Source organism: Benincasa hispida, chromosome 3 (assembly GCF_009727055.1).
Source record: "Benincasa hispida cultivar B227 chromosome 3, ASM972705v1, whole genome shotgun sequence".
NCBI classification, from domain to species: Eukaryota; Viridiplantae; Streptophyta; class Magnoliopsida; order Cucurbitales; family Cucurbitaceae; genus Benincasa; species Benincasa hispida.
In genome coordinates, this window is record NC_052351.1 from 31249826 (window position 1) to 31321914 (window position 72089).

Genomic DNA, 72089 nt, shown 5'->3' on the forward strand with positions numbered 1-72089 from the left:
AACAACTAAAAATAGACTTGCAGTTTGAGTTAACTAACATACATCTCCTTACTCAAATGCTGCAAACACCTAGCTTGCTCCTTTGAAAATGACTAACACTAAAAGAATATCTGCTATTTTCTCTTCTGAGCGGCATTGAACCAACTCCTCTTCTCCTTCCTTTTACATCTCTCTCAAAACATAATCTTTTTTAATCTTAAAATGCTTGGTCCTTCCATGAAAACCTGAATTCAGTGAAATAGCTAAAGTAGCTTGATTATCCACAAACACCTTCACATTCTTTTCTTGCTTTAGATGTAAGTCATGCATCAACTTCTTCAACCAAACACCTTGGTTTACTGCTATGATGAACTCACCTTCTACAGTTGATTGAGCCATTATATCTTTTTTTTAACACCATGAGAAACACCCAGAGATAAAAGTGAAAAAAATAACCAGAAATGCTCTTCATATCATCCAATGACCCAACCCAATCACTATCCGAGTAACCCTACAACTCAAAACTTTGTTAAATTTAATCCCAAATGACAATGTGGCTTTCAGATATCTTAGAACCCTCTTTGCAGCAACCATGTGGTTCTTACTTGGGCAGTGAAGACTTCTAGACAAGACATAAGTGTCCATGATGTCAGGCTTAGTGGATGTGAGATACTTGAGGCATCCAACTAGACTTCTGTATCATCTGCAGGTTCTTCTCCATCAACCTTTTACAACTTCTCCTACTGAATCATTGGAGTGTTCACACTCTTACATTCCTCCATATTGAACCTCTTCAATATCTTCACGTAGAGAGTGGATCCACTCAAACTCTTTATGAAACCCAAGTTCAACGAGTGTTCATCCATCTTGCTATACCACCCCAGGACCTTACTTCAACCCATAGAGAGCATTCTTCAATAAATAAACATTTTGCTCTTGCCTTTGTGTGATAAACTTATCTGGTTACTCAACATAGATCTCTTCTTCTAACACTCCAATGAGGAATGTTAACTTCATCCAGTTAATACACCTTTCACCCATACTGAGCTAACACGGCCAGTAGTAATCTGATTGTGTCCATCCTTACAACAGTTGCAAAAGTCCCCAGAATTGTGCCCTTTCTTTGTTCACCTGGAGGGGATCAATATGCCCTTTCTTTGTTCACCTGCAGGGATCAATATGTGATTGTTCCCCAGACCCCAGTGTAGTCGAGCTTAACTAACTCTACTGAGTAGCCATTCTTGCTTCATGTTTTTTCGAGTCATACAATCTGATTAACTCAAATTATGGTTAAGTGGCAAAGTTGAGCGGCTTGAAAATATCTGTGATCCATCACAGTGAGCTCCAATGCAGTGAAATGGAGAAGGCTTTGTCTATGGATGATTTGGCGAGTCTAACTCGGGAGCCTCCAGAAGTTGGATCAACTTCAATTGAAGAGGTTTTCCTTTCAATGGTTAACATTCTACTTGGTGGTTTAGTCATGGCGGAAGGTGGGGGATTAGACAGTGGCTTGTTTCGTTGGCCACATGAAACTGTGAAGTTAAAAGTGCATATGATTCTATGGGATGTACTTTTTAAACAAAAGAACCAATTTTATAAGTTATCGATTAAGAATCAAATTGATATTTTGTTGCCTTTTAACACGTCAATGAGTTGTAAAACACAGATGTCTTAATCATGTTTTCATCAAACTTTTGGGTTGTCTTAGAGGAAGACCTAGAGACAATCAAGAAATTACTTTTTTAAAAAAAAAATTAAAGCAATAAAACCAAAACTCCAACATAGTTTAGGAACGATGTTATATTTTAGAAGCTATTGCAGATAGAGATGTGTAAGTTGCCAAATTAATCAACTAGTCTATTAGCTTATATGATGCATTTGAAAATTTTAGCTTCATTTCACTTTGTAGTAACTAAATTTGATGAATTTGATTAAGTATCCTCTTAATTAGCAAAAGAAGTTCCAAAAGACTCTTCAATAGACTTAGATGTTGTTACCTTTCCAGAAGCAACCTTGAATCTCTTCTGTCGATAAACCTAGTACATGAAAAATGCATTCCTTAGGGACACTGACACTTAAAGAGAGACAATAAAAGAAACCATAACCTTTTACAATATATACCCTTGAATATTGTTGGTATGGATGTACCAAAGTACACTGTGCGCCTTGAGAGTTTCCATAACCAACTCCTAGGAACATTAATTGGGTTAAGGCTAGAATCATGATCAGCAAATACCTGCATAAGGATGATTCCACTGTTAGTTTGGCTTCAAGTATCTACACAATCAATATTCACGCAGGTTGCAATAATTAAAAGTTAAAGCTTGGTGTGAAATAATAAAGCCATGTTAGAATTCCTTATTACCTCATTAACTTGGAAGTAAGTTCCATTAAGCGGAAAGCTTCCTCTCATTGCTGTTCGACATGGGATCTATCATTGCAATTTGTTAGTTATTAGCTTCGTAAGATTTTGTATGGGGATAATTATGTATATTAGCTGCCCTCACCAGAAGTGTTCCTCTAACCACTTCGGAATCAGCTTCTCTAACACTATTGCATGAGAAACATTCTTTTTCTCCACAGAATCCGCCACTTTCTCGAGAACTACAATGTGTATGTGGTTGTTCGACAGAATTTGCTGTTTCTCCTGATGAAATAACAACTATTTTATTTTGTTTTGTTTTATTGTATTGGGATAAGAAATGTATAAGTGAATATATCCACACCAGCTAATCCGAGCCTGGATTGGTGGATAAGGCACCAATTACCATCTCAAAGATCAATGGTTTGATCTCCACCTAACTGAACTTTTTTTTAATAATAATAAATATATATTCAATACCACAAAAAACTCACAACCTAAGGTCAGGGATTGAGATGAACTATCACACACAAAAAAACTTTTTGATTTCTAATTATCATGAAAAGACGGTAATAACAAAAGATTTTTTTTTTTTAAATCTTTGAACTCCACCTAGAGGTCAAATGATGTATACCATTCACAAGATAAACCTTTTTGTTTCACTTGTCCTTGAAAAGTCTAATGAAATGACACAGATTTATTGCATGTTTGGTTAAAAGTAGAGAACATTTATGAATAAGTTCAATATTCTTTTAATATTTTCTGACAGAGTCTGGATAGCATGTTAGTCCATTTTCATTGTTACCTGGTGTCCATATGGAAAGAAGGTAGAAGCATGGATCATCAGGTTCACGCCTCTCCAACTGTAACTGTAATTACAGAGGAATTAAAACAATTAGACAATTTTAAGCAGAGCATGAATAAACACTTCAGGTTCAAGATGTAGGAGTAACTAACCTTTTCTAGAAGAGGATGGGAGTCTGGAAGTTCGTAACTGCATGATGGTAAAATACAATCACAGCCTGATTCTGAAATTGATAGTAATTCTAGTAAATCTAACAATTTGTTCTCCAGATTAACAAGATATTTCAACACCATTTCGTTTCTCCTGTTATTCCTTTATCTGAGAAGATTTCTCCTGGTTAACGATTTTATCTTTTAGAGCTGGGAACTGTGAACTTACACTTGATGTTCTGTTCTCAGTCGACTGATATTTTTAAGCTTGGGCATGGGAATCGATGCTGCTTCTGGACTTAAGAGGACAAGGGCCTTTGACATGCTACCTTCCTGAAGTTCCATGTTTTCTTGCATGTAATTCTGTACGTTCTTAGTGAATGCTTCAATATTAAGCTTTATTGTAGGAATCTCATCAGGGTCTTCGTATAATGTATCCTCAATATCATTTTCATAAACCTGTGGGCATTCTGGCTCTGGTGTCGCGGGTTCCTCAATAATGGGATCCTCGTTACTTCCTCCAGATTTCACGCTGATTAACTGCTGATTACTTTCAATTGGCTCTGATTCCTGAGTGAGAGCCAACCGTCGTTGATGAACAACTACAGCCTGGTTTATGCCAGCTTTTCCTTCAGTCGCATTAATCAAACTCTTTTCTTCTGGCGCTGGAAGTGCAAGCCTCGCACTGCATTAATGTCAGTCAGTTACTTGATTTGTCAATAATTATATTTTAGATATTGAGCAAGGATTTTCTCTACTATTTTTTCCTCCCAATCGTACTCGAATGGTTGTAAGGAGGAATTGAGCCAACAAGCTATAATATATGTTGACAAATTGTTCGACTCAAGCTTTATCTCCATTTATATTTATAAGTTTGTTGGGTTGGGTTTTATTTATTAAAGTTACATTATGTTTGTGGGCTTTTATTTATTAAGCCCAAATTTTAAATAAATGTATTTTAAGTTTCTAATCCAGCAGCTTAAAAACGTGGGTAGCGCAACTCAGTTTTTTTAAGAAGTTATGCTCAGTGAGGAAGCAGTTTCGCAAGGTTAAAGCAGTGGGTTTTTTCTAACCGATGGAAGTGGCGTTCTGCAATCTGTTTAAGGGGGTTCTTTAGCCTCTGTTTTTGGAAGATAGTGTAAATATTTGTGTTCTTCTCTCTACTCTCTACTCTCTTCTATTTTTTATTTAGTTTATGGAATGGTTTAGATATGTGTAGAAACTGATTTTGGTTTACCGTTAAACTCTGGGTATAAACTCTCATGGTTTTGCTTTTAGAACCATCCAAAAAGCCTTATACATAATTGTTTTTGCTTATATATCCATGATCCTTCCCTTCTCTAACCAACGTGGGATTTTGTTTCCATTCCTAACAATATAAACCTAAAATGAAAACGATGGTAAAACAATTGAAGAATAAGAAAATGAGAGGACCCAAGCTTGTAAACAACAGGCTGGTAATAGCGCCTGTGCTGTGATTTCTTTGAAAATTAATAGAAAACCTTAAGATTATTTTATTTTGAATTACCTGAAAAGATTATTTTATACCCATAAACTCTGGGGATGTGAATTACAAGAGTATTTGAACCCCAACTTCAAGGAAAAAAAGTGCAAACCAATTATCACTAACCTATGCTCATGTGGGTCTAAATTTTTAGACCCCCTTTAGTAACCATTTGGTTTTTGGTTCCTATTTTTTAAAGTTAAACCTATTTCATCCACATTTCTTATCATTTACATTTTTCTTAATACAATGGTTGAATTCTCACACAAATTAAAAAAAAAAAAACTTTTTGAAAGCTACTTTTTTCGGTTATTTGACTTAGTTTTTGAGGTGAAAGTAGTGTCCATAGGCTTAATTTTCAAAAACAAAAATAAAAAATAAAATGGTTATCAAAGCCTTAATGATTGAAACAAATTATACTCTGAGATTTAGTTTTACAAACAGTTAATAATTTTCACCAGAAAAATGAATGTTTATAGTAGAATCTTATTATAGTAAATTGGAATAAGAAAATATATAGAATTAATTTTACAAGATTCGAAGAATGTATTGTTTCACAAAAATTAGGATGCTTAAGGATAGTTGCATGGTAAAAAAAAATGTAAATTACACCTTTGGTCCTAAGGTTTGAGTTGAGTGTCTATTTAGTTCTTGAAACTCCAAAATGAACGCTTTAGATTCTGATATTTGGAAAATAGTTCTGAATGGTACTTCGGTAACCGTTAGTCAACTAACCAAAAATGACATGGGCATCAGTAAGGTGTCCATTTTTAAATGACTAGGCAAATTATATTAATTTTATATTATTTTATTTAAAATAATATGAGAAGAAAAAAACAATTTCACATCAGATAAAATAATATAAAATCGAAAAATATCTGCCACGTCATTTAAAATTGGACACCTCATCACATAATTTTCTGTTAATTGACTAACAAATAGATACTAAATCCAAACCTCAAGACCAAAATATATTTTGCTCCAAAAAATTACAAGTCAGAGCACACTCAGGAAAAGGTTGCAGAGGAACTTGCCCATAACATTAAAACGTCAAAGAGACTATATCTAACTCATCCAAAGTAGAAGAGAGATGCAAACCTCGCAAAAGCACTGGCAAAATGTCTACACTCTCCTCTCATTGGACAAGCATTGCAATTTGGTTTGCTTTTTGTGCAGAAGACCTATACCAGAGTATGCTGCTTAGTCCATCTCCAGTACCACTGACAACTTATCAGAAAACAATTCACTGAAAATTAATTACCTTTCCAAAAGTAATCATTTGGTAATGCAGCTCATACCTATGACCAGAATATTAAAGGTCAGTTAAGGAACCAGTATTGATGATCATTTTTTTTTTTTTATTGACTCCCCTGAAAAATCAGAAAAGGAATACAAATTTATCAAATAGGATATAAAGGGAATATCTTACAGTGTTCTTTGGTCAAGCTTGCACAGTCGAGGCCAGAGATACTTTTGAATGGATTCAAGAACTGGGTATCTGCGAGGATACAAAACATTATTGTGTTCTAAGAGCATATTAATTCTAAAAATCTTAAGACACAGAGTTCTCATACTGATTACTGACAACTCCAAAAGATGCAATTGCAGTGATTCTGGAAGTGGCTGAAGAGGTACCCATCCTAATCTTACAGCTATGCGTCCAACATTAGTATCCACCTGTTGGGGAAAGGAAAAATTTGTTGGCCTTTTCATCTGTTCTAGCAGCATTGCAAAACCACTCATTTGAACTTACCGGAAAAGCAACCTGCTGCAGGGTAAGAAGGCGTACACACTCCACGCTTTTCAATCCCAATCCCCTTATGCTGAGTAAATACTCTCTGCATGTTTGTAATATAAAGCCTAAAGAATTTAGTGCATTGCGAACAGTAGTTTGCAATATGAAAGAAACAATGTTCATGAGTTCAGCTTCTTTCAATCTTGATTGAAAAAACAAATAAGCTTACTTTACTTGATCAGGCGGAACATCCCTTAACCACTCAAGATCGGTGCTTCCATGATCTTTCACCAGACGGTCAAGAAAATCCTGCTCAAATTAAGAATAATTTAAAGCCTAGTAACTAAAGTTTGAAAACTGAGATGATGATCCTAGGAATTAGAATTCATTTTCATTGTGAAGGATGTACTTTAATTCTTTCTGCAAGCCTGTTGTTCATCCCTCGTTCTCTGATGGTGTAAGCAATGTCATCAATGTCCGCACATCTTACAGCTTCCCAATCCAGTGAGTCCATTGTATTTTTAGTTCTCTCTCTCCTTCCAGTCGCCTCCACCTGTTTCCTAAGGATGTCCCAATCAACACCAACTCTTTTCTCCTTTTTAACTCGTTCTCTGTTTGGTTTAAGAGTGTCTGCTTTTGGATCATTCAACTTACTACTAAGTGAATGGCCATGGTTATTTTGAGCTGGTTCTTCCGTCTTCCAGGTAGCATCAAGAGAACTATCAATCAAGGAATTTGGCAGAGTTTTATGTATGTTCTGGTGGCTCATTGAAGCCTGTAATTCAACACCATAGGGCACTTCAATCAATCTTCCGTCGGCCTGAAATATCACATCGTGATCGCTTTGATCGAGACTGCACAATTCTCTAGAATGTCTTTTTGCTTGAACGTTGTTGGTGTTAACAACAGTAGTCTGGGATACCAGATTAAGTGTCTGTGAATGCTCATTAGTATCATATACATCCCGTCTTTTGTATACGTAAGAAAATGGGGTGACTTCTCTGCACAGTTTAAAGCACTCTACTTCTGTAACTCCTGAGTTTGAAGTTTTCTGCAATTGATTACTTGGTCGACTAGGGGATTCTTTTAAAAGCTTTTTAGGAGAATCTGGACTTCCATTGTTTTCTCTTTGATAAACATACTTCTCTTCAGACGTACTACAAGTACCCTCGGACTTCTCATCCCATGAGTCATTACCACTGGCAATATTAGAGTCTGACTTAAGTTTATTTGTTTCTATGACCTGTATGACCTCCGCAGATGAAGCAGACCCAATGGCACAAATATCTTTTGATGACAGATCTTTTCCACAGTTGCTATTCAAGCAGGGTATTCCATCTTCAATTGATAGAGAACAAAGAGAATTTATAGAATGTTCAGAAACAACGGACTTTTGACGTGATATTGCAGCATCTGCAGTCTTCTCGTCTCCCAAAGAACACACTTCTACTGTAGTATTTATTTCTGTTGTTGATCTTCTATCTTCCAATTCACCTATTTTTTCACTACTATAAGACGTAAGTGAGCACTGGTATTCATGCATAGAGGTAACCCCAGTTGTATTACTTCCTGAAGAATCGCTGCTGGTGAGAAAATTTTCTTCAGCTTGGTCAATTTCACACACGGTCAAGCAACTCTGTTTACAAATTGGTTGATTTGAAATCTGTTTTGCCCATGTTACACTATCTTCTGCTTTGCACAAATTAACTTGTGGTTCATTGAGTATTAAGCTTGTCTGTTCATCAACACTTGACTCGTGGAGGCTTTTAGATTTTAAGGGATAACGTGCAGCAAGTGACATAAATGCCGAGCTGTATGAAAGGAACAAGCAAACATTCAGAAGATATTTTAACCACTCTGTTTTCTTGCATGTTAAAACCACAGTTCACCTGGAAAGATGATCTGAGACATTCTGAGTGAGAAAAACTCCGATCACTGAGTCTAAAACTGATCCCTTCCACTGAGAAAAGCCTCTGTCTCCTGTACAATTATTGCGTTAATATTAAAATTTTAAAAATTCGAAGAACGATAACAATGTTCTTTTTCCTTGCAGTTGGTTTACTCAAAAGGCAAACCTTCTAGTTTCTGAGCTTTTATTTTTCTAGTACATTCTTGATTAAGTTCTGCTAGCAGTGGCAGATGCGACTTATAAAACGGAGTCCTCCCCACTCAAAAACAGAAAAAAGGAAGAGAAGAAATATGGATCGAGACATTAGCTTCCTGGCAAGGAAGATTGAACTATGGATCAAGTGTGGGCCACAAACTTTAGCCAGCACCTGGGCTTATGCTGGCACCAAAGTAGATGTGGAACCACAGCAACGAAGTACAGTGGGAAAAAATAGTGATGTGATTACTGATAAGGTTTCGCTCTTTCAACAGGGCCGGGGAGATTATGCTTTGAATGTGAGAAAAAGTTATTGGTGGGCACAGATGCAAAAATAGGGAATTGAAGGTTTAACCAGCTTAGGAAGAAATGAAAGAGAAGAAAGAGAACTAGTTCTTGATGGGAAGGGACAAATGTTGAGAGGGGGAGATAGCCAAGTAGCAGAGCTGTCAAATGTCTATGAATTTCAACATCGAAATAACCTTGCCCCACAAAACAGAACAAACTGGAGGAACGCTAAAGGAAGATCAGTCATTCAGATGATTGATTGTAGCACTCCTCACAACTTTATGGCACAGTCTAGCTGATGCACGATTACCACCTCCTTTGAAAAAGAATAATATTGTTGAATAGCCTAGTTTAGAAGTTGTAGTGGATTTATTCCCTGCGAACTTGGAAGCTACAAAATAATCTTTAGGATGTCAGACATGCAGTTAAGCAGCAAACCCTGAACATGTTCAAAGTTGGAGAAAAGGGAGGGGCGCTTCAAGGAAATCCCACTCTTTGCACTCACTCATGCCTCCGAAGGTAAGACGGTTAGCGCTATTTGCAAGGAATGACAGGAAATGATGCTAGAACATGGGTGCATTGACAGTACACAGGCAGAGGGAGACATACCTCAAGTGGAAGAATTGCTCAGGCGGTATCTCAAAAGTCTTTTTTATGCCCTCAGGGGCTGCCACCGTAGAGAACAAACGACCATGCAGAAATCCTCAAAATAAGGTGCATCACCCATCAATGTTAGACCCTAGCCACCTAGGGACGCCCACCAGCACAGAAAGATTAAATTAAATCGTTAGTGTGGGATTATGATGGAGTGAAGGGTTCTGGGATTAATTTTGAGAATATCTTATTTATCATTTAATTTTTATCTGATTTTGTTTTCCTGTTCGGACTAGGTTTAGCCTCTAGATATTTATGGTTGAAGTGCGACCAAAGTCCCACGATGGCTAGATAAGAAGATGATCACAGGTATATATGTGAGACAATTATCTCCCATAGTATGAGGTCTTTTGGATGAAACCAAAATTAAAGTCATGAGAGTTTATGCCCATAGTGGACAATAACATACTATTATGGAGATATTTGGTGGGTCGTTTTCCCCAACAAGAAGTATTAGAGTCATGCCCTTGACTTAGCCATGTCGGTATAATCCTTAGGCGCCAAACAAGGAAGTGGTGAACCTTAGAAGCTGTAGTCATGGTGGAGATTTGTGGTCGAAGCTCTATTGGACTGGCGGTGTGCTCCAGAGAAGAGGAGTTGGCTTAGATGAGAACTAAACGGATAGATGAATATTTGAGATAAGGCTCGATAGTCCTTTGTTCAAGGAAAATATTGTTGGAGTGCAACCAAAATCCCACATTGGCTAGATAAGAGGATGATCATGGATATATCAGTGATCCAATGGTTTAAGGCCTTTTGGATGAAACCAAAAACAAAGCCAATAGGGTTTATGCCAAAAGTTTGGATAATATCATACCATAATGGAGAAGTTTAAAGCATCGTTGTCCCCAACATTGGTGCTAGAGGGATCCTTTGCCACACAATATACTTGATCTCCCTCGTTGGGTTTTATACATGCCACTCTCTCCTCTTCTTCATTTTCTGATACTCTTCTAGGCTACTTCCATAAATGCTGTTTGTCTTCTTTGGATACATTCATCAGACGGGTGGCCTTCTTTGCCACATATAAAGCATTCCCCAGCCATAAATTTAGCATAAGGATTACTTGTTTTGATTTTGGATGTGGATTTCAAAATTTCTCCTTGTGTCCACTGTTTCTTTTATATAATTTTCTTCCTTTTCTTTTCCATTTATTTTCATTGGTTTTCTCACACTTCGGTTACCTTGCCCTCCAAACTTTATTATCCTATTTGGCGTGCTTGTGCTACCCCACTATTGCCTTCTTGTATTCTGATAGTCTTTGGTAGGACTTATTTATCTGTTGTCCAATTGGTTGAGCTAAACATACAAGCATAAACTTCCAAAATTGGAGGAGCTCCTCCATGTTTTTTGAAGTAATACACAAAGGGAGAAAGGAGGAGGAGGAACTCCTCCGATGAAAATATTGTTCATATTTATATTGCATGGCTGATGCTTTTCTTCTCCCCGTTCTTGCATATGACACTAGATAATTTTTTTAATATCCACACTGTGGCCTCTATGTCAATTTGTTCTAACCGTTATACTTACTTTTCTCTGATGGCCTCCCGCATAAGACTGGACTGACAGCAAGCACGCAGTTGGGGACAAGACATGCTATAGGCAGTCCATAGTTGCCGTTGTTCCAATATGAATTGTATCAGCACCAATATATTCTCCATCTCTTCAGTGTGAACCATGTCACCACAAGACAATTTCTTTCTTTTCTGCTGATTCCAGACTAATGACTAATTTTTATGAAACTTAAACATTATTCGATTGCTTTAAAAATGTACAAGGGAAGCCTTTATATAGGTTCAACACAGCAGGTTTACAACAGGTTTAATGAGAGTTTTAAATTGAGCCAAATCAGAAACTAGGAATAAAGATTCTAAAAAAACCATTCCAGAACCCTCCAAATCTCCATCATTCTTCCGAAAGGGACAGTATAGGCAGTTGGGTTGTTCATTTCATGTCCTATTTTTTCTGGTTACGAATAAAAAACAAAGTTGAGCTGTTTAGACTACTGCACATTCAGTGAGAAGGCAGTGGCAGGCAAGTCCTCCATCTCAGTGATTGACGAGTTTCTTGATGAACTACAATGGACATTATCCAATTTGGATTTGGAACCTAGCTATCAATCATCAAATTAGGAGGACTGGGTTAGGGTTGGGAATGAAGGGGTTGTAGGAAGCTGTATTCAATAAAACTGTGCCCCTTTAGGTTCTCTTCATCTACTGATCTCCTTAGACAGTTTTAAATGTTATTCGAATCTTGTCTAGGAATCGCAACCCCCCCCCCCCCCCCCAAGCGAAAAAAAAAAAAACTATCTTACCCCTAATTAGTCCAGGAATAATTTCAGATGATGACTGATGCTTACATCCATAGAAATTTTTAGAAATTTGAATTTGGTACAAAATTTATTTCCAAATTCAGTTAATTCCCTCAATGAAAAAACTGGAAACCTTACAAATAGGTGGATGCTAAGTATGTAATTGTACCTTGAATTAGATGCATCTTTGCAATAAATGAGTCTGTTCGTCCAGAAAAAACACTTCTTTCTTCCTCCCACCATTTGTCCTTAGCTTCATTTGATCCATCAACAAGTTCCTTATTGGAATTGTCCATCAATAGCTTCCAGACTCTAATTGTCTCTCCATCAAGATCAACTTTAGCATATCGTCTTCGCTTTTTGACAGGATCCAAAGAACCTTCAAATGGTACTATAGAGCCATCTCCTCTATACACAACAAGTGCATTGTGACCTTCGTTCTGCATGTTGTAAAGTACTATTTCATTCTGTTTCTCATGTAATGATATGTTTCCTTCTCGGTTAATGTCTAGAACCTTCATTTCCTCAACCATGGCGTTGATAGAAAGCTTCAATCCTGAATTTATTTCTGATAGAGACTCTGCATGACAATGCAATTTATTAAGGACGGTTCTTTCCCTTAAACTTTTGTTTTACAAATGTATCAGCAGTTGATATTGATAAAGAAATGAAATTAGTTCTGATGAATAAACCTGGAGGCAATTGGGAAGTATTGCGGTGACTATATAATGCAAGCTTTGGGTGCTGCTCTGCTCCATCCATATTGTAAGAAGTATGAGGACCTGCTTTTTGTTTTTTCCTCGATACTGTTGTTTGCATCTTGATCTTGGCAACATGGGCACCCGAGGATGGGTGCTGTCTGTGAGAACTCTCAGCTCTTTGAAGATCAGTAATCACTGGTGGTCGTTTGGGGGAATATTTTGACTGCATGTTGCAATGATGCGACCATGAACCCAGAGTCCAAACATGATCTTGAGCATTGCATCTCCTGTGTGTCATCTCCATCTGACTTGTGGCCAAACTGGACTCAAAGGGTTGTAATTTATTGGGACTCACTGATCCTCCTTGTATCCTTGGAAATAAAGAACTATGGTTCTGAGGTCTAGGTAGCCGGTAGCGCACTTTTGATGTGCAAGAATTTTCCTTTGAGCTACTCACTTTGCATGCCTGTCCAGTAATATTAAAATATGTGCTAGATGGGCCAGAATGTTGCACCTTATCAGTATTCTCTTTAGAAAAGTACTCTGTCTGTGGCATCTGAGATGCATAGATCGAGTTATAAAATTCCTCAATTAAATCAAAACTTCCGATATCATCTTGTTTGATATTTTGACAATATTTTCTCTTTAAACCCCTTGCTTCTTTTCTCTCGGATGAGATGGTTGTACCACTGCAGAATAGATCTTCTGAACTTGATAACAAATGATTAGTTGAACTGGCCCTCCCCATCCCTCTCTCATTTTCATGATAATTACTTTGAAGTTTTATCTGGGAAGAGCTATGTTCAATTGGTATATCAACTATCAATACCTGACTTTCAGAAAGGAATCTGCAACCTTCCGGTTGATGCTTCATTGAAGGATTTGGGTCATATAACATATCAGCTTGTCTGTGGTCAAACATTGTGTCATTTTCATTCCACTGCTTCAGTACTGAATATGATTGATAACTTCCAGTAGTTAGAAGATGCACGGGAGATTCTGAAGCGTTGGATGAGGACTTGAACAAAGAGTTTTCATCTTTCTGTTTTCCTTCATTGTCAAATTTTAAACTCTTCCTGCATGTTTTTCTACCTCGTTTTCGCTCTTCCCTATCAATTGACACTCCTGTTTCTGTTGTGTTGACACCACGCTTTCGAGTGTATGTCCTTAGACCTCTTGAATTTTCCTTAGAACCAGCTGGAGTGACCGGATTAAGAGCTCCTGGTTCAAGAGGGTTTTCCAGGGATTGGTCGGATGCCTTCTTTCGGACATACTTCCTTTTAGTTGTCAGGTTTTCTTGGGAATTGGCAGCTCTTTGAGTGGCTGGTTTTGATGTTCTTGGTTTGCCTTCTCCCATTACCTTGGGCCTGTGCTTTCTTTTATATTGCTTCAACTTCGTTATTTCATTTACAGTGATATCAATGTCCTTGTTAGAGTTGTCTTTAAACTTAATCGGTGTTAACACCGAAGCACAAGATGAATCCAAGGCTAGCTCACAAACTTCCTGCTGGAGGCCATCCTCATCTGTTCTTCTACTGACAGTCTTACAATTTTGTTCTTGGCCTTCCTCATCTCTTTTTTCTCCTGCTAGTGTGCTTTGAACATCAACTACCTGTTTGAGCTCCACATTTGTCCTCTTATCTGGTGTCGGGGGTACAAAATGGGGGATGGTCTTGCTAGAAAGTTCACCTGACATGATTTCATGGTCCAGAAAGAATGTCAAAAACAGAAGCAGATAGATGTGTTGAATTATGAGTTTTTTCCTTTTCACTTTTAGTTTCAAAATTTAATAATTGAAGTTATTTACTTTATTGTTTGATTTATTTTTCAGTTTTTTATTTTAAGTTATTAAGTTTATGTTTTTAATATGCCTTCAATTTGTAATTTATTAAATTTACCCTTGGTTCCTATAAAATGGTGATGTCTCATGTAAAACATTTATCACAATTTTGTGTACCACATTTTGAGTACCACATTTTATGTACCACAATTTTAGTATCACATTTGTTATACAGCATTTTGTGTATCACCAATTTTTTCCTACTTATTATTGTTTGAATTTCACTCTCATTCTCATTTTTCTTCTCTTTCTTTAAGAGATTGAGATATTGATTTGATTCCGCAAATATTTATTTTTTTTCTATCAATTTCATTTTTCTCAACGGTTGTATGAGAGCTGCTTTGATTTTCTCAACAAGTGAAAGAAATATTACCATGTCATAACTAATGATCCTAAAACAAACATATCTGCCATGTTATGTACAGTTTCGATAAGCCCGTCATTTCACCCACTAAAGTTCCTTCTGAATTTGAGCTAAGCTTAATTTTACCGGCATTTTCAGCTATCAAATTCAATGATAATAATGATATTGATTTAGAAATTCAAAATCTCCCAGATAGTGATGTAACTTATCCAAGCTGAAATATCAATCAAAATCAAAAGTGATAAATCCGAAGGAAAATTCATAAATTAGCAAGACTTACCCTGTGAAACGGACACTACTTTCTCCAAAGAAGAAGAACTGGAACAACAATTTGCCTCATTCTGAACCATTTTCATCTCACTCAAATCCACCACCAAAATTTGCCCATTCTCAAATGCCACCAAATTAGCAGTATTTAAACATGCATGTATTTTTTTAGCTTCAGCTTCAGTTTCTTCAGTAGACCCACCTGATTTCTGTTGATTTTCTTCTCCATGCGATGGTCTTCTCAAAGGGGGTTTAACTGGGGTCACAGGAACCCACGGATTTTCCACACTCATTTCCTCCAAACAAGCTGATTGAAATGAAAACTCACAGTTATTGCTAAGTTTGAAGCTATTATTCAAAGTTCAGTTTCCCCTTCAAAATCCTGCAAAAAATTGGCACCATTTTTAGTACTATTTGCATGCAATCATCAACCCGGTGAAAAATGAAATTAAAGTAGAGGATTCTACACTTTGCAGGAATTTTTGGTCCAGTAAAAGCCAAAAACAACGATCAGAAGAGAAAATGACCAAAAGAAGAAGAAAACAAAAACCCAAGTTAATTTAGAACATAAAACATGCTTTGTTAATACACATTCATAACTAAGAATGATTATCGATGATAAAAGTAATAGAAATTACAGTATTTGAAAGCCCGTTTGATGAAGAATGAAGAAAGAATGCAGATAAAAACAGAAAACAGAAGATAGCTTTCTGAATTTTTATACTTTTCATTCATTAGAAAGAGCTCCTTTCCAGTTTCGTCATTTTTAAGTTCTTCTACCTCTGACCGACAACTTACTTTGCCGGTAAAATATTTACTATATATATATATTTTTTTTTGTCATTCCCATTATTTCTCCTCTTTTCTCTGGAAAATTTTTAGTCCTACTCCCTACCATTTTTCATACCTCTTCCATTTAATAATTGTCACTTGGCGTTGTTTTAATTTAAAATAGGGGAATTTTTTAAAATAGAAAAATAAAAAATATATATTTACACAAATAACAGAATTTAATTATAGTTGTGACAAATGTATCAGAAATAGTTAATCTTCTATTATTATTTAGTTTATCTTGTAAATGGGTTGTTGATTTGTTAGACCATATAACTAATTATATCCTCAGTCAACTTTTGTGTGTATATATATATGGCCATAGCCCATTTTAGTAAAGTGTGAGAACAATTTATTAATTTTTTTGTTAATATGGTATGAGAAGTCCATTCCCTCTCTCAAAATTTTTTTTACACTTCCGCACTTCCTTTTCTTTTAATTGTCTTCAACCTCCCGCCATGACTAACAAATTTTTTTCCTTCAGCACTGAAGAATCAATTGATCCTCATACCAATTCATCCAACAATCCTAAAGTTATCTTCACCACAATGATAATACCCATCTTGTTCTAGTGACAGAACCACTGACTGAAGACAACTACGTTTTTTGGAGTCGAGCCATGGTGATCAGATTGTAAAAAAAAAAAAAAAACTCGGCTTCATTGACGGTGCTCTTCCTCGTCCAACCGGTGAGCTTCTTTCGGCATGGATTCAAAATAACAACATCATTATTTTGTGGATCTTGAATTCGATCTCGAAGCCTATATCCAGCAGCATACTCTTTGTTGATTCTACACGAGCAAGTTGCTCAATCTACAAAAATGTTTTCAAAAGAAAAACGCTCCACGAATCTTCCAGCTCAAGAGGACTCTTGCGACTTTGTCTCAGAATTAAGATTCGGTAAGTATGTACTTCAACAAATTTAAAACTCTTATTGATGAACTCAATACATATCTTCCCTCTTGCAACTGTGGAACATCTCATTGTGGAGGAATTCGTGATGTGGCCAACTTTCTTTAAATTGAATATCTAATTGATTTTCTTACGAGACTTAACGAGTCCTTCTCCCGTGCTCGTGCTCAATTGCTCCTAATGGATCATATTCCCTCAATTACTCGAGCTTTTTCTTTACTTCTTCAAGAAGAACAACAAAGAGTTATTGGATATTTTCCAACCATTCCTCCTACTGTTACTCTTGTTGTCTCTGCAGATATTTAGAAGACTAATTCTTCATCAAAACAGCGTAAAGATCATCCAATTTGCTCTCATTGCAACATTGTTGGCCACACGGTTGATAAGTCTACAAAGTGGCTATCCTCTTGGATACAAAACTAAACAGCAGCAGTGTGGTTCCAATGCTTCTGCCTCTGTCAATGCAAACGCCGCGAATTCAATCACCATTCAATCGATCAACTCTATCAATATCAATTTTGCAGTGCCAAAACATCCTTCATAAATTGTAGTATCAACTCTTAACTACATCTCCATCTGGATCTTCTTCTCTCAATTCTCAACTACATCTCCAACAAATTTACATGTTGTAGGTATTGATTCTATACCTTATTGGATAGTTGATTCAGGTGCATCTGCTTATGTATGTTGTTCAAAGAGTTTATTTAGCACCATGACTACTTGCTCAACATCTGTCACCTTACCTGATAAACAAACTCTTTTAGTTAAAAATGTTGGCATTGTCCACCTCTCGTCAGCCTTAACCCTCAGAAATGTGTTTTATTTGCCCGAGTTATCATTCAACCTATTGTCAGTAAGTGATTTCATAAGGGACTTACCATCAGTTATTAATAAATTTGATACTAATGGTTGCATCATTTAGGACAAGTACACTTCGAGGAAGATTGGCAATGCTAAATCTATACGAGACCTATATCTATTGAATACACTAAGCCTTGGTGTTTCATTGAACCGTCTGTGTGTTGTGACTAATGACAAAGTTGTTCTTTGGCATCAAAGATTGGGTCACCCCTTTGTTGAATGCATTACTTCTTTGAATAATGTTTTAAATTTGAATCCTAGCTTACCTCGAAAATATTCACCATGTATTATGTATCCTTTAGCAAAACAAAAACATTAACCTTTTGTTTCCAATAATCACTTGTCTCCTAATGTTTTTGATTTAATTCATGTGGATATTTAGGGCATTTTTTCAACTATTGCTCATGCTGGACAGTCTTACTTTCTCATTATTGTTGATGATGCAACTCGTTTCACTTGGGTTTCTCTGCTCAAACACAAATTTGATGTCTTTGTTGTTATTCCCCAGTTTTTTAAACTCGTTGCAACTCAATATGATAAGAAAATAAAAAGGTTTAGATCGGACAATGCTCTCGAATTGATGCTCACTGAGTTCTTCAAAGAAAATGGAGTTATACATCAATTTTCATGTGTACCTTGCCCCCAACAAAATTCTATAGTAGGGAGAAAGCATCAACATATTCTTAATGTTGCTAGAGCATTGTTCTTTTGGTCTCAAGTTTCATTGTCCTTCTGGGGAGGGTGCATCCTAATTGCAGTCTTCCTCATCAATAGAGTGCCATCCAAGCAACACAATTGACAATCTCTTGTTCAGGTACTCACTGGTTCCATACCAGATTATCAAATGTTGAAGGTTTTTGACTCGTTATGTTTTGCATCCACATTAGCTCAAGGAAGACACAAGTTCCAACCAAGGGCTATACGAGTTGTCTTTGTTGGATACCCCATGGTATGAAAGCATCAAGTTGTATGATATTGAAAACAAGAAAGTTATTTTATTCATGAGATGTTATTTTTCATGAACAAGTCGTTCTCTTTCATAACATCTCATGAAGGAACTATGATGTCCAATGCGGAAACGCAGGTCATTCCCAATTTCGTTTTTCATAGTAATTAAAATTACAGTACAAAAAAATTATGCATATACATAGAATAATTTACAGCATGCTTTAGAATAAGAGGAAAGGAAGAAGAGTTAGAAATCGACTTACTCTTGAAGAAAATAATTTGTCTTTACGAAAATCCTTCTCGATCGGTCACGAACAATTCGAAAAACTCCCAATAACATAGCAATCCAAGATGGCCACCACTACAAAAATTATCTTTTGTATTCTCCTTAGGGTAGGGTGAGAATATCAGGAGTTGTGGACTTTGAATCTTTTGGGAAGGGGGAAAAAGTTTTAAAGAAGAGGAAATTTCTTGCAAGAAGAGTGTGTCCTAGGAAAAATTTACAGAGACCTTCTATGTACTCTTCTCTGAAGAAGATGAATCATCGCGTCCAAAAAACCACTCCCATTAACACGTTATTTTTAGAAAGAAAATAGAGGAAGAAAATTAGAAGAAAATTATTTATTAACTCCCTTCCTTTAATTTTTAATTAAAAACTAAATTTTAATTTAAATAATAATATAATAACTAATTTATTATATAACTATATGTTATATCAAAATATCACATATAACCTATTGTTTATATTATATCAAATACAATATAATTTATAGTTTGTATTTTCTCTTAATAAATTGTGGTATTTAATATAAGTCAAATTTATATTAAATTTAATTATATGAATTCAACTCACATAATTAATATTTGAATCATATTTAAATACTTAATTCCTCTCAAAATAAACTTTATACTATAATGTATCAAATACATTATATTAATTCCATCACATATAATTCATTCAAATTAATTCCAAATTAATTCTCAATAATCCTTGTTGAGCTATAGAGGGGACCTTATAGACCTGTGGATTGAAGCTTCAATGGTACTTGAATAATTAATTAAACTCTAATTAAACTCCTTTAATTAAATTATTCAACATCCATTAACTTTCGGTCACTCCACTAAAGACTAACAGCTGCACTCTTCGCATTACAGATATATTTATGTGTCCATTGAATATAACCAGTCAATAGTGTGATGACCCTTCACAAATTGTTCGTAAGTACAATTTGGCCAAAAATACCATCTTGCATTTGTAGTTACATCTACCTCCTCAAGTACCACTGATCCCTCTAATGAACAACAAGCTATAAGTTTCTACAAAACCCGATATTGATTATGAGGGGACATATTCTCTAGTGGTGGATGCAACTACACTAAGATGTTTAATTGATCTGACTGTATATGAAAATTTGGACATGCATCTTATGGATATAGTCACAGCATATTTATATGGATCTCTTGATAATGATATTTATATGAGAATCTCATAAGGATTTAAGGTACTTGAAACATATAAATAAAATTTTCAGGAATTGTATTAATAAAGTTACAGAGATCACTATATGGATTGAAACAATCATGACGAATGTTGTATAATCACATGAGTGGATATTTGTTGAAAGAAGGATATCAAAATAATTCAATACGTCCGTGTGTTTTTTGTTTTTTTTAAAGAAATCATAGTCATGATTTGTTATTATAACTATATATGTAGATGACTTTTTATATAATTGGGAATTCTGAAGAACTTTCAAAGACGATAGAATATCTTAAGAAAGAATTTGAAATGAAAGATCTCGCGAAAAGAAAAAAAAAATCCTTGGCTTGCAAATTGAGCATTTAGCATATGAGATATTTGTTTATTAGTCAACTTATATAGGAAAAGTTTTGAAAAGATTTTATATGGACAAAGCATATCCATTGAACATTCTAATGGAAGTTCGTTCACTAGATGTGATAGAAAGATATATTTCGACCTCAAGATGATAATGAAGAACTTCTTAGTCTTGAAGTACCATATCTTAGTGCAATTGGTATCCTTATGTATCTTACTAATAATACAAGACCAGATATTGCATTTTCAATAAATTTATTAGTAAGATATAGTTCTTCTCAAACAAAAAGACATTTGAGCAGAATTAATCATACACTCTGTTATCTCTAAGGAACTATCGTCATAGGTTTGTTTTATTCAAGTAAATAAAAAATTGATCTAGTTGGTTATGTAGATTCTGGATATTTATCTGATACACACAAAACTAGATTTTAAACAGGTTATCTGCGAAGGAATTGCTATATCATGGCAATGGTGAAACAGACCATAACAACCACTTCCTCAATTCATGAGGCTAGTCAAGAATGTGTATGGCTAAGATCAATGGCTCAACACATTCGTGGAACATGTGATTTGACTTCTAGTAAAAATCTTCCAACGATATTATATGAAGGCAACACTGCATGCATATCCCAAATCAAAGGAGGATATATTAAAGAAGATAAAAACAAAACATATTTCACCGAAACTTTTTCTACACTCATAATCTTAAAGAAAATGGCGACATCACTGTACAACAATTTTGTTCAAAAGATAATCTAGCAGACTTATTTACAAATACATTACCTGAAGGAACTCTTATCAAAGAGTACCTATGAGCGGAAGCAAGATCGTTCTAAATTTATTGTAACAGAAATACAAGCATTCACAGACATACATACAAGTTATGCATTTCAGAACAAATTACGACATGCTTTCAACAATTAAATACAAAGTAACGAGAGATATACCTTTGAAGAACTTTTCTTTTGTCTTTCTCTCGCTCTCGCTTGGAATAGCACCTCTCACTGTCGCTGTGATCGCCAAGCCAATCGTCTACCTAAATCTCTCGTTGTCGCTCAACACCGAACGGTCTTCTACACGAACAAGCAGCAACTTGGACACCACCACTCAGTGATCGTGGTATTCTCGGAGTGAGAAGGTATGGACTCTATTGGATTTGGTAGAGGGAAGGAGGAAATACGATCGTATTCAACCACCAAGCAAATGGGAGGGTTTAGAGTCTATTGTATAGATTGGTGCTTGATTGTTTAGTAAAAGGTATACGATCGTGTAGTAAATAAGGTTGATCATTTAGACAATTGTTTAGGTAAACTCACTCAGGCGCACGATCTCTTAGTAAAAGCTACATGATCGTTTATGAAATTGCGCGTGTACACGATTGTTTGGGAAAACTCAAGCTGTCATGTAGGCTCTCGTTAGCTAAACAATAGACAGTGTACAATTATCAAGCGATACCTCAATTCTTCAGCAAAATGAAAACTATTTTCATTTTATCCTTCAATTATGAAACTGAATGCAACCTCCCACTTTCACGCATGGTTATAGTGAAAACCACCAATAATTATCTCATAATTGTTTTAATATAAATAAATATAATAACTAACTTATCATATTATATTTATAATCTATAGTTTTAATATCACATCATATGCAACATTTAAACCATACTCCCTTTCTCCTTTACTTGGTATAAATCATATTTATATACATTTCCTCCAATTAATATATCTCATACATCATGTCAATTATATCACATATAACTGAACAAGTTTAATCATATCATATATAATCAAACTCCCTCTTATCAATTTGAACACTTCAAAATGATCCAAAAACTTATTCTCAATTTGAATTCATTGAGCTACCAAGGGGACCTTATGAACCTGTAGCTTGAAGCTCCAACGGTAAGTGAATAGCTGATTAAACTCTTTAGCCACGAGATCTACCACCCGCTAACTATCGGGCACTCCACTAAAGAACGACAACTGCACTTTTCTCACCACAGATATATTTTTATGTTCATCGGATATAACCAATCAATAGTACGATAACCCTTCACAGATGCTCGTAAGTACAGCTGGGCCAATTGCCCCTATAGTTACATCTAACTTCTTAAGTACCACTGATCCCTCTAATGAACAATATCTCATAGTCCAACTATGAGTGGACACCTCTTGGGCCATAAGTAGGTGTGTGGCACCACACCGTTCAAGCCCCGGAATCAGCCCTTAAGGGAGCAATCTATCTATTTACCCTTGCTTCGGGGAAGGAGTGAATTTCATCTTGTGTAGCTGAGTTCCCAGCTCCCCAATCAGACAAATCCCCAAAGTGGTAGGTTTGAGTCGGCAATCTGGCCATTCGCACCTATGCAAATCAAAGGACCACCCTCAAAGGTAGAAGTTTCCAACCCACTCAGGATTGAAGTGAAGTCTCTGTCATGAACGACGTTATATATCGAGACTAAACACTTCGTGGTCCGATCTTATACAAACTTCTTTGTATAGGACACCCCCGCTCGCATGTCTCCACATGAATGATCAGGATCAGATAATCTGTAGCACGTCACAACACTTGTAACTATCTACAAAGCGGTCCGCATCCGTAGTGTCACCAGGATAAGGTTTCCCTTCTATATCCATATACTATATACCATTTTGGTTATCACTTAAGGCATGATCCACCTGTATATCTCTACATACATGCTTAAGTTACAACGACAATCAGGGATCTTAGTTTATTGGCTTGTGGTAAAGCAAATAAAACATCTCATGTTTCATAGACAACAGTGAAGAAAATATCTCATATTATTACATCACAAGCGTTTGTTCAATACAGGTGTTTACAAACTACAGGACCCAACGAGAATTTAGGGCATAAACCCCAACAATCTCTCACTTGTCCTAAAGCGAGTGGGGTGTACATTACAATAAGTATAAAAACGGTAAACTAGGGCACTAAGACCCATAAAAAAAATCTCCCACTTGCCCTAGTCCAGCCGCAAGCGGTCCCGTAGATCCATGCTCTGAAGGTGACCCTAAAAAATTGTAGCCGTGAAAGCCTTCATAAACGGGTCAGCAACGTTGTGCTCTGAAACGATCTTCGTGACTATCTCGCGAATGAGATGATATTTCCGTTATATATGTTTGTCGCGCTTGTGACTTCTGAGCTCCCTAGAGTTTGCCACAGCACCACTATTATCACAATAGAGGGTGATGGGCCTAGACATGTCTGATCCTGGTGACACTATGGATATAACCCGCTTTTTGATAACCTAAATAGGTCTGTAGTATAAGGATTAAGGTGAGATACCTGATTCTGGTGACACTACGGATACAGTCCGCTTTGTAGAGGTTTGTAAGTGTTGTAAACTACTACATATGGTAGATCCTAACCATTCATGTGGAGACGTGCGAGCGAGGGTGTCCTACACAAAGAGTTTGTAGAAGACCTAGACTACGAGATGACTAGACTCTGTATATAACGTTGTTGATACTAGACACTTACATCTCATCTAAACGACCATAGGTGACATGACCTCAATCCTGAGTGTTTTGGAAACTCCTACTTTTGAGGGCGGTCCTTTGATTAGTATGGGTGAGAGTGACCAGATTGCAAATTCAACATGCCTACCTTTTTAGGGACTTGTCTGATTTGAGAGTTGGGAACTCAATCCACACGATGGAATTCACTTCTTTCTTGAAGCAGGGATAAGTAGAGAGATTTCTCCCTTAAGGGCTAATTCCAAGGCTTGAACATAGTGGCCATAACTTCTCTTTGGAAGAGAAGACTCAGTCATAGTAGGACTATGACTTATGTTCATTAGAGGGATCAATGGTACTTAAGGAGTTAGATGTAACTATAGGGGTATAACGGTTATTGGCCCAGCTGTACTTACGAGCGATCTATGAAGAATTTTCGTACTACTGATTGGTTAAGATGGACACATAATATATCTGTGGTAAGGAGAGTTCAGCTGTCGGTCTTAGTGAAGTGTTTGGCAGTTAACAGATGGTAGACCCCGTGACTAAAGAGTTTAGTCAGTTATTCACATACCGTTGGAGCTTCGAGCTACAGGTCCATAAGGTCCCCTTGGTAGCTTAATGTATTCAGTTGAGGATCAGTTCTTGGTGTTGATTTGAAATGTTCAAATTGACAAGAGGTATTTTGATTATATATGATATGATCGGTATGGTGTATGAGATACTTCTAGTGGAGGATTAATGTAAATGAGATTTACATTGTACCATGGAATAGAAAAAGAGCTATGATTTATATGTTTCATGAGATGAAATATGAAAACTATAGGATATAAATATAGTATGATAAGTTGGTTATCATTTATATCTATAATAATATTAATTATTAGATAATTAAATATTTTTCTCTAATAACTAATTGAGTGGGAGTTTATTGGTGGTTTATGGTAACCATGAGATAAAATGGAAATTATTTTCCTAATTTTAGTAAGTTTTGCCAAGTTTTTTGTCAAAAATTATTTTAGATTTCTCTCGGAAAGAGAATCTCACGGAACAAAAGTTGTCAAGTAAATATCGATTTACTAAGCAACAGCTTGAGCAAGCTAAACGATCGTGTATTGTTTTGTAAGCGACAGACACAGTGCTAAGCAATGAGCTAAACAATCACTTAGCTTTTGTTAGGCGATCACTTAGCTTTTGTTAAACGATTGGGCATTGACATATACGATAAGTTTTTGTCTTCTCCCACTTGCCCAATCGTGTACACGATTGTTGAATCCTCCTTCGCCTGCCTCAATCCAAGTCCACACGGAGCCCGCCTTCTGGATTCTCACACCGAGAATACCAAGGTAAACTTCTACGTTGTTGAGGTTCTGTGGAGGTCGTTCGTGCTATTAGAGATTTTGTGACCAAGGCGATCGTTGAGGACGAGTGTGTGGTGTTCGTGCTACCGAGCGGTCGTGTTGTTCGAGCGTTCGAGGTTGCTGTATTCGAGATTTCATGAGCAAGGAGCATGAAGACGAGTCGACAAACGTTCGTAGCTTTTCTCCTTGTTCAGTTGTTGTTTCATGCTGTAATTTCTGTATTGATTGCATAACTATTTGTTTTGTTTATAACTGTAATTGTAATATTGATACATGATTGTAATTTAGAATGATCTATTCCTCTGCTCATGGAAATCCTCGTGTTCGATTTCTTTCACATGCAACATGCTTTTAATAAGATCAAGGGAAGAATTCACATACCTTTGAAGACTCATCTTCAATACCCTTGATCACGAACGCTTGTTCAACCAGCAGGACAATAATCACGAACGCTCCAACACTTCGACCACAACACATCACGATCACAACGACCACGAACTTAGCAATCTCTAAGATCACGAATGCCGAATGACCTCCAAAAACCTCGAACTATGTTGAGTTAAGTATGACACCACCACAATGGCTACCTTGGTATTCTCGGTGTGAGAATCCAGAAGTGTGGGCTCTATGTGGGCTTGGTTAGAGGAAAAGACCGGAGGAAGAACAATCGTATAAACGATTGAGCAAATGGGAGATGACAAGTCTATCGTATAGACAATACCCAATCGTTTAGAAGAAGCTCCGCGATCATTTAGCAAAAGCTCCACGATCGTTTAGCTACCGGCCAGCTAAGTGAACTATCGTGTAGTATCACTCCATGATCGTCTAGGCTTTCTTCAGCTATCGTTTAGTGAATCTAATCCATTTGACAACATTTGCGTGAGATCTTTCCGAAAATAGAAATCTCAATTCAACAACTACCAAATTTAGGAAACATTTTTCCTTTTATCTCACAATTACCATGAAACCACTAATAGCCACCCACTCAAATGGCTATTAGAGAAAAAGAGATAATTATCCAATAATTAATATTATTATAAATATATATGATAACCAACTTGCCATATTATATTTATAACCTATAGTTTTAATATTTCATCTCATGAAACATATAACCATAGTTCTTTTTCTATTTCATGGTACTTAATGTAAATCTCATTTACATTAACCCTCCACTTGATGTATCTCATACATCACACCGATCATATCATATATAATCGAACTACCTCTTGTCAATTTGAACATTTCAAATCAACACCAAGAACTGATTCTCAATTTGAATCCATTGAGCTACTAAGGGGACCTTATGGACCTGTAGCTCGAAGCTCCAACGGTACATGAATAACTGACTAAACTCTTTAGTCACAGGATCCACCATCCGTTAACTGCCAGGCACTTCATTAAAGACCGACAGCTAAACTCTCCTTACCACAGATTGTGTCCATATCAACCAATCAACATTGGGATAACCCTTCACATATCGCTCGTAAGTACAGCAGGGCCAATAACCATTATGCCCTCGTAGTTACACCTAACTTCTTAAGTACCACTGATCTTTCTAATGAACATAAGTCATAGTCCTACTATGACTGAGTTCTCTCTTCCAAAGAGAAGTTAGGGCCACTATGTTCAAGACCCAAAATCAGTTCTTAAGGGAGTAATCTATCCACTTACTCCTGCTTTGGGGAATGAGTGAATTCTATCTTGTGCAACTAAGTTCCCAGCTCCCAAATTTGACAAGTCTCCAAAAAGGTAGGCATGTTGAGTTGGCAATCTGGTCACTCTCACCCATACTAATCAAAGGACCTCCCTCAAGGACAAGAGTTCCCAAAACGCTCAGGATTGAGATCATGTCACCTATGGTCATTTAGGAGAGATGAAAGTCTCTAGTATCAACGATGTTATATACAGAGACTAGTCATCTCGTGGTTCGATCTTATATAAACTTTTTGTATAGGATACCATGCTCGCATGTCTTTACATGAATGGTCATGATCTACCATCTGTAGTAGTTCACAACACTTGCAAACCTCTACAAAGCGAGTTGTATCAGTAGTGTCACAAGGATCAGGTATCCCTTCTTAATCCTTATACTACAGACCTATTTAGGTTATCACTTAAGGCATGATCCACTTGTATATCTCATATACATACTTAAGTTTACATACAATAACCATTGAGCTTTGTTTATTGAATATGAATAAATGCCAAATAAAATAACTCTTATTTTATTCATAATAATGTTTATATATTACAAATTATGAGACTCTGGGAGTATTAGACACCAATCCCAACAAAATCAAATTTCGCTTTAACTCGGGAACTACATAAACATCATTCAAAATGATAAACTTCTTATGTAAAGTCAATTGAAGTCCTCCCACTGCCACAGCTGAGACGATGTGCCTGGTGCCTACTCGCATCGTCATTTCTCTAGCCTCTAACTGCCGCTAGGATCTAATCCCCAGAAAAGAAGAACAAACATGATTAGTGGCCCCAGAGTCAATAATCCAGGCAGAATTATCATTCTCCACTAAACAGATTTCCAAAACTAGTAAATTATATTTACCTTGTTTTTCCTTGGCCTTAGCCTTCTTCTTCTCATTGATCCAGCGCGGAGAATTCCGCTTCCAATGCCCATTCTGGTTACAATGGAAATACAAGCTATTGTAGCCTTTTACTTAGAATTATGAGGGCTAATAAGCAAAATATGCGTTGATAATACTAAGAATTCATGTGAAAAAGTGAGCTTGCATCAATCAGCACCAAAAATCCTCACTAACTTTATATCATGCATTATTCCGCGTCAAAGTGTCCATTTTTGCAGATATTACAGGAATTGATTGCATTTGTCGGTCCCAGACCGCCGCAAGGTTGATCGCATGAGATGATTGTCACAAAGATTAGTTCGCCGCATGGAATGTTGCGTCCACAAAGTGATAATCGTGATAAAAGACTGCTCGCAAGGTAAATGGAATGCGTTGGCAATTCAGGAGAAATAAGCTCGAACATATACCTTAGGAGCATCAACAAGATAAGATGATGTGACATTGCCCATACTGCGACAAAAGCAGCAGTGAGGCAGAACGCAATCATGAACGCTATCGGCCTTTAAACTCTATAAATAGCACCTTGGACCTTCACTTCAAGGCATCCGAGCTTCTGCCTTAAGGAAAATGCTTGTGATCACAGATGAGAGCATGAGCAAGATTTTCTTTAAGGATTTTTCACCTCCACAAACCCTTCCGAGTGACGACCGGAGCTTTCACCGGAGATAGAACCCAAGAGAGGCATCTCCACCATCCATCCATGGTGCCACCTTCAACCTTGATGCATTTCGCATGAAAAGCAAGAGATTGTTTTCATCGAGCCTTCCATTTCTCCTCTTGCCTCTGTATTGTATTACATTTTAACTTAAGATATTAAGACATTTTGTAATCAATGCATATCTTAATTTCTTCAGCGCCATCTTCTTCATCTTCTTTATCTATGTCATTGTTTACCTTCATTGTTTAGTTATCAAAGGCGATCGCATACTCAATCGTGTAGCCTAGAGATAAAACGTATGTAGCAACCCACTGAGAGGTGTGCGTTGTGCGAATATAGTGAGTTAATCCTCTTGTTTGGTGTGAGGCTGTCGCAACACTTGTCTATGGGTTGTTGCAATGTTTGTCTATGAGCTAATTAGCCTAGAGATAGGATTAAAGTCATGTTACTTATGGTCATTCTAGTGAAATGAAGTCTCTGTCATGAACGACGTTATATAACGAGATTAAACACTTCGTGGTCCAGTCTTATACAAAGTTTTTTGTATAGGACATTCCGGCTCGCATGTCTCCACATGAATAATCAAGATCAGATCATCTATAGCACGTCACAACACTTGTAACTATCTACAAAGCAGGCCGCATCATAGTGTCACCAAGATAAGGTTTTCCTCCTATATCCATATACTACAGACCATTTTGGTTATCACTTAAGGCATGATCCACCTATATGTCTCCACATACATGCTTAAATTACAACGACAACTAGAGATCTTAGTTTATTGATTTGTGGTAAAACAAATAAAACATCTCATGTTTCATAGACAACAGTTAAGAAAATATCTCATATTATTACATCACAAGCGTTTGTTCAATACAGGTGTTTACAAACTACGGGACCCAAAGAGAGTTTGGGGCATCAACTCCAACAACTGCAACCTTTGAAAAACTAGTACACAATACTGGAATGTGACAACTCAAAGATCTCATGTGATATTTCCATGAGGATGAGTAAATATATTTTTTAAGAGTATCAGATTATATGAAATATGTAATCTTTTTTCTTCACTAGGATTTTTTTTCCAGTAGATTCTTTCCTAACAAGGTTTTTGACGAGGCATATTTCATATATAATGGGCATCTGAGGGAGCGTATTATAACTATGTTAAATTAGGTGTAATGTAGATGCCCATTATTAATGTTCATTGGTCATGTGTCACTTATTCATTATCTCATGTGTCTCAAGATTACACACTGTTAGTGACCATATAATCCACTTCCTATTTGCCAAATTGCCTATAATTAGTAGCATTTGGTGAGATTTGGAAGACACACATATATTGGTGATCAATCCAAATTGCCTATAATTATTAATTTACTATGTCAATATGAATACAATTTAATAACAATAAAGAATACATTCAGAAATTCAAATTCCTCACCTCTAATTATTGTACTAACTTATAATAATTTGAATAGCAAATTACATATCTATCATTTTTTACTACACGTTTGCTAGCATTAAGAGCATTTTTTAAGCACGATTGCATATACAACTTATACATTTGCTAGCATTAAGAGTATGAGCATTTTTTATGCATAGTTGCAATACAACAATCGGACAAAAGTAATTAGAAATCGGTCGGATAAAAGTTTAAGAAGTAAAGCATAACATTATGACCAACCCAAAATCGAAAAAGACCCATCAACTGATCTCAAGCGTACACACCCATTTAAAAATATTCAATAATACACTAAACATTATAACCTCTAAACAATTTCTCTATTTTTCTCTTCTTAAATCCAAGTTACCCAACTACTGATTTTTTTCCTCAACGAAATAACATGTTTGAAACATTATGATTTTGTTTGAAACATTTAAACAAACAGGATTTTGTTTGAAATATTTGATTTCTTTTTATCATAGATGTACAGACAAATTTAGGCAATACAATGCAAATAAGATTTTTAAAAATTATAATAATAAGACACTATTTAGTAACCATTTTGTTATTGATTTTTAATTTTAAAAATTTAAGCCTATTTTCTCTCTAGTTGTTTAGAATGATTTGTATCTTTTTTAAGTAAAAGAGTTGAATTCTTATTTCTTAAACAAATTCTAAAAATAAAAACTATTTGATTGACAAGAAGATATTAAGTTAACAATTACCAGGTATTTTTACAGTTAAAAAGGGGTGTAGGATAGTCCCATTCAAAATAAAACCTTGGTACTCAAGAAAATACAAGCAAAATGAGAAGTCCAAGAGATCTAGCCAACCAAAGCAAACTTTAACTATTATCATAGGCAGCTCTCAATAGTATCCATCTCTGAAAAGCTCAATAGAATATATCGGAAATACAACACAATTTAAAACAAGAAAGCGGCATTACATCTACTTCTGTCTCAGAAATCTTTAAGCTTACTTGAAGATGGAATAGGGAAATCAACCTAACGAGGACATACGCTTTTCAGCATTACAGAAGTTGTAGAGTTGCTTCCTTCATGTGTCCAACAAAACATCACATCAAATCCTGCAAATCCTCCAGATAACAGCCAAACCTGTATTATGAATACGATGGTAAGCTGCCTAAGAAGTATTTGGGCAAGCAGGAAAACCTGAACCTGCAAAACTCGCAGAATATGTAAGAAACATAAAAAGAAATTTCAATATCCATATACAAGTAGTAAAAAGCCATGACCACAAGCGCTTCTAATTCTATTTTTCCTGTTAAGATGAGAGCATGAACAGAAATAACATTCAATTAGGCTGACAACAAGCTCTACTTCTGGCTTCTGCTTTAGGTATGAATATATCTACAAGAAGTTTTTAGAAAAATACTAGTTTAAAAATGTAAACCAGAACTCAAGAAACCCAATTGGAGGAAATACCGAGGAAACTTTTGAGGTTTAGAAAACAATATCACAAATGTCAAACGTCTCAAACATTATTTCGTAGATTAACCTGTATAATTAAGAAAGTTGTAACCATCAGAAAACATGAAGGCTGGTTCTAAAATCTTGGTCTTGCTCTTTATGTAAAAGTGATGAACAGAAGGTTTAAGAAAAGGAAAAAAGGAAAGAAACACTAAAAATGGTTTGTAAGAAACCTTTCCTCAAGACTCTTGCAGGTTAAGCACTACAATACACTAGTCCTACTTTTAGCTTATATAAGGTTTTATTTCAACCTGTAATTCCCATAAGCATGGGGAAATGCATTCCACCTAAGGTGAACGACCAAGGAACAACGAAAAGACAACAGAAATAATGAATAGGGATGGATAATGAATCCATGGCTATGATCAATTCAAAAATGGTATGGACTATTGAAGAATTTTCCAAGAGGGTTACTCAATAACGACTGTTTCTATCCTATTCATTTTCTTTTTTAGGATGAAAGAGACGAGGTTAACAAAACTGGAATTCACATTCAATAACACGTGACAGGGAACCTGTCCTCCACCTGCACAGTGGAAATGGGCAGTGAGCTACTTCTTTTAGAGAATGGGCTGTTTTATTAATAAAGGGGAAAGTATTCTACTATGGCCCCTAAATTGAACTAATAAAAGGACAGAAGCAAACCAGAAATATTTCTTTCAGGCAAGCACGGCATCCACCATTTTCTCTAGTACTGCTTAGAAGGATCAAATTCATCTTCATTTTGTGCAAGGTCATTGCTTCCACCAACATCCTTGACATCCTGATGATTACTACCATTATCTGCCTTTTCCCTGTCCCTGTTCCACTGTTCAATCTTAGCTCTTCTTTCCGCACTACTTTCCCTAACCGGACTTCTATTCCTCCTCCCTCCAGGGCTCCTACTCCGTCCCCCTCTGTGCCGAGGGCTACGGCTTCTAGGCCTCCTGCTTCTCTCATGATACCGTGGGTCCTTATCTCCCTCTCTTCTACTAGGTCCACGTCCACGACCACCACCATGGGGACGGTCTTCATATCCATGATGCTTGTGGGGGCTTCGACTTTGACTACGGCTTCGGCTACGCCTGCGCCTGCTCCTCCCAAATAAACGCCTTCTCAACTCTCTGCAAACACGTGAAACATTACAAGAAAGGGCATGTGGATTATTATTAGCTAACCAATTCTTTTGCAGGCAAAACAAAGGAATCATGATGATGATATACCTGCTTATCTTCTTCAGATGCATAAAGTTGCAATAGCCACCACGGTTACATACATTTTCCTCATACTGTCTGCAAGTAGCTTCTCGAAAATCCGTCACAGGAGAGAAGTCAACAATGATGGGTCGACCTATCAAAAATTTGAAAAATAAGACATAGTTACTAAATACCTGGGCCATCTTAGGCACAAAAAATAACAAAGAGCGTATAGCAACTATTTTTTTTTCCTTTAGCAACCACAGACAGATCAAGGGTATACCCACCGGCCACCAATATAATAATAGAAAGCCATAAAGATATTTTAAAAATAGAGTTAGTTGGTCCAAGTTTACAGTTAACTACCTTTGGGAAAACTCCATCAAACCTCCAAACCAAACTTGCAAGGTCATTATTGATTTCAAAAATTGTTATCAAATTCGTGACCATATAACTACATTATCAGCATTGAATCAACCAATTACCGATGTATATGGAGCTTCTAAAACTTCTATTTCCTTGTCTAATAGTTATCCAGGAAAGATGGCGAAAAGATTCCCAACAATTTTTTTTTATGAGAAACATTCAATCATAATTTTATTGATAGTATGAAATTACAAAAGGGTAATTGTGCCATGAAAGATTACATAATGCTATTCCAATGTGCTATAAGAGCAGTAAGTGCAATCACAAAAAGGGGAAGTTAATTTACACCACGACATAGATGTGTACAAAAGATAAATCTTTGATTTGAACTGGAGATTCCCGACAATGAAAAGTACAAGAAATCATTGATTTGAACCAAGAATTCAAAACAAAATTCATGAAGTCATATTAGAAATACTTGAATAAAACGAATTCCGATTTATCATATTTATCACATTGAGTATCACGGGGTAACAACTGGCTATAAAATTTTTGGACCCTCGTAACACTAAGCAACCCTAAGAGTACTCATATAGCATCCACAAGATTGATTTCATTGTAAAAAGAAAACCCACAAGAAAAATAAAAATAAATAAATGAAGTATAAGAAATTAAACCTGCATAAAAGCGTCCATTAAGATTATGAAGGGCATTTGCCGCTTGTTCTTCTTCTCTAAACTGAACATAGACATTGCCCACCTGCCCAGGGATTTGACACCAAACTAGTCAGTAACACAGATCCAAATATACCTTTCAATTTAAAAGGTGGAAGTAAACGTACCATATGGTCAGCCAAATTATCACAAATATTTAAGCTTTCGAGATCTCCGTATTTGCTCAACTCCTCGAATAGATCTTCATAAAAGTCCTACATTCCAAATTGCAAAAAAAAAGAAAAGGGTGAAAACTGTTTCAGCGTCGAGAAGATTCAAGTTTCGAAATCAAATATAAAATTGTAAATCAATGAAAGGGCCAGGGGAGAGAAACAACAGGGAGTTCATACCTCAAAGTGATCTTGAACCTTGCGGGGATCAAGGGCTTGGCCTTGAGGGTCGACGCCGGGGGTGATCATATCAGGTCTCTGATACATATTAGAGAGGAGGAGTGTAGGGCTGATGCTGGGCTTGGTGTGAAGCCTAGAGCACCGATCTCCATGTCTACAGGCTCCAATCTTGAAGTAGAAAGGGCAGTTAACCCTATCTTTCTCCGTTCCGAAAATTGAAGCCAAGTGTTCCGCCATTTTCTTGCTCGAGACCGGCAAAGTCTTGCTTTTCCCTCTCCTCCCGATCTGGTTTTATCGATTAGGTTTTTTAACTTTGAAGTGAATAAAATATATGTTTAAATAATTGGTATTCACCTATTAAATCAAACAGCAGGTTTGCCCGAGAGGTTAAGGGGGAAGACTTAAGATCTTCTGCACAGAAGTGCGCGTGGGTTCGAACCCCACAGCCTGCACTTTTTATGGTCTTTTCTTTTTTTTTTTTAAAAAAAAATCCCCATTACGTCCTTGTTTTATGTATCAATTATTGCATTCAAAATATTCAAAATATGAATTATATTATGAATATTATAATAATAAATAAATGTCGGTTGCTTAGTGTCTCAAAAGTCATGTGTCACCTTTTATATTGTCCATGTGTTTGGTAGTTATTCATGCTTGAGTCCACTTTCTATTTGTCACTTTGAAAATTGTACTCTCACTTTGTCTATAAATAGTGACATTTGGTGGAACTTAAGATCACACATCCATTCGTAAGAAATTCACTTCAAATTCCACTAAATTTTCTTTTATTTAATTTTATAATTTTAGTTTTTTATGATTTTATTTTTTTATTTTAAATTATATTTATTATTATTATTATTATTATTATATTTTCTCCATATCTGTGTTCCTGTTGTGTTCCTCCATTTCACAACACGTTATCAACATGAGCTCCTGTTGTTTTTCTAGGTCTTGAAGGTATGTCGATTTTTCCCTCTTTGTTATAATTAATAAATTTAATATTATTTTGCATATTCAATATCTATTAAATTTCTAACATAAGTACAATATTTTATGATAGTACTGCCATGAAAAATCTCACAAAATTAGAATTTGTCGCCCTTATTATTAACGACAATAATTATTTGTCATAGGTACTTGATTTCGAAATCCATCTGGATGTTATGAATCTTGAGGAGACTATTAAAAAAGGAAATACGACATCTAGTCAGGACAAAGCAAAAGGTATGATTTTTCTTCGTCATCATATCCACGAGGGATTGAAAATTGAGTATCTTACAATAATATATCCCCATATATTGTGGAAAAATTTGAAAGAGGGGTATGATCATAAAAAAAATAGTTATTCTTCCTAAAAATTCGAATTGATTTTAAATAATGCAGAATTGTAATTAGTTACTGATTTGAAATCTTGTACTCTCAAGTGCATTTGCTCGTTCACTTCAAATTCCACTTTGTCTATAAATCACTTTGTCTATAAAGCTCGTTATGAGCAAATGCACTTGAGAGTACAAGATTTCAAATCAGTAACTAATTACAATTCTGCATTATTTAAAATCAATTCGAATTTTTATTATGCGGAGAGAAAATTATTGACTCTAATATGTTAGAAAAGACATTTTCTACATTTCATGTCTCGAATATGCTCTTGCAGCAGCAATATTGAGAGAAAGGTTTTAAACGGTATTCTAAATTAATTTTCATGTTTTCATGTGGCCGAACAAAATAACAGTTATTGATGAAAAATCATGAATCTTGACCAACTGGAACGACACCATTCCCTGAAGTGAATCTGTGAATTTTAATAATAATCATGGTCGAAGTCGAGGTCGTGATTGTGGCAGAGGAAGAAATAATTATTATTTCCGTGGTGGCCGTTCTAATCATTTAAATTTCAAAAGAACCACACAAAATGATGATCACAAAGGAAAAGCTCCACAACATAAAAGTTCAAAGAGCGTTGAAAATAAATGCTTCTGATATGGAATGACTAGACATTAGTCACATATTCGTCGTACGTCAAAACACTTAGTTGACCCCTATCAAGCCTCCCTGAAGAAAAGGGAGAAAAATATGGAAGCAAATTTTGTATACCAGGATAATGATATATTTGACCCATCCCACATGATAAATTTGGATGTGGTGGACTTCTTTGAATCTTCTAAAAAGAAGATTGGCAAAGTTGATGGAACATCAAGTATTTCTTTTGACTTTGAGAATACCTAGATTTAATGTTGTTGTTTTTCTATAATCTATCTTCATGTTTTTTTTTTAGTAACATTTATATATTTTAAGTGTTGTTTTTCTTATTGTAATTATTTTCTTTTAATAAAGAAATATGGATCATTTTCAAATGTTGAGTGACTAAAAAATGAGTAAAGAATATCTATGTCTAGCAGACAGTGCAACTACACATACAATACTTACAAATAAAAAATATTTTTCCAAATTGACATTGCTGAAAAAAAAAAAGTAAATATAATATTAGGTTCTGCAAACTTGATCGAAGATTTTGAAAAATCAAATATTATTTTGCATAGAATAACAAAATTTACAATTGACAATGCATTGTTCTCTAGTCAATTAAAGAGAAATCTTCTAAGTTTAAAAGATATACGTTGCAATGGTTATCATATTGAGACTGATGGTAAGAATAATGTGGAATATCTATGTATCATATCTAGGGTCTCAAATGAAAAACGTATATTGGAAGAGTTATCTGTTTTATCTTCTGAATTGTATTATACTCATATACGAGTAATTGAAATATATGCAACAATGAATCTGAAGTTCATGAATCCAGACATATTTACAATTTGGTATGACCAACTGGGTCATTTGGGATCTATAATGATGAGGAGAATTATTGAGAATTCAAATGGACACTCATTGAAGAGCCAAAAGATTCTTCAATCTAATGAATTATCATATGATGCTTGCTCTAAAGAAAAATTGATAATTAGACCATCACCAGCTAAAGTGGAAACTGAATCACCAACATTTTTAGAATGAATTCATGGTGATATATGTGGACCTATTAACCCACCAAGTGGACCATTTAAATATTTTATGGTAGTAATAGATGCATCCAGTAAATAGTCACATATGTGCTTATTATTAAATCGAAATCTTAAATTTGCAAGATTACTTGCTCAAATAATTAAATTAAGAGCACAATTTTCTGATTATACAATTAAAACCATTCGTTTTGATAATGCTAGTGAATTTACATCCCAAGCTTTTGATAATTATTATATGTCAATTGGGATAAGTGTTGAATATTTTGTAGCTCATGTTCATACACAAAATGGTTTAGCATAATCATTTATAAAACATTTGTAATTAATTGAAAGACCATTACTTATGAGAGCTAAGCTTCCTTCATCTATATGAGAACATGTTATTTTGCATGTCGTATCACTTGTACGCATTAGGCCAGTAGCTTATCATAAGTACTCGCTTATACAATTAGCTTATGATCATGAGTCAAATATTTTTCATCTGAGAATTTTTTTATGTGCAGTATATGTTCCAATTGCTCCACCACAACACACTAAGATGGGTCCTCAAAGGAGATTAGGAATATATATTGGATATGATTCCCCATCAATTATTAAACCTCTGAAGGGTGATGTATTTACTGCACGATTTGCTGATTTTCATTTTAATGAGATAAAATTTTCAACATTAGGGGGAAGAATTAAGAAGTTTGAGAAAGAAATTACATGGAATGTATTGAAGGAAATCGAACTCAAGAATTCCATGAGCAACGTTAATACGATCATTCCAAATTACAATCATAAATGAACATTACAAATTACAGTCGTACAAAAACATGCGATTATACAATCAATATAGAAATTACAACATGAATAACTACAAATAAACAAGGAGAAAACTCTACGAACATTTGTAGACTCGTCTCCACGCTCCTTGCTCATGAATGCTCAAACACAACAACCTCGAACGCTCGAACAACAAGACTGCAACATTGCACGAACACTTCGCGCTCGTCCTCATCGATCGCCTTGGTCATGAACTCCTCAGCAACACGAACGACCACCACAGAACCTTGATGGTGTCGAGTTGAGTATGACACCATCAAGAAGGTTACCTTGGTATTTTCGGTGTGAGAATCCAGAGGGTGGGCTCTGTTCGAACTTGGAATGAGGCAGATGAAGGAGGAAAGAACAATCGTGTATACGATTAGGCAAGTGGGAGATGACAGGAACCTATTGCATGGGTCGATGCCCAATCGTCTAGCTAAAGCTAAGTGATTGTCTAGCAAAAGCTAAGCGATCGTTTAGCTCATCGTTTAGCTCGATGTCTGTCGCCTACAAAACACTACACGATCGTTTAGAAAACACGTTGTTGCCTAGTAAATCGGTATTTACTTGACAAGCACCGTGAGTTTCTTTTTACCGAGAGAAAACTCAAAACTAATTTTTCTTTTTGTAAAACCTTACTAAAATTAGGAAAATAATTTTCCTTTTAACTCACGATTACCATGAATCAACAATAACCACCCACTCAATTAGTTATTAAAGAAAAAGAATTAATTATCCAATAATTAATATTATTATAAATATAAATGATAACCAAATTATCATATTATATTTATAACCTATAGTTTTAATATTTCATCTCATGAAACATATAAACTATAGTTCTTTTTCTATTCCATGGTACTTAATGTAAATCTCATTTACATCAATCCTCCACTAGATGTATCTCATACATCATACCGATTATATCATATATAATCAAAATACCTATTGTCAATTTGAACATTTCAAATCAACACCAAGAACTGATCCTCAGTTGAATCGATTGAGCTACCAAGGGGACTTCATGGACCTATAGCTCGAAGCTCCAACAATACGTGAATAACTGACTAAATTCTTTAGTCACGGGATCCACCATCCGTTAACTGTCAGACACTCCACTAAAGATCGACAACTGAACTCTTCTTACCACAGATTTATTATGTGTCCATCTTAACCAATCAACAGTGTGACAATCCTTCACCGATCACTCGTAAGTGAAACTGGGCCAATAACCGTTATGCCCTTGTAGTTACATCTATCTCCTTGAGTACCACTGATCCCTCTAGTGAACATAAGTCATAGTCCTACCATAACTAAGTCTTCTCTTCCAAAGAGAAGTTGTGGCCACTATGTTCACGCCCCAGAATCAGCCCTTAAGGAAGCAATCTCTCTACTTATCCATGCTTCGGGAAAGGAGTGAATTCCATCTTATGGATTGAGTTCCTAGCTCCCAGATTAGACAAGTCTCCAAAAAGATAGGCATGTTGAGTTGGCAATTTGGCCATTATCACCCATATTAATTAAAGAACCGCCCTCAAAGGCAAGAGTTCCCAAAACACTCAGGATTGAGGTCATGTTACCTATGGTCGTTTAGGTAAGATGTAATTCTCTAGTATCAACGGCGTTATATACAGAATCTAGTCATCTCGTGGTCCAGGTCTTACACAAACTCTTTATATAGGACACCTTCGCTCGCACATCTCCACATGAATGGTTAGGATCTATCATTTATAGTAGTTTATAACACTTGCAAACCTCTACAAAGCAGGCCGTATCCGTAGTGTCACCAGGATCAGGTATCCTACCTCAATCCTTATACTTCAGACCTATTTAGGCTATCACTTAAGACATGATCCACTTGTATATCACATATACATGCTTAAGTTCACATAAGATAACCAAGGAGCTTTGTTTATTAGATATGAGTAAATGCCAGAATTAAATAACACTTATTTTATTCATTAAACAATGTGTATCTTTACAAAACAACGAGACTCCAGGAGAATTAGGACACCAATCCCAACATATCTCGTTATTGTCTCATTTAGATACACATACAGATCAATGTAAACTTAAAGTTCAGAAAATAATTCATTTGCAAAATATAACAAATCAATTACCAGATACATTTATAGAAGCAAAGAAAGTAACTAGGTCATATATACCAGTTGCAAATGTTCCATAAAAAATTGACATTCTAACGCAACAAGTTTTCGCTAATGAGTCTGGGACATGCCAGAATCTTAGTAGACCAGTGGGTTCCAAAGATAAGAATCCTCGAAAACGAAATAATTAATAGTGAAAAAGACCTTGTTGAGAATGTAAATGCGTATGAAGAAAATCTCGACATGACTAATAAGGAAGGTGAAATACCTAAAGGTAGGGGTGATCATCGGCAAGTCGGAGTCGGTTTTCCGACCAGACCAACCCCGAACCGACCAGGATCAGTTTGGACTATATCCAAATCGGCCTCGGCCGGTGAATGAGCTAAAAAACAATCGGCCGACCGGTCGGTCAGTTGGTCGGTTTTTGTCGGGTCATAACTTTTTTTTTTTTTTTTTTGGTTTTGCCTTTTTTTCTTCTTTTAAAAGAAATTATATTTATTTATTAAAATTCTAAGAAAAATTGCAATTATAAATTATTAATCGTTATAATTTTTTTTGGCTATTAGGTAGAAGTCGATAAGTCGTTATAAATAACAATTTTTAATAATAAAAAAAACCAACTATTTATTAACTTCCTTATCAATCATGTTTAGTTTTCTCTTTTTGATTTGTGATTGTGAGTCAAAATTCAAGATACTATTTCACATTTTATTTTTTTAATACTTATGGAATAGAGCTAGCCTAAAGATATTAAAAATAAGATATGAGCGAATGATTTGATTTGACAACCCTTAATATTTAACAATTAACATGTACATTGTTTGAGATTGTGTTACTGCTTGCTTCGCTTAATTGCTTATAGAACCTTTAATACGTATTTCATGAAAACAAAACTAATATGAGAGTCGAGAGTCACATGACACATAGTCACACTCACATACAATATAATTGAAAACAAAACAAAACTAATATATTGAAAACAAACCTTTAACATACGTCACAAATAGAAATGTCACATAACACATAGTCACACTCACATACAATATAATTGAAAACAAAACAAAACTAATATATTGAAAACAAACCTTTAACATACGTCACAAATAGAAATGTCACATAACACATAGTCACACTCACATACAATATAATTGAAAACAAAACAAAACTAATATATTGAAAACAAACCTTTAACATACGTCACAAATAGAAATGTCACATAACACATAGTCACACTCACATGTCACATGACACATACAATACAATCAAACTAGAAAATAGAAATTACAACATAAAGTCAATTGTCAAATACAAATCAATTACAATAAAACATAAAGTCAATTGTCCAATACAACCCAATTACAATAAAATCAAATGATAAATGCTTAATCGTTAACGGACAACTTTGCAAAATCTGGAAGGTCTTGAATGTCTTTTTCATTGTCCATAACCGCTATGAATCTTATATAATTAAGATCAAGAAGAGAAAGACAACCTCATTAAGATTTTAATCTAACAAGTTACAACTACAAAATACAAATGATGAATAAATACCTTCTTCAAATAATGAAGCTTCTTCCATATCATGCTGAACTTCAAGATCTATTGGATCATAATTTAGCCAATTTTGAGTACAAATGAGAGCATCCACTATTTTTGGAGCCAATGAACAACGTGATGAATCAACAACACGTCCTCCTGTACTAAAAGCCGACTCAGACGCTACAGTAGAAACTGGAATTGCCAAAAGATCTCTAGCCATCGACTAAGAACCTCAAACTGATGACTGTTCCTCTTCCACCATCGAAGTATGTCAAAATCACCTTCATTCTTAACATTCGCTTCCAACAAATAAGTATCAATCTCTGACCCCTATTCGAAAGGTGTAGTCTTATCGCCTTCAAAATCAAGATCAATTGTATCATAGACAAAGTCTTCACCCACCTTTTCAGTTGGATCACAATCAATCATGGTCTCCGAGGCTGGGACATTTGGTGTATTAGTAGAAGTACTACCACTCCCACTCTCACTTTGAGTATGAGTAATACTGTACTCATGAAAGAGACGTCTACAACATTGTTCCACTACATTTCCCATAGATTCGGCAACCTCTGGCCCAAAAAAATTTTTAAGACAAAAAGATACAAACCTTAGCTTTTTTCGAGGATCTAGCACAATAGAAACATACAACAACAAATTATTTTTTTCATTGTTCCCCCACTACTTCTCAAATTTGGCCTTCATGTTATTGGCCATTCCAACTAGCATTGCATTTGCACTACCAGCATTCAAACGTATACAATTCTGAACCACTGTAATCTGATAAAAAACCATATTCGAAGTGGTGTACAAAGACCCTGAAATTTTCAATGTCACATCATAAAAGACCTTTAAAAACCTAATCAACATCTTAGCATTTATCCAATCTTCCTTGTTTGGTGACAAATCGTGTCTATAAGAAGCATCTTTATCTTCTAATCTATCAAAAGCCTTTTCAAACTTTACAGCTGCGTCAAGCATCAAATATCCATCTAGTGGGAACATCAAGACACACATAACTCTTACAAGAATTTTTTTCAATTTCAATGTACTTTTTAAATTTCAAAAAACATGCAAGAGAAGATCTTATAAACCGTACAACATATCGAATCCTTTCAATGCAATCATTATGTTCCTTAAAAGCATCACATACTATGAGATTTAATATATGAGCACAACAACGAACATGCAAAAATTCTCCACCAAACAATAATCCCTTATTGAATCTTTTCAAAAGATAAGCAATGGCAGTATCATTCAAAAACAGTGTGTATACTGAAACGGACCTCGGGTTGAAAATCGAAAACACTGTGTATACGGACCTGCAATTGCAAATAAAAAACGGACCTGCAGTTGCAAATCAAAAACACTGAAACAGTGTGTATACGGATCTGTAGTTGCAAATCGAAAACAGACCTCGGGTTGAAAATCGAAAACGAGCAACTGAGCAAGGAAGGCACAAAACACTGTTTTGAAAACAGTGTGTATACTGAAATGAGCGGTCCGGAAGAAGATGAGCTGTGGAGACTTGGAGTCGTCAACTCAGGACTGAACGACGTGCCTGCGGCTACGATTGTAAAGAGGAACGGAAGAAGACGAGCGATCTGGAGTAGCAAAGAGGAACGGAAGACCTATGGAGACTTGAGTCATGGACTGAAGGCAAGGAACGATTTTTGTGGTGCGATTCGAGTAGGGGCAGACGACTGCGAGTGTGAACTAAAGGCAAGGAGCAAAAAAATAAACCCTAGGCAAAGGAGGCGGCAACGCTGAACTGATTATATATTAAATAATTTTTTTAATTCATAAAGTCGATCGAGTCGGGTCAAAACCCGACCCATTGGGTGTCCGACCGATAGCTACAGTCGGCGATTCCCTCCCAAACCGACCCCACCCAATTTTTGATGGATTTTCAACCGGCCGACCCTATTTCGACTGATTTCAATTGGTCGTGTCGATTTATCGACCTACCATGCTTGCCCCTACCTAAAGGTAATAATGAGATTTCAATAAACTATATTATTACAGAAAAAATATAGAATCGAACTAAAGTAATTATTAACAACATTTTTGCGTATAATGTTGCTCTTGATATTATATATGAAAATAAGGATCCTGAACCAAAACATGTTGAAGAATGTTGATATATAAAAGATTGGCTTTAGTGGAAGGAAGCAATTGAGGCAAAATTAAACTCACTTTCAAAGCGTCAAATTTTTAGACCAGTAGTCCGAATACCAGAAGGTGTTAAACTGGGTATTTGTGAGGAAAATAAATGAAAATAATAAGGTCACAGGATATAAAGTAAGACTAGTTGCACAAGGTTTTTCACAAAGATCTGATATTGATTTTGAGAAGACGTATTCTTCGGTGGTGGATGTTATTACACTAAGATATTTAATTGGCTTGACTATGTATGAAAGTCTAGATATGCATCTTATGGATGTAGTCACAACATATTTATATGGGTCTCTTGATAATGATATTGATATAAGAATCTCAGAAAGATTTAAGGTACCTGAAACATATATATCAAATTGCCGGGAACGGTATTCAATAAAGTTACAGAGATCACTATATGAATTGAAACAATTAGGATAGATGTGATACAATTGCCTGACTGGATATTTATTGAAAGAAAGATATCAAAATAATCCAATATGTCCGTGTTTTTTATAAAAAAAAAAATTAACAATCAGGATTTACTATTATAACTATATATGTTGATGACTTGAATATAATTGGAACTTCTGAAGAGCTTTCAAAGGCAATAAAATATCTTAAGAAACAATTTGAGATGAAAGATCTCGAAAAAAACAAAATTTTGCCTTGATATGCAAATTGAGCATTTAGCAGATGAAATATTTATTCCTTAGTCAACTTATACAGAAAAAATTTTAAAAATATTTTATGTGGACAAAGCACATCCATTAAATATTCCAATGGAAGTCCATTAATTGGATATAAAGAAATATATATTTCGACCTCAAGAAGATAATGAAGAACTTCTTGGCCTGAAGTACCATATCTTAGTGCAATTCGTACACTTATGTATCTTGCTAATAATACAAGTTTAGATATTGCATTTTTAGTAAATTTATTAGCAAGATATAGTCATTTTCCAACAAAAAGAAATTGGAACGAAATTAAGCATATACTCTGTTATCTCCGAGGAACAATCGATGTGGGTTTGTTTTATTCAAATGAATCAAATTTTGATCTAGTTGGTTATGCAAATTCTGGATATTTATGTTGGGATTGGTGTCTTAATTCTCCCGGAGTCTCGTTGTTTGTAATTATACACATTGTTGTGAATAAAATAAGAGTTATTTCATTCTAGCATTTACTCATATCCTATAAACAAAGCTCCATGGTTATTGTATGTAAACTTAAACATGTACATGAGATATACAAGTGGATCATGCCTTAAGTGATGACCTAAATAGGTCTGTAGTATAAGGATTAAGGTGAGGTACCTGATCCTAGTAATACTACGGATACGACCCACTTTGTAGAGGTTTGCAAGTATTGTGAACTACTACAGATGGTAGATCCTAACCATTCATGTGGAGACATGCGAGCAGGGGTGTCATATACAAAGAGTTTGTATAAGACCGGACCACGAGATGATTCGTCTCTGTATATAAGGTTGTTGATACTAGAGACTTACATCTCACCTAAACGACCATAGGTGACATGACCTCAATCCTGAGTGTTTTGGGAACTCCTGCCTTTGAGGGCGGTCCTTTGATTAGTATGGGTGAGAGTGGTCAAATTGCCAACTCAACATGCCTACCTTTTTGGGGATTTGTCTGATCTGGAGCTAGGAACTCAATCCACAAAATGGAATTCACTCATTTCCCAAAGCAGGGATAAGTAGAGAGATTATCCCTTAAGGGTTGATTCCGGGGCGTGAACATAGTGGCCACAACTTCTCTTTGGAAAGGAAGACTTAGATATAGTAGGACTATGACTTATGTTCATTAGAGGGATTAGTGGTACTCAAGGAGATAGATGTAACTATAGAGGCATAACGGTTATTGGCTCAGCTGTACTTACGAGCGATCTGTGAAGGGTTGTCGCACTACTGATTGGTTAAGATGGACACATAATATATCTGCGGTAAGGAGAGTTCAGCTATCGGTCTTTAGTGGAGTGTCTGGTAGTTAACGGATGGTGGATTCCGTGACTAAAGAGTTTAGTCAGTTTATTCACATACCATTAGAGCTTCAAGCTACAGGTCCATAAGGTCCCATTGGTAGCTCAATGAATTCAAGTGGGAGAATCAGTTCTTGGTGTTGATTTGAAATGTTCAAATTGACAAGAGGTAATTCGATTATATATGATATGATAGGTGTGATGTATGAGATACGTCAAGTGGAGGATTAATATAAATGAGATTTACATTAAGGACCATAAAATAGAAAAAGAGTTATGGTTTATATGTTTCATAAGATGAAATATTAAAACCATAGGTTATAAATATAGGGATAAGTTAGTTATCATATATATTTATAATAATATTAATTATTGGATAATTATTTCTTTTTCTCTAATAACCAATTGAGTGAGAGGTTATTGGTAGTTTCATGGTAACCGTGAGATAAAAGGAAAAATATTTTCCTAAATTTAGAAGTCGTTGAATTGAGTTTCCATTCTCGGAAAGTTCTCATGGAAAGACTATCAAGTAAATACGATTTACCAAACGAAAAATTGGAGAGACTAGACGATCGTGGAGTGTTTCTATACGAAAGACACTCAGTTGGCCAATGAGCTAAACAATCGTGCAACTTTAGCTAAACGATCGCATAGCTTTTATTAAACGATTGGGCATCGTCTATACGATAGACTTTGACATCTTCCACTTGCTTAATCGTTTACACTATTGTTCTCCTACGGTCTCGTCCTCTAACCAAAGTCCACACAGAACCCACAATTCTGGATTCCCACACAAGAATACCAAGGTAGCCATTATGGTGATGTCATACTCAACGCGACACAGTCGAGGTTTTTGAAGGTCGTTCGTGGTGTTGTGTGGAGTTTGTTGCGTTTGTGATCTTGGAGATCGCGGTGTTCGAGTTCTTTGTTGAACGTGCTGTGTAGCGGTCGTGGTGTACGAGTGTTCGAGTGTTGCAGTCTTGCGGGTTGTTCGAGCATTCGAGATCAAAGGTGTTGAAGATGAGTCTTCAAAGGTATGTGAATTCTTCCCTTGATCGTGTAGAAAAAACATGTTGTAATTTCGGTTTTGCGCATAGCCTGTTGTTTCCGTTTGTGTATTGTAATTCTTAATGTTCATATACGATTGAAATTTGAAACGATCCTTCCATTGCTCATGAAAATCCTCATGCACGATTTCCTTCAATTTATCTAATCCACACAATACTAGATCTCAAACAGGTTATCTGTTCATATGTGGAGGAACTGTTATATCACGACGATCGATAAAACAGACCATAATGATCACTTCCTCAAATCATGCTGAAATTCTTGCAATTCATGAGGTTAGCCAGAATGTTATGTCTAAGATCAATGACTCAGCACATTCGTGAAACATGTGGCTTGTCTTATAATAAAATCCCTCCAACAATATTATATGAAGACAACACAACTTGCATAGCCCAAATCAAAGGAGGATATATTAAAGGAGATAGAACAAAGCATATTTCACTGAAGCTTTTCTACACTCATGATCTTGAAGAAAATGACGACATCATTGTACAACAAATTTGTTCGAAGGATAATCTGGCAGACTTATTTACAAAAGGCATTACCAACCGCAACATTTGAAAAATTGGTGCACAACATTGGAATGCGGCGACTGAGAGATCTTAAGTGATGTTTTCTTGAGGGGAGTAAATATATTGTATTCTTTTAAGAATATATATTATATGAAATATGTACTCTTTTTCCTTCACTAAGTTTTTTTCCCATTGGGTTTTTCCTAGTAAGGGAGACATATTTCATATATATATATATATGGTCATCTAGGGGGAGTATTACGAATATTATAATAATAAATAGATGTTTATTGCTTAGTGTCCCAAAAGCCATGTGTCACCATTCATATTGTCCATGTGACCTGTAGTTATTCATGCTTGGTGTCCATGTAAGTCCACATCCTAGCCTATAAATAGTGGCATTTCGTGGAACTTAAGATCACACACCTGTTGATAAGAAATCCACCTCAAATGCCACTAAATTTTCTATTATTCGATTTTATAATTTTAGTTATTTTATGATTTTAGTTATTTTTTATTTTAAATTATTATTTATTATTATTATTATTATAGTATATTTTCTCTATACCCGTGTTTATGTTGTGTTCCTCAATTTCACAATAAATTATTACTAGTTGTAGAATTTGAAATTTGAAGTAAAATGCTTTGAATCGATCTTTTAAATTTAAGCCTTAATAAATATATAACAGATCCTTTGCATCAATTTTAGGTTTAACAAATCTATAAATTAAAAAATTGGTATCTGATAAATTTTTATTTACAGGATAAGATTATTTATTTTTTTTCAAAGTGGAAAAAGCTAGCTGTTAGACACAAAATTAATAATTCATGAACTTTTATGATACAATATTGAAACTTACATAATCTTATTGACATCTGCAAAGAAAATTGGATACTTATTCACTTTGAATATTGGATGTATAATAACGCGAATGAAGTTGAGTTCAAGAGATCAATTAGGGTGATGTTGTGCTTGTGAACTAACATAAATCTCTCAAACTCTATAAGCAACGCAATAGATTTGGTTGGTTTTGTTAATTAAGCCATGATGTATCTTTTGGAGAAGTTAAAAAGAAATGGGACTAACATGGAGCAAGAAAGATTAGAGAGTCATCTGAGTCACGAAGTCTGAAATTCAATAGAATCGTGGAAGTTAAATGTTGATGCCTCTAGGTGATGAATGAAAAACAAAGGTGGGGTAAACAGGCAAATTCAAGACACCCTCGACTCTCTTATCCATGTTCATTTTATAGTGTTATTGAGAAGAGATGATCTATCAAAGCTCTTTGAAATGTTGGCTAATCAAGAAGGGTTTCATCCCACATCCTAAATACGAGAGAGATCAACATTTTCTCCAACTTACGTTTATTATGTAATTGTTGAAGTGATTAATCTTATAAACAAATTATCGAAAAGCCTTCAAGTGATTGGCTATTTCACGATGACATTGAAGATTTAGCCTGCATTTAAGCTCTCATAGAAGGTTAAACTCTTTAGCAAGGACCTCGATTCTATTGAGAGACGGTGGCTTTGTGATTATGACCAATTAGTAACTACTACTAAAACTTGATTGTAAGGATCTACTAACACAACTATAATACCATTCTTGTTCGTTGTGGAAGAATTCAGAAGTGAGATTTCTCGATTGTGCTTGAAACTGACTCTTTTCTTACGGCAAGTCATCTGTGCACAAGACCAAATGAGGTCATGAAAGTGGGTATGATTTCAAGTGATTTGTAAAGCAATTTTTGCCAATAATGACAAAAATTTGCAGTAATGTGTTCGTTCTGTAGACACAGGACAAGGGGATTCTTATCCAAACAACAGAGATATAGAGAGAGAGTTGAAGCCATTCACAGAAACACGTCCAACATAAAAGATTTAAACAGCGTCATTCATTCATTAAAAATTAGAGCTATGCAACTAGATAGATCATGACATATCATGCCTTCCTAGAGAAACTTCTCGGAACTATTGTTCAACCTCACAGAACAACAAAACTTTTCTGAAATTATTAAGGGAAAAGGGGACCTCTGAGTTCGACAAAACAACCAGTCTCGCAACACTTATTCACTGCATTACTGAGATGGATCGACAACCTTCACCACTCATCCGGTGTGATCTAGTATGGTGCAACAGGCTTGCGGAAGTTAACTCCTGCATAGACTGCTGCTGAGCCGAGCTCCTCTTCAATACGCAACAGCTGTGCATAAATGACAATAAACATATTGTCAGAATTTAAATATTGAGACTTAAGGGATTGTTTGTGTCTAGACAATAAAATCAACCTGGTTGTATTTAGCAAGTCGTTCTGATCTGCATGGAGCACCAGTTTTGATTTGGCCCTGCAATGAAGGTAAGGGAATTTAATGGATATACGAGAACGAGTACAGATAATAATGTAACGATCTGAGATTAATATTGAAGCATGAAAATTACCGTTGCCAAGCCGACAGAGAGATCAGCAATGAAAGTATCCTCTGTTTCTCCACTGCAACCAAGTAGAACACAAGTCTATTAGCCACTAGAACTTTTACCTGGAAAACCCAAAAATAATAATGTGCAAGAGAGATATTTCTATGAAACCGAAAAGATAGAATTAGGAAACCCCAACCTTCGGTGGCTGGCCATTACTCCCCAACCGGCACGTTTCGACATTTTAACAGCCTCAATACTCTCTGTGACAGATCCAATTTGGTTAACCTTGAGAAGAAGGGCATTGCAAGTCTTTTCCTTGATTGCCTTCTCCACCCTCTGCGGGAAAAGAAAACCAGAGAAATAAATTTTAACTCGACAAGAAAGGAATTCATAGAAAGGGTTTGAAGAAAATGAAATGGGGTTTATGTTTCTCCTTCCACCAAAATGAGCCTAATCTACCTTGGGGTTGGTGACCAAGAGATCATCTCCGACAATTTGAACTTTGTCTCCAATTTCACTGGTCATCTTCGAGTAGTGCTCCCAGTCATCTTGGTCGAATGGATCTTCGATAGACACAATAGGATATTCAGAGGCAAAAGACTTGTAAAGGTCCTTGAGAGCATCTCCTGAAATCTTCTGTGAGCCATCATTGTTCTGCACCAACAAAATAACACTTAAATAAGACAAACTACACAAGACGACTTTAGCCAAATAATTAATAATGCACACGCCCCATTACTGGCCAGCATGGCTATATTCCACAGCTATTAGTAGTTGATTTATAAATTTCTTTCCTTGAAAAAACTTTTTTCCCAACCACGAAACTTCTTGACTTGTTGGGTTGACAAATATGGACCAATCGTTTGGGCAAAAAACTAATTCTGTAATATAAAAAATGAGCATTCATTGTTGTTGCATACAAGGCCAAACCCTTCAGCTAAATATGATAAATATATATATACACATCCTACATGAAATCTGATCTAACTTACTGCTGCATTATGAAATTTGAAACAGCTCGAATTAGCACCAACCCAACTTCAAAAGGATAAAACAAATCGACAACTATTAAATGAAAACTTACCTCCTCTTTGAAGTTCAAATCATAGGTCTTGTCTGACCCATAAAATTCAGATGCAGCAACATCCATTCCAATAACAACCTAACAGAAGAAGAGAACAGTTGTGTTAATCTCCTTTAATGGATAGATAGGCCACCAAGAACAGTAAAGGTGGAAGAAACTGACCTGGCTAGTATAACCAGCTTTCGCAATTGCAGTTTTAAGCAATTCAAGACCTTCCTTGTTTTCCTGTTGAATATGACAAGCAAAGATATAAAGAAAAGAAAGGTGACAAAAAGCTGTGGAGAAAAAATCAAAGGAAAAATGATATTTAAACACATGGATCAACAATGTGATACTTTCTTGAGGATCTGGCTACCTGAATGTTAGGAGCGAATCCACCTTCATCACCAACATTTGTTGCATCCTGTCCATACTTCTTCTTGATGACAGACTGTAATCATGCACATAAACCTTACATAACGAGTATTGAACATGAAAATAACAGTAGTACGTTGCATACTTTGAATTGATATTAATGACACAAAAGCTACACAACAACCAAGTAGAACTGTTGAATGAAATAAGATAGCAGGTGCATATAACATGAATCTTGTAGGGGCATAATAAGGAAAAACAAGTTTGAGATGGTCTAAAAGACGCAAAACCCAAATACTTGAACAGTAGTTTCACTTCAAAAGGTAGAATCGATTCTTTAAAGCATCACAAAAATAAACCGTGCAGAAAATTTGAACACTGCCTGAAAGGAAAATCCCTTGAAAAGATCATTAGCTCCAGCATCCAAATATTTTCTTTACTTATTGTACGAACAACTACATCGTTCGATGGAGAAAAATTATTTTGATGCATGAGTACAATAACCCACACCCAAAACCAACTTCCACATGTAGAACATCTCCAAATAATCAAAAGCAACGCAGAGGGGGAAAAAACCATAATCAACCTTCAAATGGTGGTAAACTTCCACTCCCATCTTCATGGCCTCTTTGAATGAAGAAGCTCCAACTGGTAGAATCATGAACTCCTGAAGATATGATATGTTAGAAACAATCTAGATATGTTAATATATATAAAGAAATAGATGGCAAAATAGTACAGATGCAAGAAATCATGCCTGCATTGCAAGCTTGTTTCCTGCATGTGATCCTCCGTTAATGACATTGAATGCAGGTACGGGAAGAACCAAGTGGTTGTTACCAGCAAGGTTGGCGATGTGCTGCATCAAAGATAAACCGCTATATGAATAATCAACTCATCTGACCTCTCAGAAGTACAACAGTAATACATTTTATAGAGTCGCTTAAGCAGAATAGTATGAGGACTCAAAAAGCAACACGACATACCAATCTTTATTCCCTACTGTCTAGAAAACCACACTTAAAACCTTATCTTAAAATTAAAATTCCCATCAATTAACAAACGTAGAGGAATTCAAAAGAATATACGCATCATCAAGTAATTAGTCATTGTTGCTCAGACTCTATAAAAAATTAGCTACCTGGTACAGAGGAATTTTCTTCACGCTAGCACCAGCTTTGCAGACAGCAAGAGACACTGCAAGGATGGCATTTGCACCAAGCTGAAAATTGAAAGGTACAACATTTGTAAAAATTAACTCGGTCCACTTTCAAAAAATAATGAAAATAATGATGGATAACATGTAAAACACTATGACAAAGGAAAGCCAACCAAATACCTTTTGCTTGCACCATCCCCACTCGTTAACAGTTCCATCGAGTTGTTGAACCATGAAGTTGTCAATCTGGGCCTGCTCAGTTGGGTCCTGCAAAGAGAAATTAGGAAAAAAACTGTCGTTAACATATTGAACAAAAAAAATACTATGTTAATGACAAGGTTAAGCTTGCTTTAACAATATGTTAAAAAGATAGCTTGAGAAAGAAAATTAGCGCACATAGATATGAACTATAGTAATGAAATGATAAAAAATCAGAAGGATGCTAATCAACAAACCTTTCCAACCAATGCAGGGCCAATAATTGCATTGACATTCTCAACAGCCTACAAAAGAAGACAAGCAGAGAGTTGAGTGAGAAGACACAGATACAAACACTAACTGCATCTCAATCTAAATAATTGATTATTACCTTCGAAACACCTTTGCCGAGGTAGTCAGACCCTCCATCTCTCAACTCAAGTGCTTCGTAAATACCTTTGGGAAGAAAAGATTAGTTAAGAGATCGGCATCTTCTAAATTCATCGAATACATCTAAAAACATTTTTATGAAAAACGCATCAATCTTTACATACACCCAACTTGCCCTCAGAAGAGCTAGATGAGGAAAACCAAATAGAAATTAAATATATAAACAGACCACAAACGAACTGGGAGGATGATAAGAATAACTTACCAGTGGATGCGCCACTCGGAACAGCTGCTCTGGCCAAGGTCCCATCAGACAACACGATATCGACCTACAATAACAACACAGAGATACGAAACAAGAAATCAACAATCTCACCATGAGATCAAATTTAGAAATATAAACAGCAGATCATTTCCAAAGAAGATTGTGATTATCGTTACAATCAACCAGAAAATTAGCATGCCCAAAAACTAAATTGAGAACTAACAATCTATATCTGACAACCCATCAGACGACCGGAGTGAGTGTAAGCGAAAATCTTGAAAAGTGAATGAAGATACGATAAGATAAGAAATGGCAGAGCAGGGGACGGATCGGCGATGTGAAGTAGAGAGGGATGGAAATGAATACCTCCACGGTGGGATTTCCACGGCTGTCGAAGATCTGCCTTGCCTTGACGGATTTGATTGTAGCCATTTGGTTTAAAAAGTTTAGATCTACAGAAATGGGGAGCAGCAGCAGACGAACAGCGGAGAGAGTTGCGGTTTGATTGCAATTCTGTGGAATGGCAAGAGGCCTCGTATTAGTAGAAGCCTTTGGATAATTTCAGCCGTTCGATTCAAATTAGGTTTTTTAACTGCGCCCCTTGCCTCGGTTTAAACCACAGAAATATTTTTAATTATTTTTTAGTTATATATATATATTTTAATTATGATTTAATTATCCATTTATTTTATTTTAAATGTTAACTTTTTTTTAATTAAAAAAAATGTTAACTTTTTAAAAATATATTTAAATGTTAATTTGAGTATATGAAGTTTAGATTTCAAAGGATGATACATATTAGAGTGCGTTTGAATTGAGGAATTGAGATGAGAATAAGTGTGAGAATGACGGATGTCTTGTTGTTTGATACAAGTTTTGAAGTTTCCATACATTTTATACCATCAAAAAGTGTGGTTTTCTTGATGTTTATTCTCTCTCATCTTTTAATACATAATTTTTTTTTTTATTTTATATTATTAAAATTAACTGATATATAAATATTAAATTTATAATTTAGAAAATGATATTAAATTAAACTATAATATTTAACTACTCGAATTCATAGATTAATAAATTATATATGTAATTAATTAAATATCATGAAATTATTTCAAATGGTAAAACTGTTGAAAATATTTGCAAGATATAACAAAATTTTAAAACTATCAATGATAGACACTGATAGACACTTATAAGTCTATCAATATCTATCATTGATAGTTCTAAAATTTTTCTATATTTTGTGAATATTTTGATTTATTTTTCTATATTTAAAAACAGTCTTTGATTAAATATCATTATGAGAATTTTTTTAAATATTTATAATTAGTTTACCATTTATTAATTATAATTCATTATTTTTTAATAAAAAAATGTTATATTTATTTTTTTAACTGATTTTGATGGTTCTATTAATTAATACATCATATTTATATAAATTCATCAAATTGATACATCAAATTATGTAATTTATATTTTTTTAATTGGGATTACCTAGATCGTTTTGTTTAAAAAGATGGACTTTCTATAAAAGAGGATATAACCAACCATAAGGGTGTAAGGAAAAATCGAAAATATGCTTTCAACGCATTAGTATAGTGTATAAAAAAGTTGTTGATAGTGTTTCAAATTGGGTGAATCCCCTCTCCATATCGTAAAACAATAATTGCCCTAACTTGTTGAAAATGAGAAATTTATATTAAAGTTAAAATTATTATGAATATTATAATAATAAATAGATGCACATTGTTTAGTGTCCCAAAAGTTATCTATCACCATTCATATTATTCATGTATCTTGTAAGTCCACATTTTACTTGCCAATTTGCGGCATTTGATGGAACTTAAATCACACACTCATTGATAAGAAATTTGAAGCTAATTTTTCTATTATCTATTTTTATGATTTTTAGTTATTTTATTTTAAATTTTATTTTATTATTATTATTATTATATATATATATATTCTTTAAACTTTATTTAATAAGTATGGAAGATGTTTCTTCTTCGTATTGACTATTGAGTATTGAAATTATAATTATACTGTCTCTTATACACATCTAGATGTGTATAAGAGACAGCGGCACGCCTGCCTCTTGAGCATCACTATTCATCTAAATATTAAATATTAAACCTATATTTCATTCCTAAAAATATTATAATTAACAATCCCACTGCTTGAAATTTTATATTTTTTTAGACGAAAATAATAATAATAATAATAATAAAGTTGCAAGTCCACCCCGAATATGTCAAAAAAATCAAAAGTTTTTAGAAAAAAGAAAAAAACAAGAGTTTCTCACGTAAGTACAGAAAAAAAAATTGGGAAGTATTCCCAAAATCTACTGATTTTATTTCCAATAAAAATATATTATTTAATGATGTGTTTTGATTAATCAACTTTTGGTTTAACCGAAAAAATATAAGTATATTTTCAGGAAGACGTTTTGTTTCTTTCTTATTTAATGTGTAGTTACAATTTCAACTATAGGCCAAGCTTGTTTTAAAAAAAGATGAAAAGGGGTGGGTAGAAATGTGAGGGGAAAGGATTTGGAGAAAGTGGACAAAAAAAGGCATATTGGAATATCCAAAATAAGTCAACAATCTAAAATTAAACTTTCGGTCAGCCAACGGAGTAAGTGGAGCCGAGTGGATTATTCAATGGGCGGCCAAAACTACGTGCCATCGGCAAACACGAGGCCAACAAAGCTTCCACTTTTTTTTAGTAAAAAGTCTCGCATTGTTTCAACAAAAGTTCTCTGACCCAAAAGTTACTGCCATGTGTTAAATAAATAGTTAAAGCCCCATCATAAGAAGTTTAATTAATTATCTTTTATAGATACTCATAAAATTAGGGGAAAAACACGTATGTGTGTGTATATAATTATAATTAATAATAACAAAATTTTAATAATTAAAACAACTTAAATATTAATTAATTTAATTATCTCGTATTTTAATCGTAAGTTTGAAGGCATACCACTAATGTCGGATCTTTTTTTTTCACAAAAGTATAGGTGGGGACATATCTACAGGTATTAGATTCCTTTTGCAATTTCACATATTTTCTTGTGCTTCAAGTTATATGATTATTTTCCAAAATAATTAAACTAAAAAATATATGGATGGTCCATGCCATATCAAATGTGATGCCTTCGTAGGCATTTAATTGATATAGGTTACCTCTCAATATAATCTATGTCTAGTCTTGATTCTATTAGCACTTTTAAAATAGTATTTTATTAGGACTCTTTTCAAATATAAGATGTATTTAGACCAAGTCTACGGCTATAAAGAAAAATTCATCCCTAATTGAGAGAAATCTCTAAAGAAAGATGTTCTATTAAAATAGAGGGTCAAAAAGCTTCTACAAGAAAAATAACATAAATAACTAATTAAATCTGATTAAACACTAGTTAATATAAATTAACACCTAAACAATTTAGGTTTGATATTTGTTTAGTTGAGGATAATTATAGGATAATTAGTACATTTAGGTTTAATATTTGTTTAGTTATTAGTTTAGATTAATTAGTGTTTAATTAGATTTAATTAGTTAATTATGTTATTGTTTTGTAAGGCTATGAAAAGTCAATTTAGGGTTGTAATTAGAAGCTTTTTGATCATCCATTTCAATAGAACATTATTCTTGAAGAGCTTTCTCTTTGAGTGAGAGTATTTCATATGAATAGTTTATATAAGACCGAACCATGAAATGCATAGTCTCTCTTTATAACATCATTGATAGAATATACTTACATTTTATTAGGATGACCCTAAGTGACTTGACCTGAATCCTCAGTGACTCGTGAACTATTTCCTTTGAAAGTAGTAATTTGATTTGTATGGGTGAGAGTGGCCAGATTCGTCAACTCAATAAGTCTACCATTTTGGAGATTCGTCTAATTGGAGAGTTGAGAACACAACTACACAAGAAGGAATTCACTCCTTTCCTATTGTCAGGATAAGTCGATAAATTTCTCCCTTAAAAGCTGATTCCGGAGATTAAACAATGAAGCGACTCACTTTCTCCTAGCCCGAGAGGGGTTCAATTATCATTGGACTATAACTAATGGTTCATTTAGAGGGATCAATGGTACATAAAGAGTTAGATGTAACTATAGGGGTAAAACGGTAATTCGACATAACTGTACTTAGCAATTTGTGAAGGGTTGAACTGTTGATTTATTATATCTAATGGGCACAAAAATATATCTATAATGCAAAAAGTACCACTGTCAGTCTTTAATAAAGTGACAGATAGGTAATAAATGTTGATTAATTTAATTAAAAATTTTAATTCATTTATCGAGTATCATTAGAGCTTCAATCCATAAATCCATAAGGTTCATTGTTAGCTCAATAAGGACTAATGAGAATCATATTAATTTTGGTTTAATTTGAATTGTTCAAATTAATTAAAGAAAATTAATTGTATAAGATACAATTAAATAATATATGTTGATACATAAAGTATAATGTATGTTGGTACATTATATAGTTTTACGAGAGAAACAAATATTTGAATATGATTCAAATATTATCTTTATGAATATGATTCATATAAAAACTATATGTTAAAATTAATATGAATATGATACATATTAAATTTATATAGTTTTATAAGAGAAATAAACATTTGAATATGATTGAAATATTAATTATATGAATATGATTCATATAAAAACTATATGTTAAAATTAATGTGAATATAATTCATATTAAAACTATATAGTTTGATGATAGAGGTTGTTATTTGAATGTGATTCAAATATTGATTTATGTGATTTATATATAAAAATCATATGTTATACTTTAAACTATAGGTTATATATTATAAATATAACATATAGTTCAATAATTATATAAGTAGTTGATATATATATATATATTGGTCTAACTCCCTTAACCCCTCAACCCCTCAACCTCTCAATACGTTAAATGTTGGTGTCCATAAGTTCTCTTGGGAGAATCTCTCTGTGTTTTCTCTCAAGCTCTCAAGCTCTCCCTTTACACAAAATTAAGAATTAGAAACCCACAACTCTATAATGATTCTCATCCTTGAGAATAACAAGGAAGGTCTCATGGTGGTGTCCCTTCCTTATTGTTGGGTTCGTGGTGCCGAGTTCGTGAGATCGGGAGAACAAGACGTGCTGTGGAGAGGAAGTGAAAATGCGATACTTCAAAGGTATGTGATATCCCTTTCCATTTTTTCTCTGTATTTTTAGAGTAGCAACATGTAGGTCTTTGTTTATCCTTAGTTTTCATCACTATTTTGAATGTTCTGTCAAACGAATTTAGGGACACACAACATCCAATTGTTTCTGCTGCGGTGAATTCTAATCACTTCAAGTTGGAGTCAAGCACATCAATAATGAGCTGCCATATTTGCTTCTCCAAGGTATGTTTGAACTCAATACACTTCACCACCGTCATCATTTCCATATACATCATTCCACCACCATATTCATCGATATCATCCTTCATCAAGTCCATCCAACCACACCATGAAAAAAACCAAACAATATAAAAAATCATACAACTCATCCAACCACACCAAACATAAAACAAAATATGATCCCTACCACACCCATTCCTCATATTTTATGCCAAACAGCTCAAAAAAAAAAAAATGCAAACAAATTATATGCTCTTTGTGAAAGTTTTGCAAAATATAAGACTAGAGATGAAGACCATGAAGTTCGGAGGAAGCTAATGATAATTATTGATACCGAAATTTGCACCAACGGTAAATTTGTATTTGGAGGAGAATAACTAGATATCCTGCAAGAAAAGTGAGTAAAGTGTTGGGAATGTCCTAGAACTCGCAATTCGTGTTGAACATTTTATTTTATCAACAATATTGACTTGTTGATTTTGCATCTTATTATGAAAATCTAATAAATGTATCCTTGGCTATAGTCTGAATGTTGTAATTTTATGTAGTGACATAAACAGGATCAAGTTGACAGTATATAGCCTAAATGGTCTAATAAGTATATGGATGAAATTGGGTATCTCATCTTGATAACACTATTGGATGCGACCCACTCTATAGTTGTTACAAGAAGTTGTAAGGTGCTACAAACGACGTGATCCACAAATCGTTCATGTTGAGACATGAGAGTGAGAGCATCCTATGCAATGAGTTTGCATATAGACTGGACCATAAAAATAGTTACTTTTCTTTATAACGACCGTTTACTGTTAAAACTGACTATTTCATTTAATATGTAACTTAAGTTAACTCAATCTTAACCCTGAGCTAGCTATGAACTTCTATTTGTTTGGGATTATCCTTTGATTTGCAAACAGTGAGAGTAGTCCAACAACACTGCTCAATAAGCTTACTATTTTGGGGATAAGACCGGATGAATAGCTGGGGACATAGCCTTGCAAGATGGAATTCACTCCTACCCTAATTAGGGTTAGCAGATAGGTTGTTATCTTAAGTACTGATTTCAGGTCTTGAACAATCGGGGCCCCGCCTTCTCATGATAGAGAAAGGATTTGATTCATAAAGATTATGAATCAGAATTGTTCATTAGAGAATTGGTAGGAACTTAAGGAACAAGATGTATTCATAGGGGTAAAATGGTATTTTTGACCTAGCTGTGATTACGAACAATCTGTGAAGGATCAACTTACTGATTATGGTTATTAAGTGGACATAATATATCTACAGTGAGGAGAGTTCAACTATGGGCTATAATGGAGTGTCCCATTAGTTAACGAATAGGGGTTAGATCAGACTAATGAGTTTAGTCGATTAATCTCGAATCGTTGGATCCCATGATCTGTAGGTCCGCGAGGTCCCCCTACTAGCTCATAAATGGATAAGCTTTAGAGTAGCTTAAGAAACTAATTTGAAACGTTCAAATTAAATGGAACAGGAGAATATATATTTAAATATGTTTTAAATATATGAAGATGATTATTGTGCAAAATTGATTTAATATTTGATATTAAATTAATTAATATTTTAAATTAATTTAAGAAAATCATTTTTCAATTTTAATGGTTTTGAAATCATTTTATGTTTTTAAAAGAAAAGTGAAAATTGATTTTTGCATGCCAAGCATAAAATGGAGAATGCAGATTTTCCATTATCTTCATCTTCATGCTCACACAAAATTCATTAAGTCTTCTTCATTAATTCTCCAAGCATGAGTGCACGCCATGCATTTAACTTCTTTGCATGTTCATCTACAATTTATAAAGAAGTTTGGAGTCATTTGAGAAGAAAAAGGGAGGTTTGTGATGATTTTAATCTCTATGAGAAGAAAAGGATTCTTCTATCCGGCTGCTGCTGTTCTTCACTGTTCTTCACCATTTCAAGCTATTCTTGAGTCCCACAACTCTATCTAAAGCTCCAAGAAGATAGTAAGAAATACTTTTGAGGTGGTTCACGGTGATTTCTGATGAAGACTGCTGCTGTTAAATCAGATTCTTGGAGAGTTCTTCAAAGGTATGATCTTAAAACTATCTTTTTAGAAAAACATGCTTTAGTTTCTACCAAAATTAGTGAATTTGAATGCTTATGGATCCTTGATACTTCCGCTGCATGTTAGTTAACTCTTTCAATTGGTATCAGAGCATCTTTTAAGCATTCAATTCGATTTAATTTTGGCAAGGTGGGTGTTTTTCATGAGATATATGAAACTGATGCACTGCTATGGTTTTCTGAGTTTTGACATATTAATTCTCTTTAATTTCTCAATTAAATTTTTAATTAGCTTTTGTTTGATGAGCTTTTGTATGTTAGTAAGAGTCTATAATTTATTTGGAGTCATTAGAGTTGAAATTAAGATGTAATTGAAGAAACAAGCGAAGAAGGCCGAGCTGCTGTTCCAGATTTTTCAGCTTCTGCTCAAATTTTTTGCTGAGGTCCAGTTGCTAAGCGATCGTTTAGTTCCATACATTACACGATGTGAAGAAAAGCTAGACGATCGTTTAACAATGGGCGCTGGTCGTTGTGATGTTGAATGCTAAGCGATCGTGTACCTGTGGGAGCAAAGCGATGTGTGAATTTGCTATACGATAGCACTAAGCGATTGTTTAGCTTTGTCGTGGGAACTAAACGATAAGTTGAATTTTCTAAACGATGACGCTATACGATCATTTAGCTATGATGCACACTAAGAAATACGATGAAGTGCTATGCGATGGCATTGAGTGATCGTTTGTCGCGAAGCTAAGCTATCGTATAGATAAATGCTAAACGATGCGATGATGTTCTATACGATGGAGCTAAATGATCGTTTAGCTGCAGCGGATACTAAGCGTTGACATGAAAGTGTTGCGCGATGGTGTTAAGCGATCGTTTAGTTCTATGCAATGGAGCTAAGCGATAGCACGACAATGAAGCTAAGCGATCGTGTAGTCCTATACGATAGAACTAAACGATCGTTTAGCTTTCAGCAAACACTAAGCAATTGTGTACTTCCTCTCAACCTAAGGTGATGGCACTAGATGATTACCTTCAACATTACATGATCGGCCTTAGAAGCACTTTGAGGTTGGATCGAGAGTAGCTAGTTCGACCAATTTTCTCAAGGTCCAATCCGGTTCAGCCTCAAAGGGTTTTGGCTGGTCTGGTTCAGATTTTGTTAGTCTGGTTCAAAAACATCCAGCCCGATTCAAGTTATTTAGGTTCGGTTTGGAGTGGTTCGAACAGTTCAAAGACGATTTTGAAACTATTTGTAATAGTTAGGCATCTTTTTACTTGTTTATGCCAAAACGAAAACCATAACAGTTAGTATTTAATTGTTTTTACATGAGATGTATGTGATAATTAAATAATTCATGTATATGAATATAGTATGTCATGTAGATTTAAAACCCCACCGTAGGAAGCATGTTATATGCATTGAAAGTATGTTATAATTGTTATAGTATATAGTATGCATGTTAGGGTTGTGTTTAATATAATATTTAATTTTAAACATTAAAACAGATTGTTACCTTATAAAACATGGTTATAAACTCATATCGGTTCATAAACCTTTCTAAGGCCGGGGGTACTTAAGTTGACAATTTACGGAACACCTCCTACCTGGGGATTATGACCGAACTATTGAGAGTTGTTAACTGATTTATAAGCTTGGGTGAGTGATGTGACGTAATAAAATGGTTTATCACCTAAACATTGTAGGTTAAATCCAATTATAAGAGTTATATTTGGATAAACCACTTAGACTTAGGTTGTATGAAATTAGCTGTCATGCCTAAGTAATTTACCCAAACATTTAGAACACTTCAGTGGAGATTAACAATATATTTGATATATAGTTATTGGCTCTCATGTCCTCAAGAGTTGACATGTGAGATCCATGCTCGGTTTCTTATCGATTTTACCACGACTGCTCCATATGAAAAGTGTTTGCATAGGTTAATAACAGGGTGAATGAGGGAGGTGGTTCATAGTAAGTGGGTGAAGGAAATATGTCAACATTTTCCTATGGTCTCCTCCATTAGTTTGAACCATGAGATTCCTATGTTGCGTCTGCTGTCATTTTTATGCGGCACTAGCTATTCATTAACCGTGACGATTCCTACGGAGGGTTGTAACATAGGATTCGGAACAACCCAGGCTTCAGTAAAATGAATAGGGTCTTATAGTTTTCTCTTGGATATTGTCTTCTATCTCGGAGGCACATTCATACCATCCTATAAGATCTGAAAATGGTGGGTCATACTTACAAGAATTACTAAGTATTAGTAAAGATCTTGACTGAAAACGATAACCAAAAGAACTATTAGAATATGAGTTATTCTAGATAATAGTATTTGGTCAAGAACTATTTTGCTTCTGTGAAGGAATTCTTGACTGCCCCACAGTAGCACTTGTTCTAAATCACTTAAGTATCGTTGCAAATAAATAAAGATTTATTGGGTACTTTATTAGTTTTGCTAAAAATGGATTTAGATACATATTTAATAGAGTTTGTTTAAAATTTTTCAGCAATGTCGAACTCCATCATACAATTGCTTGCTTCTGACAAATTTAACGGAGAAGGGTTACTCGAATTGGAAGTCAAATATCAATACAATATTAGTAGTAGATGATTTGATGTTTGTTTTAATGGAAGAGCGTTCTCCAATTTTCAGTTCAATGGCTACCCGAAATGTTCGGGATGTCTATGATAGGTGGGTGAGGGCGAACAAAAAAGCCCGAGCCTATATCTTGGCGAGTATATCTGATCTACTCAACAAGAAACATGAGGTTATACCCACAGCTCGTGAGATCATGGCATCATTACAGGAGATGTTCGAGCAACCGTCATCGTCTGTTAAACATTAAGCCATCAAATATGTGTATGTGACACGTATGAAAGATGAGACCAATGTAAGAGAAAACGTTCTTGACATGATGGTCCATTTTAACATTGCAAAGGCTCAAGAGGCTATGATAGACGAGACAAGTTAAGTGAGCATGATACTGGAATCTCTTCCTGAGAGCTATCTGCTATTCAGGACAAATGTTGTCATGAACAAAATCACTTATATTTTAACTACATTGTTGAATGAATTGCAAACTTATCAATCTATAATGAAACTTAAGGAAAAAGAAATAAATGTTATTTTCAAACCAAAAAAGTTTTACAAAGGGTCCACGTCTGGTACGAAAGCCATTGATGATAAGAAAGCTAGTCCTTTTTCTTCTAAGGATAAAACCGTACAAATGAAAAAGAAAGGAAAATGGAAAAAGAAAATCACTGTGAAGAAAAACAAAAACAAAATTCCCAAAGGAAAATGTTTCCATTGTGGAGAGGTTGGGCATTAGAAGCGTAATTGCCCAAAATATCTGGCTGAAAAGAAAGCAAAAAATACTAAACAAGGTAAATATGATTTACTAGTTGTTGAAACATGTATAGTTGAAAAATTCTCACTTTACCTGAATATTAGATTCAGGCGCCGCTAATCATGTTTGTACTTTTCTACATGAAATTAGTTCTTGGAGAAGACTTTTTGAATATGATATGACTTTCAAGGTGGGCACAGGTGAAGTCATTTCAATTGAATCAGTAGGAGATGTGGTTGTTTTTTTAGAGATTCTTTTATCTTGCTCAAGAATGTGTTCTTTGTACCTAAGATGAAAAGAAATCTTATCTCCATTTCTTGTCTTTTAGAGAATATGTATAGTGTATCTTTTAAATATAATGAAGTATTTGTTTATTCAAGAGGTGTTCATATTTGTTCTGCTAGACTTGCAAATAACTTATACATATTACAACCAACGGAAGCAAAAACCATTTTAAATATAGAGATGTTTAAAACGGCTAAAACTCATAATAAAAAGCGGAAGATTTCTCCTAACGCCTATCTTTGGCACATCAGGCTTGGTCACATTATTCTCAATAGGATTGAGAGATTGATAAAAAACAGTCATCTAAATCAATTAAAAGACAGTTCCCTACCTCCATGCGAATCATGTCTTAAGGGAAAAATGACGAAAAGATCTTTTTCTGAAAAAGGTCTTTGTGCCAAAGAACCTCTTAAACTTATATATTTAGACCTTTGTGGTCCGATGAATGTTAAAACTCGAGGAGGATATCAGTACTTCGTTAGTTTTATTGACGATTACTCTCGATATGGCTATATTTACTTAATTAGTGATAAGTTTGAAACTCTTGAAAAGTTCAAAGAATTTAAGGTTAAGACTGAAAATCAGTTAAGTAAAAGAATTAAACACTTCAATCTGATCGAGGTGGTGAGTATATGGATTTGCAATTTCAGAACTATCTAGTAGATCATGGAACTCAATCTCAACTCACAGCATTTGGAACACCACAATAAAACAGTGTTGCAGAAAAGAGAAATTGAACCTTGTTGGACATGGTTCGGTCTATGATGAGTTATGCTCAATTACCTCAACCCTTTTGAGGATATGCAGTACATACTGCAGTTTATATTCTAAACGTTGTTCCGTCCAAAAGTGTTTTAGAAATACCATATGAATTGTGGAAAGGACGCAAAGTGAGTTTACGTCATTTCCGTATCTGGGGTTGTCCAGCACACGTGTTGGTACAGAATCCTAAGAAATTGGAAACACGTTTGAAATTATGTCTATTTGTAGGATATCCCATGGAAACAAAAGGAGGATACTTTTATGATCCCCAAGAAGATAAAGTTTTTGTATCGACAAATGCAACATTCTTAGAAGAGAATCATATTAAAAATCATCTACCTCGCAGTAAGCTAATATTGCAAGAACTGTTTAAAGATACTATAAAAAGATCAACAAAAGTTGTTGATCAAGCTGGTCCATCAACAACGGTTGTTGTCTCGTCACGTCCATCCCAAGAGTTAGGAATGCCTCATCGTAGTGGGAGGGTTATTCAACAGCCTGAATGCTACATGGGTTAAATAGAAACTCAAAACATCATACAAGATGATGGTTTAGAGGATCCATTAACCTTTAAGAAGGCAATGGAAGATGTCAACAGTGAACAAGGGATAAGATCCATGGACGATGAAATGGAGTCTATGTACTTCAACTCAGTCTGGGAACTTGTACATCAACCACAAGGTGTTACGTCTATAGGTTATAAGTGGATCTACAAGAGAAAACACAACCAAACTGGAAAGGTACAGACCTATAACGCCAGGCTCGTGGCAAAAGGTTTTACCTAAAAAAAGGAGTTGATTATGAAGAAACTTCTTCTCTCGTTGCCATGATCATATCAATAAGAATACTTCTTGCCATTGCCACATATTATGACTATGAAATATGGCAAATGGATGTCAAGACAACTTTTTTGAATGGCTATCTTGATGAAAGTATTTTTATGTCTCAATCAGAGGGGTTCGTCGAAAAAGGACAGGAACAGAAAGTCTCTAAGCTTAATCGATCATTTATGGATTGAAACAAGCGTCCATGTCCTGGAATATAAGATTTGACACTGTCATCAAATCTTATGGCTTTGAACAGAACATTGATGAACCTTGTGTATACAAGAAGATAGACTTTCATTTCACTTCTTTGCATATTCATCTGTAATATATAAAGAAGTTTGGAGTCATTTGAAAAGAACTAATGTAGAAATTTTGAGAGAAAATCTCTGTGAGAAGAAAATGGTTCTTCCATCCAATTCCTGTGTGCTCTTCATTGTTATTCACCATTTCAAGTTGTTTTTGAGTCTCACAACTCTATTTAAAGCTCCAAGAGGATAGTAGGGAAGGCTTTGAGGTGGTTCACAATGATTTCTGGTGAAGACTGCTGCTGTACAATCAGATTCTTGGAGGTAATTTACCATTTGATTTATATTTCCCCCTTTTTTATCCATGGAGAATACCCGAGTCTTAGTTCATAGGATTGATGTGTCGACCGATTCTAACGATTTTGACTTCGTTCCTAATCAAAGGGCTCTAAACCGTACACGGACGGAACGTAAATTACAAAGTGACAATTTAACTTCTCACACTCTTCCTTCAGGTCTGTTAACCATAAACACCTTAAATTCTCTTAGAATCAAATTCCGAATTCTTGATTCGGTTCACATGATAGTCCCTTCCTTAGGTGAATATCCATCTAATCCACCCATAGGAGAAGTGGCTTTCTACCCAACTATGTTCACTTTTGGAGTTAGACTTCCCCTTCATCCTTTCATTCAACAATTCTTAACTCATGTAAACGTAGCACCCTTCCAATTATTTCCAAATTCTTATTGTGTGTTGTTAGGGTGTTATGTCATCTGGCTTCAATTAGGTAACTCAAACCCTATTACCATGGAGGAATTTATGTCCCTTTATACTCTTAAGAAAATGAAGTCCTCATCGAACTTCTATTATGTCACTATTTGCAAGGGGAACTATGTTGTCTCTTGTCCAACCACCACAAAGGGGTGGAATAAACAATGGTATTTTTTCGATGGTGACTGGCTCACCTCAAACCGCGGAGAGCCCTCTTTATCAGTTCTGACCGAGTTTCGGACTTTTAGTAAGTTTTTGGCACGTTCGCCCGATCGGGACCTATTTTTAAAATTAATTTTAATCTTTCTTTTGTAGAGAATTAATTTGAAGTTTACTCTTCTCTTTTCCTTTATAGGAATGGCACCTCACAAGAGCTTGCATCAAAGAATACGTGATGAACTGGGGGCTAATGCACGTGCCATCCAATTTCACCTGTCGATCCCTTTTTCCATGCCTTGCATAAGAGAGATGAGAGAATTTGATTTTGCAAAAAATCTCCTTGATGAACCACCTTTCCAACGTCCATGCATTCGAACCTCACCCTGCCATAACCCATCCACTCCTATCGTGATAGCCCCAACCCTTTCAACTGGTGAAGGTTCTACCTCGTCTCTTTCATACCCTTTTGACTTCAATGGGCCATACGAGTCTGACAGTGATGAAACTGCCTTCTTAACTCAGGCTATGGCTCAATGGACTAGAGTGAGTGAGAAAATAGTGACCCAATGGCATGCTGATTGATGCTTGGTTTTATGAGGTAGAAAATATGGATGATATGTGTTAATGGATAACGTTGTGCACTCAAGTTTCCCCAGCGGAATCCAAGTGTAAATTCCTCTGAGTTTCCTGGTAAGTTCAGGGTCGAACACAGGGACTTGTGAAAATAGTTGCGTTGGAGATTTTTATGAAAACTTGCGGTAACTGGTTAAATAAATAAATGTTGGGTTGTTGTTGCGTTAATGAAAATAATAACAATACGGCATAGTTCGAAAAGAGTTGGTAAACGGGAAATATGATGAATATGCGGCAAATGGGTTGAGAAGGGCTTCAGCTAACACTCCCTAGGATGCGTTCGTGCTTTGCGATCATGCAATATGCATACAATGGTAAATCACCTCTCGGCATGATTGCCACGACTTCTAAGGCTAGAACGCATGCGATTAATATGTGATAAGTCTACAGGGTTTACACATAAACCTCTATTTCTATTTATGCGATGACAACGTGACATTCACACAAATATGCGACCGCATAATATCATTCCTATTCCTAGAATGCATGCAATACAAGTTAACAAACAAAGCTTATCTCTAAGTCCCTATCTCTTGTTTATGCAAGCCTAATCTTGCTCTTTCAAGTCAGATTCTAACCTAGCTCTCTCGAGACATTCGGTTCTTTCTTTAGATTCTCTCTCGAGTAACTCTAAAGGGGTATTTTGCACTGCATAAAACAAGACAATCGCAAGCAATAAACTTCGTAGATCATGTTAGCTTAGTTCCGCTCAACCTATTCAACTAGTTTAGCTACTCATGCGTATAAAAAAAGTAAGCAAATGTAGAAATAGAATTCCCATTGAATAAATATGAGATGAAGTACAGAATAACAATGCAAGTATAGTAAAGAGCCTGGAGAAATTTCTTGTTGCCGGGCGTTACACTGTTTCTACTCGTGCTTTAAAGATATTCTCGCTTTCGTGAGAGTTAGCCCGTTCTCTGCTCTTACGCCCTAAGGTTCTCTATCGAGCCGCCTTGGACAATCTTCGACGTCACCATTCTTCTCTAGCTCCGCCGTAAAATGGAAAAGAAAACTATAATCAGAGGTGTGAACTTGTAGTGGTGGTGAGGTAATCAACTGCTTAACCCTTCTCTGAAGAATGCCCTTGGTATTTATAGCGTAGCAAAGGTGAAAAACGGTTTCTCTCTCCTGGTTGTACAGATGGGACAACTTTAATTCCTGACTGACGCGCCGGATAATTGTCACTGATAAAGCTGGATGTACTTTGTGACCGTTATCGGCTATCAACTTAATTTGGATCCGACTACCGTCAGCTTTCTGTCCCGTCGATCTTAATTGTCCTTTCGTCCAGATGCGCCCACCATGTTGCGGTGATTCTTCTTGGGTGGATGTTTGCGAGCACGATCAACACAAAGTCTTGCGGTGAAGTTGTGCTCGTCCGATGTATTCCTAAGATTGCATTCTTTGCATTGCGTTAACGCATTATTCTGCACAAAAATATAAAGATCAACTGCTCTAGTGCGTTGGACGCATGTGACCGTAATATTATAGAATTTATGCTTAATGGACGCAATTTAACATATTTTATTAACGCAATCCAACATTGTTTAAGAACTTAGCACTATGATAACGTGCATTTCTGCCCGTTATCACACCCCCAAATTTAAACAATGCTTGTCCTCAAGCATAAGCTAAAGATTCTTTTAGCAAGTTAACCGCAAAGTTTTCTTTCCTAGATTTCTCAAGGATACTTCGTTCAAATCCTATATGCTAGAATTTCCTTAAGTCCTATTCAAATCCTTTTCTAAAATATTTCTAAGACTTAGGGATTGCAAGCTTAACTTTTAAAAGGACTTTACTGAATTTCGAAACATCGCATGATTTATTTCAAAAAGAAAATTTTCCACCGAGGTGTCGAATGATTTATCCTTGCACAAAAATTTTCTTCATTTCTATTTTTTTTTTACCTTGCGCTGATCTGAGTGCCTTGCGTTCATTTTGGTTTGCCCCCACGGGTGTCATGCGGACATCCAACTACAAGCAATGCACTCTTCCTCAAACTAAACTCATACCAATTTGGCAGTGGAGTTGCGGTCATTTATTTATGCGTTGATCCTGGTGACTTACTTTCATTTTGACTTGCCCCCACGTTTGTCGTGCGGGCATCCAACTATGGGTAAGTACCTTTCACAACTTAATTCTTATCAATCATGGGTTTCCCATTGCGTTGACAGTGGAGTTGTTATTCTCAAAAATCATTTTTTTTTTGTTTGTTTGTAGCAAGGTCAGAAAAAATACCCCACCCCCATATTTAAAATGCGGCAATATCCTCATTGCCAAAAGTTTAAAATAAGTCATGCGATGGTCAAAAAATGCGTTGTAAAGAGGGTTCGAAAGAAAGCTAACAAACCCCTAACTTCGAGAAATATTTCGTGAGGTGAGTATCCTAAGATTTACGTTGACTCTAGTATATACAAAAGAGATAGAAGCATATTTTTCATCATTGAAATCATAATTAGCAAAGAACAACATGCGGTAAACTACTAAAGTTATCTACTGGTGATATGATTGCAATAATCAAGGAGGATGCGATGATAAAACTTTGAAAAATAATATGCAATGTGATAGTGCAAAATTTTGAAGTCAAGATAAGGAAGAGTACACCCCCAAATTTAGCGCTGTCGCCCGCATTGTATTGACGCATCCAACTTGTGGCGATCATTCTTCATTGGGTTGCAGTGATGGAATAAGATAAGTGTTGCTTCGCGTATGTTCCCGCAATCCAGCGCCTCGATCGTTGTAAGGAAAACAAAGAGAGGGTCAAATTATTTGAAATAAAAGAGAAGGTTTTTTTTTTTTTGAAATAGTACTAAAAAAAAGGAAAAGATAGCTGAAAAGATAGTGAAGATTCTGAGTTGTGGAGAAAAAAGTTGAAGACTTAAAGTTTTCCATCACTTGCGTCCCTGATAAATTGCGATCATTTGACAACGCAGGGACCACCTACTTCTTTCTCTATTCAAAGTTTCTTATTTCCATGCTAGTCTTCTCCTCGGTATACCTTTATTCGTTGCCATTGACTTTGAATATGTTGGTATCGTCGTCATTTGATAATTCCACCGCGCCATGCGGAAGTACTTGTCGAATAATGAACGGTTCAGACCAACGAGACTTTAGCTTTCCCGGGAAGAGTCGCAGATGTGAATTGAAAAGCAAGACTTTCTGCCCGACTTGGAGGTTCTTACCGCATATGCATTGATCATGCCAGCGTTTGGTGCACTCTTTATAAATTTTCGCATTTTCATATGCGTTGTTCCTCCATTCTTCTAGCTCTGTCTCTTATACACATCTAGATGTGTATAAGAGACAGGTGCCATGCGGAAGTACTTATCGAATTATGAATGGTCTGGACCAACGAGACTTTAGCTTTCCCGGGAAGAGTCGCAGACGTGAATTGAAAAGCAAGACCTTCTGCCCGACTTGGAGGTTCTTACCGCATATGCATTGATCATGCCAGCGTTTGGTGCACTCCTTATAAATTTTCGCATTTTCATATGCGTTGTTCCTCCATTCTTCTAGCTCGACCAATTGCATTTTCCTCGCTTCCCTTATTTTCTTTAAATCGAAATTTAGTTTCTTGACCGCCCATAATGCTTTATATTCCAGCTCCAAGGGCAAGTGACACGCTTTGCCGAATACCAACGCATAGGGGGACATACCTATAGGTGTTTTAAACTTGGTCTGGTATGCCCATAACGCGTCATCAAGCTTCTTTGCCCAATCCTTCTGTGAAGGTTTAACTACCTTCTCGAGTATCAATTTAATTTCATGGTTGGACATCTCGGCTTGGCCATTTATTTGCGGGTGGTATACGGTGGCCACTTTGTGCAAGATGTTGTACTTGCGTAGCAACTCCCTTATACTGTGGTTGACAAAGTGTGATCCTTCAACACTTATGATGGCACGGGGAATACCAAAATGAGTGAAAATATTTTTTTTTTTCAGAAACTGGGACACTATTGCCGTATCACTTGCGGCGCATGCAATTGCCTCTACCCACTTGGAGACATAGTCAATGGCTAATAAAATATAGTACTTACCGTTTGAAGGAGGAATGGTCCCATGAAATCAATCCCCCATACGTCAGATAGTTCCAGCTCCAAGATAGTTTTCATCGGCATTGCATTCTTCCATGAAATGTTGCCAGTGCGTTGACACCGATCACATTTCATTGTGTAGTCAGCAACATCCTTAAATAACGAAGGCCAGAAGAATCGACTTTGTAAGACTTTGGCTGCAGTACGTTGTGCTCCAAAGTGCCCTCTATAAGGTGAATCGTAGCACTGTGACAATATGCGTTGTTGAGCAGCATCTGGTTCGCATAATCGAATGATTTGGTCTGCGCCTCTTTTATACAGATTCGGCTCATCCCAGTAGTAGTGTCTGCATTCATTCTTGAGCTTCTTTCGTTGATGGTAGGTGTAATCTTCAGG

At 35.4% G+C, this 72089-nt stretch overlaps 3 protein-coding genes and 1 non-coding gene across 8 annotated transcripts in view; 1 reads left to right on the forward strand and 3 right to left on the reverse strand.

Moving 5' to 3' along the window:
• Positions 1 to 15833, reverse strand: part of LOC120073278 (protein ROS1C-like) — a 21388-nt gene extending 5555 nt beyond the window's left edge. For 2 of the 4 annotated variants that reach the window (XM_039026016.1, XM_039026019.1), the window contains exons 1-19: positions 15702 to 15833; positions 15077 to 15445; positions 12584 to 14281; positions 12061 to 12471; positions 8424 to 8514; positions 6944 to 8345; positions 6764 to 6843; positions 6553 to 6637; positions 6385 to 6476; positions 6229 to 6297; positions 6061 to 6097; positions 5898 to 5980; positions 3525 to 3980; positions 3299 to 3335; positions 3147 to 3210; positions 2487 to 2626; positions 2345 to 2410; positions 2101 to 2215; positions 1977 to 2015 (exon numbers count right to left, since the gene is read on the reverse strand). In XM_039026016.1, the coding sequence (XP_038881944.1) occupies positions 1977 to 2015; positions 2101 to 2215; positions 2345 to 2410; positions 2487 to 2626; positions 3147 to 3210; positions 3299 to 3335; positions 3525 to 3980; positions 5898 to 5980; positions 6061 to 6097; positions 6229 to 6297; positions 6385 to 6476; positions 6553 to 6637; positions 6764 to 6843; positions 6944 to 8345; positions 8424 to 8514; positions 12061 to 12471; positions 12584 to 14281; positions 15077 to 15356 (5245 nt within the window). In that variant the 5' untranslated portion in view covers positions 15357 to 15445; positions 15702 to 15833. Of the gene's footprint in view, positions 1 to 1976; positions 2016 to 2100; positions 2216 to 2344; positions 2411 to 2486; positions 2627 to 3145; positions 3211 to 3298; positions 3370 to 3524; positions 3981 to 5897; positions 5981 to 6060; positions 6098 to 6228; positions 6298 to 6384; positions 6477 to 6552; positions 6638 to 6763; positions 6844 to 6943; positions 8346 to 8423; positions 8515 to 12060; positions 12472 to 12583; positions 14282 to 15076; positions 15446 to 15530; positions 15550 to 15701 lie in introns of those variants that run through there. The other 2 variants (XM_039026018.1, XR_005480713.1) reach the window with 2 other exon arrangements.
• A 14995-nt stretch (positions 15834 to 30828) lies between these two features.
• LOC120073813 (splicing factor U2af small subunit B-like) lies at positions 30829 to 34409 on the reverse strand. Of its 2 annotated transcripts, none has more exons than XM_039026674.1 (6): positions 34100 to 34409; positions 33878 to 33964; positions 33714 to 33795; positions 32698 to 32824; positions 32141 to 32598; positions 30829 to 31120 (listed from the first exon to the last, which is right to left on the reverse strand). In XM_039026674.1, the coding sequence occupies exons 1-5, from the start codon at positions 34334 to 34336 to the stop codon at positions 32184 to 32186; spliced, it is 948 nt and encodes a 315-aa protein (XP_038882602.1). In that variant the 5' UTR covers positions 34337 to 34409; the 3' UTR covers positions 30829 to 31120; positions 32141 to 32183. The 2 variants fall into 2 exon arrangements, with proteins under 2 accessions (XP_038882602.1, XP_038882603.1); XM_039026675.1 differs by having other exon boundaries at positions 30829 to 32021.
• A 59-nt stretch (positions 34410 to 34468) lies between these two features.
• Positions 34469 to 34551, forward strand: TRNAL-UAA. The gene has a single exon. It is a non-coding gene; the product is annotated as a tRNA-Leu (tRNA).
• Positions 34552 to 49154: 14603 nt separating this feature from the next.
• LOC120074246 (enolase) lies at positions 49155 to 53697 on the reverse strand. The gene is made up of 16 exons (XM_039027306.1): positions 53537 to 53697; positions 53171 to 53234; positions 52907 to 52971; positions 52773 to 52820; positions 52498 to 52584; positions 52300 to 52380; positions 51916 to 52017; positions 51745 to 51825; positions 51160 to 51234; positions 50967 to 51029; positions 50805 to 50882; positions 50180 to 50374; positions 49917 to 50056; positions 49742 to 49793; positions 49591 to 49647; positions 49155 to 49505 (listed from the first exon to the last, which is right to left on the reverse strand). Exons 1-16 carry the CDS (start codon positions 53600 to 53602, stop codon positions 49425 to 49427), a joined length of 1335 nt encoding a protein of 444 aa, XP_038883234.1. The 5' UTR covers positions 53603 to 53697; the 3' UTR covers positions 49155 to 49424.
• Positions 53698 to 72089: the final 18392 nt, after the last annotated feature.

What these genes read in the sequence shown, in the direction of transcription:
- LOC120073813 (XM_039026674.1), bottom strand. Translation starts at nt 34,336, where the DNA reads ATGGCGGAACACTTGGCTTCAATTTTCGGAACGGAGAAAGATAGGGTT. An exon ending in ATAATTTGGCTGACCATATG is followed by an intron (nt 33,796 to 33,877) that starts GTACGTTTACTT and finishes ATCCCTGGGCAG; the next exon opens with GTGGGCAATGTCTATGTTCA. An exon ending in TAATGGACGCTTTTATGCAG is followed by an intron (nt 32,825 to 33,713) that starts GTTTAATTTCTT and finishes AATTTTTGATAG; the next exon opens with GTCGACCCATCATTGTTGAC.
- LOC120074246 (XM_039027306.1), bottom strand. Translation starts at nt 53,602, where the DNA reads ATGGCTACAATCAAATCCGTCAAGGCAAGGCAGATCTTCGACAGCCGT. An exon ending in GAAACAAGCTTGCAATGCAG is followed by an intron (nt 51,826 to 51,915) that starts GCATGATTTCTT and finishes TCATATCTTCAG; the next exon opens with GAGTTCATGATTCTACCAGT. An exon ending in TCTCTGTCGGCTTGGCAACG is followed by an intron (nt 49,648 to 49,741) that starts GTAATTTTCATG and finishes CCTTCATTGCAG; the next exon opens with GGCCAAATCAAAACTGGTGC.